The 60,948-nt window shown below is 46.2% G+C and overlaps 2 protein-coding genes and 1 long non-coding RNA gene across 3 annotated transcripts; all 3 read right to left on the bottom strand.

Annotated features, from left to right (window-relative positions):
• Positions 1 to 23,487: 23,487 nt before the first annotated feature.
• LOC125643856 (mesothelin) lies at positions 23,488 to 25,639 on the bottom strand. Its single transcript, XM_048867079.2, has 3 exons — positions 25,551 to 25,639; positions 24,819 to 25,005; positions 23,488 to 24,096 (listed from the first exon to the last, which is right to left on the bottom strand). Exons 1-3 carry the CDS (start codon positions 25,593 to 25,595, stop codon positions 24,002 to 24,004), a joined length of 327 nt encoding a protein of 108 aa, XP_048723036.1. The 5' UTR covers positions 25,596 to 25,639; the 3' UTR covers positions 23,488 to 24,001.
• A 521-nt stretch (positions 25,640 to 26,160) lies between these two features.
• Positions 26,161 to 29,472, bottom strand: MSLN (mesothelin). The gene is made up of 6 exons (XM_048865694.2): positions 29,389 to 29,472; positions 28,604 to 28,715; positions 27,722 to 27,906; positions 27,213 to 27,359; positions 26,836 to 26,969; positions 26,161 to 26,485 (listed from the first exon to the last, which is right to left on the bottom strand). The coding sequence occupies exons 2-6, from the start codon at positions 28,683 to 28,685 to the stop codon at positions 26,311 to 26,313; spliced, it is 723 nt and encodes a 240-aa protein (XP_048721651.2). The 5' UTR covers positions 28,686 to 28,715; positions 29,389 to 29,472; the 3' UTR covers positions 26,161 to 26,310.
• Positions 29,473 to 34,240: 4,768 nt separating this feature from the next.
• On the bottom strand, positions 34,241 to 35,972 carry LOC142073444 (uncharacterized). The gene is made up of 3 exons (XR_012670350.1): positions 35,861 to 35,972; positions 35,579 to 35,749; positions 34,241 to 34,382 (listed from the first exon to the last, which is right to left on the bottom strand). It is a non-coding gene; the product is annotated as an uncharacterized LOC142073444 (long non-coding RNA).
• Positions 35,973 to 60,948: the final 24,976 nt, after the last annotated feature.

Here is a 60,948-nt window from a genome sequence, read left to right as displayed (position 1 = left end):
CAGAGGGCCATCCCATCAGAGTGTAACTCTAGAGGGAGGTCAGGTGCTGGGCTCTGGGGAAGTGTTGAATTGGAGTTTGCAGCTCAAACCTCTCTCTGTAAAGGCCGAATCCCAACACTCTAAAATTTCAGGAAAGTTTGGCTTCTGAACCAGTCATCTGTGTGGTTTGGTTTGACCCTTAATTTAGATATAAAGTTTAGATCCAGATCCAGAGTCTGAATGTAGGCGGATGATCTGGAGATTGGCTTCTAGGCCATAGTAATAAAAAACCCAACATTCCTGAGCAGAATTTTGTCTCAGTTGAATGTTCCGCAGAATTTTCTAGGTGGACTTAGTTATTAGCAATTTGTCTATTATTATTTACAATTTTCATCTCCCTTTTCTTCCAGCTTGCAACTATGCTCGTTGCACAGATCACTCCTTTTGATGCAAGGACCCTGGCTGCTTTGGGGCAGCAAGCCGTGGGGCTGACCTCTGGGCAGATCTTAGAACTGAGGGCACAGGATATAGCAGATCCACTGGCCTTGCAGTCGCTTGGACAAGTCAACGGCTGGGATAGGGGACAATCTCAAGGGCTGATGAATAAATTAATCAGCAGTAATTTCACGGTAGGAATTTGTCTTCTTGCTAAGCGGGTCTGAACAGAGCATCTGGTGGTGATGTTGTTTTGCCCATCTTGTATCTCGTGCAGATATATTTTGATGGCACATTCATCATTAGTGGAGCTGGCGTACTCCCCGTTGACTTGGCTTTTAGCTGAAAAGTCAATTTCTAGGGGGTTGAGCAGAGGGTTTGGGATGGGGAAGTCTCCACTAAACGCTGCACCTTAGAGTTCTAATCAGATCTGCTCTGTGTTTTCTTCTCATCGCAGTTTGATACGGCAGAGGCATTTCGGAGACTCGGAACATTGGTGCCAGGCCTCCCCAGTCACATCTTCGGTAACATCACAGCAGACACTGCGATGAAGATGGCTAAGAATGCCAATTTCCATAGAGCCATCAAGAAGGCTCCTAGCTATTTAAAGAGAGCTTTTGTGGACAAGGTAAGCAAAATTGCTAGGTGAGAACCTGCCTTTTTTTTTTATTATTACTGACTACCTGGTCCCTCTGACAGTTGGAGATGGATTAAACCGTCTCCATGACATTCTTATAAGAGAAACATGGTCTAGATGAAATTACTATAAGATGGGTGTACAACTGTACTCAAAGAGTAGTTATCAATGATTCACTGTCAAACAGGGAGGACGTATCTAGAGGTGTCTTAAAGGGTTCCGTCCTGGGTCTGGTACTATTCAATATTTTCATTAATGACTTGAATAATGGAATGAAGTATATGCGGAGTGGAGAGTAGGCTTATAACATTTGTGGATGACACCAAGCTGGGAGGGGTTGCAAGCACTGTGGCTGACAGGATTAGAATTAAAAATGACCTTGACAAATTGGAGAATTGGTTGAAATTCAACAAGTTGAACTGTGAAAAAGTCAAGTGCAAAGGAGCATGCTTAGGAAGGAAAAATCGAAAGCAAGGCTACAAAATGGGGACTAACTGGCTAGATGGCAGAGCTGCTGAAAAGGTTCTGGGGGTTATACTGTAGTACAAATTGAATATGAGTCAACATTTTGATGCAGTTGTGAGAAAGACTAATATCATTCTGGGGTGTATTAACAGGAGGAAATTTCCCACTCTACTCAGTGCTAGTGAAGCCTGAGCTGGAGTACTGTGTCCAGTTCTGGGGGCCACACTTTAGGAAAGATGTGGACAAATTGGAGAGAGTCCAGAGGAGAGTGACAAAAAGGATAAAAGGTTTAGAAAACCCGACCTGTGAGGAAAGATTTAAAAAACTGGGCATGTTTAATCCTGAGAGAAGACGACTGAGGGGGAACCTGATAACAGTCTTCAACTGTGTTAAGGGCTATGATCAATTGTTCTCCATGTCCATTGGAGGTAGGACCAGAAGGAATAGGCTTAATTTGTATGAAGGGTGATTTAGGTTAGAGCTTAGGAAAAACTTTCTAAGTATAAGAGTAGCTAAACTCTGGAATAGGCTTCCAAGAGACATTGTGGAATCCCCATCACTGGAGGTTTTTAAGAAAAGGTTAGACAAACACCTGTCGGGTATGGTGGAGGGATTTACTTGGTCATGCCTCAGTGCAAGGGTCTGGACTAGATGACTTCTCATGGTCCCTTTGAGTCCTACATTTCTGTGGAAAGCAAAATGTAGTCTAGATTAGCCAGAAACCCAGATCTGCAAATCAAGCCATTGAATTTTCTGGGGATGGAGTTGCAAAATGTGGAGATCCCATCAGAAAATTTGGGCATATGGTTATTATTGACCTGATTCTTTCATCCCAATGCATTAAAAGCATTTATGGGGCAAGTCACGCGGGAAGTCAAAGCCATGTATTTTGATAAGTTGATGGTATCCCTTGCAGATCATCTCCAATTCCTCATCGCTGAATGACATTTTAAATAACGTGCCAGATGATTTAGTGGACCAGGTTCCAGTCCCATTGCTGGTGCTTCGAGACGAGCTCCTAGATCTTCGCAAAATCAATGAGAAACAATGGTCACCAGAGCAGGTGACGTTAAGGGCTTGTCTCATTCTCTTCATTTCCAGAAGGGTGTTTAAGGTCATAATGGCTGATGCTGGAGTTGGTTATATGTTAAATCAATGGAGGGTTGACCTGAGTGGGGGCTGGGCTCTGCATTCAGAAAGGAGTCTATTAGGTTTAAGGCTGCATTTAGCTACATGTGGGAGGTGAAGGCCCCAGTGACATTTTGAGAGAGGTGCTGTGTAAACATGTATTATTATTTTATCTACATGCTCCGCTTTTAACTACCCACGGTTTCTCAGACATAGAATCATAGAATACCAGGGTTGGAAGGGACCTCAGAAGGTCATCTAGTCCAACCGCCTTCTCAAAGCAGGACCAGTCCCCAATTTTTGCCCCAGATCCCTAAGTGGCCCCCTCAAGGATTGAACTCACAACCCTGGGTTTAACAGGCCAATGCTCAAACAATATTACAGAGAGGACTCCTGAGCTATCCCTCCCCTTCCATCTCTGTGACCTGCACAAATCTGAGTGGTGTGAACATTAAGGGAGTTGTTTGCCACTTATAAAAAGGATTATGGAGGGGTCAAAGCCCTCAACAAGACATCTAATCACACAGTAATGTTAGCTTTCTTCTTCTCTCTGTGGGACTGGTTGCGCATGGCTCTTGGCTTGTGTCCTCCATCCGTATCTGAATGTGTATTGCTCTCCCTCACAGGCAGCTGTGTTTCTTGTGGATGTATTGAATGCTACCGATAATTACGCTGAGTGAGTACTATGTTTTCAGAACTTCAAGCTTTGTGGGTAGGTAAAATAATCTCAGTAGATGGCTTATATGGAGCTGTATTGTGTGTGCTTCTGATGCTGCTAAGGATCAGCGTGACAGGCTGCTTGGATGTGGGCCAGATTTCAAAGGTACGTACGCACCTAAATGCCTTTGGTCCTGGATGCCTAGATGGAGTTTAAATACCTCTGTGTAGTGTTTTATTGTAGAACAAAAACAGAAGTGTAAAGAATGCCCTACCCCTTTAAATCCAAACAGAAATACAAGGGCTTCCCTTAGCCAAAATCCAGGTATAGGCTCAGTTTGCCTCACCCAAGGTTAAAGGAAAGGTCTAAAGGATGGCTTTTTTCAGCACCAAAGGCAGCGCTCAGCCTAGGATACGTTTTGTATAATTCCCCTCCAATCGTGACAGCTTCTGGTCACTGACTCTTGCATATAGACAAACCCACAGTCATTGATCATAGAGGCTGCCTAGAATTTCCACTGGCTTGTGATCAGGCTTCCTCTTTGAGTAAAATCTCATTTCAAATGTCCTGTGCCCATGAAGAACTCACCCTGCCCTGAATTTAGCCTTTCAGCAGCCGTGCTGCGAGGTTTCCAGTGTGGCCCAGCCAGCAGACTGTCGCCTGACAAGATCTCGTCACTGGTGGAACAAGTGAGAAACAAAAATGCTGCACTGAGCGCTCACCAGGTAGGAGGTGCCTCGTCATCGCGCTGGCTGGGGGAAAGCCCGGAGAGCGTGTTAGTAACATGTGTGTAACATGTTGCTGTCTGTTAGATCCGCAGCACATTCCAGGGAATCACTACACAGAAAATTACAGGGTATATTTTTTAGTGCGGGTAGAAATGCACAAAGCCCCCACCCTACACCGCATTGTCCTGCAATGGGGGTGCGCCAGGTGGTGGTCCTGGATTTCAACCTGACTCTGGTTGAAATGAATCCTGTCACAGGGTTTTCCCAAGCCCAGCATCCAGAACCTTCCTCTGCCTCAGTTTCCCTACTCTCATGTTAGCCAGCAGGCCAGTGCATCAGCGAAGCTCCCAGCAGTGTCACTGTTTCGTTCTCTTTTCTGAGGGTCGCATTTATTGTTCAAACACAGCTCACCATCAGTCAGGACAGGTCAGCCAGGTCCTGCCACTTCTGAACTCCCACTACTGCTCCCGACACAGCACCTATCCCCAGCCAGGATCCATCTAACTGGTATGATAAGCCCCTTTCCAGCCCCGTCCCTGGTCCAGAGTCTCCTGTGGAAACCTCCCTGTGCTCTGCACCTCACTCTCCCTTAAGTGAGCTTCCCCTTGGCCTTTTATCTCAGCAGCTGGGAGGCAACTGATCAGTCACAAGTGGGGGCTAAGCCCAGTTCCCTTAAAGAGACATCCCACCCTAAGACAGACCATGTAGGAGTTCAGCCATAAAAGGGTGTCTTGTGCTCACATGCTCCTTTTACTTGCCTGCCAAGCTTCATCGGCACTGCAAAAATACAGAATGATTCCTAAGCTTACGGTCATAGATTTGCTAGGGGTCTGTTTCCTAACAAATCCCCCTCGGGCATGTTTCTGTGGAATGAGTAGCAATGCAGATGGGTTACCCCGGAAAGCACAGTGGCCCTGACCCGGAGGGGTACTGCACACCTCACAAAGGCAGCTGGCTGAAATGGGACTTATCTCGCACCTCCCACCATCAGAGATTTAAAAAATAATCTTCCTGATTCTCCCATGCCCTGCCCCCAGGCGAAGTCATTTACACCAGTTCCAAGTGGGCATTACCAGAATGGTAGCATTGTACGCCCAGCTGCACCGGCGGAAATCAGGATCAGCTGATAGCTTCAGTGTGATTCCCTTCACTCCAGGCCGAGTTCAGCTGGGTTTGACCCACAGACACAGAGGACCAAAACAATGTGGGGAAGAAAAGCAATGGCGAAAGCCAAACCGGACTGATGAATGTGTGTCTGTGGAGCAGCAGGAGGGATGAATCCTTTCACTTAAAAACAAGAACTCCCCAGTATTCCCACTTGAGTAAACAGAGTTATTTTTCATTTTTCTCTGACTCTATGGCACAAGATAAGTTCTAGTTAATGTAGTGAAATGTTTTATGAGAAGCAGGTAATATTGACAGTAGTCTGCCTGTTTCTTTCCATCAGTTATCCTGCATGGCCAAAATACTAGCTGCAAAGAACCTGACAGCAAACTTCACCAGCTACCCACCAGATGTGCTACTCTTCTTTGAGTGAGTATCTCAGAGTGGCGTAAGGGCTCGTTTCTCATGTGGGAAAACAACGTTAGTCCTGAGTCAGTAGCATTCGGTCATGAGAGTAGCCCTGATCCAAGTCCAATTATGTCCTTGGGTGTCTACGGATTACTCATGTGAGGGAAGGTTTGCAGAATTGGACCCTCAGATCCAATCCTGTAGCCCTTACTCATTAAAAATCCCCATTAGTGGGGCTTGAATTCAGCTGGAGCCATCTGGAGCAGAGCTCTAGTAAATATTTTTAAAGCTGCGGGAGCCCCGGCACGTCCCGTGAGGCTGAAGCCCCAAGCCCCAGGAAATACTTGGTGAGAATTTAAGCCCTGCCCATTGGTTTCAGTGGGAGCTTTTTCTGAATAAAGATGGTGCAAGATGGAGAACTTCCGACCCAAGTCAGCAAAGTATTTAAGCACGTGCTTAACTTTAAGCACAATGTCCCATTGAAGTCACTAGAAGTACTCCCATGCTTAAAGTTAAGCACATGCTTAAATGCTTTCGTGAACTGAGGCCTTAATCCTCAAAGTCCAGGAGTAATGTCGGGTCTCTGTTTTAATGTAGAGCTTTGAGGGTCGCTGACCACAAGTGGCAGGTAACAAATGCTAGTTCTGGCTATCTGTTAGAAAGCCAAGTGGGCATTTGGCACTGCCTCTGTGGCAACGTGGGGCCATTGGCAATGAGAGCATGTCTAGCAGCTGTGAGAGCATAGGATGTGGGGACATGACCCCTGGATGCACTACATACCCTCTCCATGGGGAGAGCAGAGCATGGAGCAGAAGCTGATGGGCCCGATTCCTCTCTAAGTCACACCAGAGGATCCCCAGGGTTTAGGTCCTGGCCCATCCCGCTCAGAGCAGCATTAGCTCATTTCTCAGGAAAGCCAATGGTGTTACTGTCCCGACGTGCCAGGGACCTCCTTGGGGACAAGTCGCTGAAGAAGGCACACATGCTGCAAACCACATTTGTCATTTCTGAGGTCTGTTCCCCCTCACCCAGTTTTGGCAATTTCCTTTCCTTACAGTTTCACCCAAGTGCAGAATCACACCTGCAAAGAGTTTTACAGTCTGGCTTCCCAAGGGAATCCAAACCTGCTGCCAAATGGATCGGCCCAAAGGACACAACTCCTGAATAATGCATTGGTGTGCCTAGTAAGTTACAATCTACCTTTCAAGTGCACCTTCTCGGTGCACTAATGATCAGTTCAGTGCTTTAGCGGAAGTATCTACACGCACGGCATCAGAGTAAATTACGTCCTGTTAGTTTCCTGGCCTTGCAAATATTAGTTGCAAATATTTGGGGCCAGATCCTGCCACTTTAATGTTGAGTTATAACTTACTCACCGAGTAATTGAGTACGTTACTATCTGTTGTAAGATAGAGTGGTCAGATGCGACCTTTTGCTTGTAATCCAGGTGAATACTGAAGGAAAACAAGTTTGAATAGTTCACTCAGAAATACTGCAAAATGTATTGATCTCACTCCCCCGGCTCTGGGGAGTTGCCTGGTTTATAAGAGAATTCTGACACCGGCTGTGTTGCCCTTTCCCCCAGGGCGGGGTGAGTAACACTCTCAGCAAGGAGCAGCTTAGCAGCCTCGGTGCATTGGTGTGTGACATGGATCCAGCAGCCATCACAGACTCCGACCCTCAGATCCTGGAAAATCTGAAGCTCTGTCCAGATCTAGCAGGGCCCCAGAAAGCTGCTCTCAACACTCTCCTCAGCCGTGGGGAAAGCCAGGATGGGTAGGCGCTTTCCCTTGGGCTGTTCTGGAAAGAACGAGTTCATCCCTGAAATGGAGGGTTATTTGTGTATGGGTTTGACTATTTGTGACTTATCTCAACTCTGCCTTTTCCTGTGTGGTGCAGGGCTCCTTTATCATGGGATTTAGGGAGTTTGCAGAGTCTTGGATCGCTCACTTTGTATCTGAACCGGACAATTTGGAGGTCAGTCAAGGAGGTAGGTTACCCACCTATGCAGCTTATTAGGGAGATAGATGTGCTGAGTTCACCCTTTGGGAAGCAGGGGATTGCTTCTGAGATGCACTGGGTTGCATGAGAATGTATATTTTTGTATATTATAGCTGTGAACTGTGTTCCACACTGTGAAATCCTTTTGTGAGCAGCAGATGCTCATGCACTTGGTCTTTCTCTCTTCCTCTTCCTGCTTGCTCCATTCCTCTCTCATCAGCCTCTTCTCTCCCTTCACAGATCTTACAATTGGTCTGTCAACTAAGCTTTCTCCTCTACCAGTCTTGCCACCTGCGACTCCATCTTTTCCTTTTTGCCAAACCCTGATCTTTTTTAATTCCTCTCTGCGTGGGTCTGATCCATAGAAGTCAATGGATAGACTCCCATTGACTTCAGTGGGCAACTGATTATGCTTCTTGTGACCTAACGCCAGCATACCTCTGGGCTTTTGCCTGTTTTGTCCTCAGTTTCATCAGTGACTTAGGGACTCTTTCTCCTCCTTTTCCCCAGGATGTGAGGAAGGCCTTCTTCAGAAGTGTTGTAGCTGGGTACCAAACCCAAAGTGCATCTCAGAAGGAGAAAACCATGCTCCTCTTAAAATCCATTGGATCCGCATCACCTTCATCTCCCAGATCTAAGCGTGCCACAGAACGTAAGTGGAGGAGCATTAAAATTAGCAATGGGCCAATTGCGGGTTTGGATCAGTTCGGATAATCACTCAGTGGTCTGGGGGTAGCATTTTCAAAAGCTTCTACATGACCTAGGAGTCCAAGTCCCATTCTCTCTATTCCCGTAGGGCTAGCAAAACTGGGCTGGAAGTATTGAGGGAAAGCGAAACCAGGATTCCCTCACAAAATTTCCAGGACTTCCTGTATTCAGCAGGGCCAGAAATATCATTAAGAGTAGGTTTGAGAGTAACAGCCGTGTTAGTCTGTATTCGCAAAAAGAAAAGGAGTACTTGTGGCACCTTAGAGACTAACCAATTTATTTGAGCATGAGCTTTCGTGAGCTACAGCTCACTTCATCAGATGCACGCATCCGATGAAGTGAGCTGTAGCTCACGAAAGCTCATGTTCAAATAAATTAGTTAGTCTCTAAGGTGCCACAAGTACTCCTTTTCTTTTTATCATTAAGAGTAGAATTTTTTATCGCGTTTAGGCAGCTCTGATTCCATCTAGAACCAGGAAGTGCAGCAACAGCAGGAAAACGGCAAGAAAAAGTAAATACTCCCCCGCCCCCTTCACTGAACAAAACAATGGAGGTGAGCCGTCTGGGCTGAAATCTCTCGTAGATCTAGTAGGGCTGTGAAAGAACTTGCGCACCACTGGAGTGTCTCCTTGTAGCCAGACACGGCACAGAGGCTCTCTCCCAGCCTGGTGCTCCCGACCGATGATTGCTCCGGTGCTGGGGTGGTCTTTTGTCTCCTAACTCAGCCCTCTGGCCAGGTCACAATTTAGTCCACCCTCTCTTGGCTAGTTGGGTCCAACAAATACACAATCCAAACGTCCTCACCAAAAGATCTTCAGCCCCAGATGATTATTTAGTCTGGGATTAGTGGGATTGTTTAGTCTGCAGAAGAGAAGAATGAGGGGGGATTTGATAGCGGCTTTCAACTACCCAAAAGGGGGTTCCAAAGAGGATGGATCTCTACTGTTCTCAGTGGTAGCAGATGACAGAACGAGGAGCAAAGGTCTCAAATTGCAGTGGGGGAGGTTTAGGTTGGATATTAGGAAAAACTATTTCACTTGGAGGGTGGTAATGGGTTACCTAGGGAGGTGGTGGAATCTCCTTCCTTTGAAGTTTTTAAGGTCAGGCTTGACAAAGCCCTGGCTGGGATGATTTAGCTGGGGATTGGTCCTGCTCTGAGCAGGGGGCTGGACTAGATGACCTCCGAGGTCCCTTCCAACCCTGATCTTCTATGATTCTATCTATGCAGTCCTCACAGCCTTCTCTCAGGGCTCCCTGCTGGGCTGCCCACCACCTTTTCCCGTGGCTGGTTCTTCCGCTCCTTCCCGCTACACCAGGTTCCAGCCCCAGGGACCCTATATCTAGCAACCAAGGTCTGCTCAGGCCCTGTCCCTTGCTGCTGTTTCCCTGAGCTTCTTCCTACACAGCCTTTTTCAGGCCTTCTCCCCCCTGCAACCTGTTTAGATTCACCCTCATTTCAGAGTTGGGACTCTCAGGACCTGTCCCCTAAGAAAATCCCAACACAAAAAAGCCTGAACAAAACCCAATTCCTATTTCTTTGGGGCTCAATCTGACATTTCTCTCAACCAAATGCCCCTCAGGGCTCCCTTTCTGAAGATCCAGTTCCTCACCTCCTCCACTCTGGTGGCTGTTGGATGTCATTCCTGGCCGCTGGCAGCCTCCCCTATTCAGGTGAGGGTACCAGGCCTTTCCCACCTGGGTTCTGTCTCGCTCATCCCAGAGAGGGATTGTAGATTCTCTTCCTGCAGCACCCTTCTGCTCTAAACTTCCTGCCTTTATAACCACAACCCAGCCCCGCCCTCCCTGGGCTTCATCTCATCTCCCCACCCCCAGGTGACACTAAGGAGCGCAATTGGCCTCTCAGGCCTGCATTAACTCCTTCAGACCTTGCCTGGGGGGCATACTACACCCCAAGGTCATTTGCAGGCGTAGGGTGGGGGAAAATCTCTCCCTTTTGGGAAAAATCTTATTGAATTCAACAGAGAAAACCATCAGGGTTCTGTAGAAATGTAGTAGGGGGCTATAGAAATAATGACAAAAGCTACAGAATGAAACTGCATGAACCATTTTTATGAACTAGGATTCCCATATGATTTCTGCAGCAGGGAGATAATTCTCTCCCCACTTCTGTAGGATGGTTCAAAACCCCACATAGAACTGTTATCATTCCCTGTTAAATTCTGTAAGACTTTTCTACAAGGGCTATGAGATATCCTAATAGGACTTGTGGGGAGTGGAGGAAGGGAAACTGCAGTGTTCCGTAACAGGAACTATTGTGATCCTGGGATGCATAAACAGGGGAATCTCAAGCAGGCATGAAGAGGTTATCTTACCCCTCATTTGGCACTGGAGTGACCACTGCTAGAACACTGAGTCCAGTTCTGGTGCCCATAGTTCAAGAAGGATGAAGGGTGATAAGTTGGAGAGCGTTCAGAGACGAGTCACGAGAATGATTAAAGGATTAGAAAACCTGCCTGATAGTGACAGACTCAAAGAGCTCAAACTATTTAACTTAACAAAAGAGGAGGTTAAGCGGTGAATTGATCACAGCCTGTAAGTACCTACATGGGGAACAAATATCTAATACTGGGCTCTTCAGTCTAGCAGAGAAAGGTCTAATCCTGGGGTCGGCAACCTTTCAGAAGTGGTGTGCCGAGTCTTCATTTATTCACTCTAATTTAAGGTTTCGTGTGCCAGTAATACATTTTAACGTTTTTAGAAGGTCTCTTTCTTGAAGTCTATAATATATAACTAAACTATTGTTATATGTAAAGTAAATAAGGTTTTTAAAATATTTAAGAAACTTCATTTAAAATTAAATTAAAATGCAGAGCCCACCGGACCGGTGGCCAAGACCCAGGCAGTGTGAGTTCCATAGGTTGCCTACCCCTGGTCTAATACGATCCAATTGTTGGAAGTTGAAACTAGAGAAATTCAGACCGGAAATAAGGCATAAAGTTTTGACAGTGATGGTAATTAATGATTGGAACAATTTACCACATGTCAAGGTGGATTCTCAGTCACTGGCAATTTTTCAATCAAGAGTGGATGTTTTTCTAACAGATCTGCTCTCGGGATTATTTGAGAGAAATTCTCTGGCCTGGGTTATCCAGGAGGTCAGACTAGATGATCCCAGTGTTCCCTTCTTCTGGCTTTAGAGAATCTATTAATCTGAAATCTTTCCCTGTCTGCTAATTCTATCAACAGAATGCAAATCTGAACCTATCACCGCCAGCACCATCCAAGACCCCCTCTTCATTGTGTACTATGACATGAAGGGGCAGTTTGATGCATGCTTGAGTAACGAGGTTTTGAAAGCCAACCTGGTTCCATTGCTGGAGCACCCTCTCACAGAGGAGTACCTTGATGTCATGAAAAGCAAACTCAGTGAGGTAACAAAGAATATCACAAAATAAGACAACAATAGGCAGCTGAGCTCCACCTTAATACACGGCTTTTCCAGGCAGGGAGAGCTCTGTTTGTAGGTGATTTTCATCCTTGGGAATAAGCATTGTGGGGAAAGATTTCTGACCAGAGCAGAGTACGTGCATGTTGAGCGGGTGGTGTTGGGATGCTCATTTCTACATCCCGAAGGGCTATAACAGAGTCAATGTGCTGGCTGGGGGAGCAGGTGTTTCTTAGCTTATCCATACCCAGCCCTTATAGGATGTTGCTCTCCCAGATGGGGAGGACCACTGCCTGAGGAAGTAACTCTGGGAGTAGGTTCAGGGCTCTTTCTGTGCTTCCTGCCTCTGGGAGAAAGAAAATAGCAACACCAGAAGCATAAGGGGAGCTGCTTCTGTACCCTCTTCCACTAATACATAGACCTGGTTTTGTTGTTTACTGAATTCAGGCCTGTGTCATTATTCCAGGGACTCTGCCCGTCTGTGCTAACCCCTACTAAACCATATCACGAGGCCCCATAACCAGAGTGCATCTTCTGTGTCACTGTCTCTTCTGCGGCCCCTGGAGACCTGGTGCTGCAGGAGAAGCAGTTTCCGAAAGCTACTCCAATCACCTTGTCTGGAGGCACAATTTTTTGACGTGCTCCCTCAGGGCTGAGTTCACTCCTCACTGCAAGGAACACGAAGAGAGTCTGGTTCGGGCCAAGTTCTCCTGCCCCCTCAGTGCTATGGCACAATTTGAGCGATGATGAAAAATGCCAGGGAGATGATGCAGAAATCATTCAAAAGCAGCGAGTCTGAGCTCAAAGAGGAATCCAGGGCTGAACTTTGCAGCTCTGGTCCATCCCTTGTTAAAACAATAATGTGGTCTACATTTATCATCTGTAGTGCTGTGGGTATCATTTGCTGTAGGGGGGTGGGGTTAGGACGGGGACAGAGGTGTGGGGGAGAGTTCAGGAAAGAAGTAAGGAGCACTGTGAAGATCAGTGGGAGAATGAGGGGAAGGAAGAGGGAATGGTGATTAGCACTGGAGGAGGAAGGAGGAAGAGGGTATCATGGAGAGGAAGTCGAATGGTTGCGAGGTGAAGCGAGGAGCTGAATCAAGGGAAGTAAGAGTCAAATGCAAAATCAGAGCTGCAGAATCGGCAAGGATGAGAGGAGAATGGCCCAGAGGAACCTGCATTGGGTGTCTAACTGGGTAGATGTTGGTAGTCTGTAATGTTACTCACATGCCTGGTTTCGGGACGTTGGCTGCCCATATGACTAGAGCATCTCAGCTCAACACCCACAGGGATTCGCCATCAGAAATCAAGCCAAAGCTATCACAAAGAGACAGAGACCCAGGGGAAGCAGGAGGGCAGTGGTAAAAGTAAGGAGGGGACAGAAGCCAAGAGGATGTTGTGTCCGGTGGTGAGCGAGAGGTAGAAACAGGATTTCCTGTTACACTTTAACCCAGTTGGAATTAGCCTCCTGCTCTTGATATCCATGTTTCACGTACATCTAGCAGTTCAGCACGTTCAGTGATATTCCTTTTGCTAACGAGTCACCCTGGACCTTCCAGATTTTCCCTGCTGGGATCCCAGAGGACCAGTTAAAGCTGTTTGGCCAGTTATCACGCCGCTACGAAGGGAATGAGATCAGCACTTGGCGAGTGACTTCCGGTGACACGCTATCAGCCTTACTGGATCCGTCTGGCGGAAGCTGGAAGGCATCTGGGGTAAAAATGCCAGCAGCTGTTAACATAGCTATTGATGCGATAGAGCAAGAGACCAGGCTGCAGAGGGGCAATGGAAGTAGGAGCCAGATGTGCTGGTTTCCTTTACACAAGGAGAATTCTCAACTGCCCGGTTAGGGCCAGATTCTACCATCTTGTGCTGACGCAGCAGAGCAAAGTAACCAGAACAGGAGTAGAGAATCTGAGCCAATATTTAGAAAGATGGGTACAACACAGGATTCAATTTAACAAGCCTGCTGCGAGAAGTGAGTTTTGGGAGAGGTATTTGATGGAGGGGATGCAGCTATAACACGTACAGGGCCAAGGAGACTCTCCCAGGGGCATTGGCCAGCAGGCATAGATGAGCAAAGATCTGGATTTACATTCTTCCTCTTTTCATCTTGGCTGCGTGGGCTAGAATGAGTCAGTTTCTCTGTTCCTGACAGTCATAGCTTTGATCGCTGTAAGAATACAGTGTTTGTAGCAGTTACTATAGTACTCTTGTGTGTTTTTATAGGGAGGGTTTGTATTCCCTAAATAAATTCACCTTCTTTCATTCTGTTTTCCAGGCCAAACAACTGATCACTAGATACACGGACCTGGGGGGCACCTTAACTGGACCCTTACTTCAGAAAATTGGTGGTAGAGATCTGTGTGGTCTGGACGATGATCAGATTAATAAAATAAGCTCAGAAGCAATTGGGTAAATCATCTTTAGAAACGGAAGGGGCACTTTAATTTCATGAGTGAATCTTTAGACTCACGTTAGTGCTGAGCAGTGTTGGACACAACTCTGCTATTTCAGAGTGTGTTGTAACAAGCGCTCCTGAAAACCCTCCAGATTCCGGACACCTCTTGGGTCTGCAAAGCCGAGCTGGAGAGTTTGGGAGCGCAGGCTTGCAGCTGGGCACTAGCGGACCAAACATAGCACTGAGAGTCAGGAGGCCTGGGTTCTTGGTCTGATTCTTCCGCTGACTCGCTGTGTGACCATCGGCAAGTCACTTAACCTCTCTGTGCCTTCACACAAGTAACCCTTGCAAAGGAACTGATAGCTTGGAGTAAGGAATACTTGTGCTCGTAAGAGTTGCAAGATTTGTCTGCTATGGAGCAGGGCTGGTTGTAGGATCCCATTATGTGTGTGGGGGGGAGGCATGTGGGTACTTTGGGGCCTGGGTGTCGCTGTTTAAAAAACAAACAACATTCCGAGTCAAGAGGCTAGTTGGATCACTACAAAATCTTGGATTTTAAGGGCTTTAAAAAGTAAAATTCGGATACTGCGTTGGTATTTGCAATGATTTATAATTTCTATAACAGACGAGAACGCTCCAATCTGCTGCTGTTCCACTGCTTATCACTGGATAATTTTGTACATATTTTTGACTTTCTGACAATTTGGGGCCCCTTGAAGATTTTTTTGGGGGGGAGGGAGGTGCAAATGTCCCCTTTGACCCACCCCCTCCTCCGGTAGTGACAGCTCTGCTCAGAGGTTAGAACTATGGGTAGGAATGAAAAATTGCAATAAACCTGGGAAGAAACCTTGGAGAGAAAATGCCAAAAAATAACAGGAGTGAGCTAATTGGAAAACAGTCATTCTCAGGGAGCCTTGGGGTGATGCCGGAAAATAAATGATATACATGGTTGCACTCTGAGATGGTAGCAAAAAAAGCCATGCAATTTTGGGCTGTTCCTGCAGAAATGTCATAGGCCAGATTCTTTGCTGTGCTGAGTTCATACTCAGCAGAGTGGCCAACAGGAGCTGCTGGCCCTGCCACCATTCTCAGTTTATTAGCCCTTATTCACAGGGTCAGATGGCTTGCCATATTTAGGATTAAGGAGTAAATCATCCGTCCAATTAGCTATGGATCTTGGGAGGGTTCATCTGTTCACAGGATTGGGCCTTTGTTTGCTCTCATTCTGGGTAAGAGCCACAGATTGTAACGTGCGACTTTCCCTTCACCTAGGACTGCTGGGAAATTAGACATTTCTTCTTGTTCACAAAGCAAGAAAGACCGGCTGTATGCAAAAGCCCGTGATGCATTTGCTAGCCAGACTGGAACCAGTGCTTACTACCCTTTAATTCAGCCATATTTAGGTAGGTATTTAAACTTTTCCCTTCTCTTATTCCAGTGCAGTTGATACAGGACTGTTCCTCCCCACCGCCCTCCATCAATTGCCATAACTAGCAGAGATAGGGGGAGCTTTTTAGACACACTATTGATGTTTATAAAAGACATGCAGTAACCACCCTGCTCCCTGCTTGGAAAATGCTACCGCATCTGGAAGTTTATTAAAAACCCTACCTATTTTTATTAAGGTGGAGCTCCCGTAAAGGACCTGGAACACTTAGCAGGATCTAATATTGCCATGGATATTGACACATTTACTTCCTTAAAACCCAACGAACTGCAGGTATGTTACATGCATTCCTTGCATGCTCCTTAAACTGCTGGCTGATGCCTAGTAGAAGACCCCAATTCCATTGCTCGAGACTCTACCAGCTGTCTTGGTACGGTCAGGCTCTCTAGTGGAATGTCCATCAATGCAATGCTGCAGAAGAGCCGGTGGAGAGAGGGATCCACGGGAAAGGGGGTTTATATTATTTATTATGCCGGTAGCACCGCTGACATGTGAGTAATGCTTTACACATTCACCGTCCTGAGGAGCTGACGGTCTCAGTAGACAGGGAATGTAACTTAACAGGAGAGAGGCTGCGGAATTATGTTTAGCAAGTGTTAGCGTCAAGGCTATTGTCCAATCAGAACTGTATGGGAGGGATTTGGGATTCTCTGTCTTTAATACATATTTTTTAAAACGTTATTATTTCGTCAGTAATCGTATTAGAAAAAGTAGCCTCTGGTGACACGGCCTGTTTGTGAAGTTGAACTGGTTTCACAAATGCATTGCAGAACCTCAGTGTCCAGAATGTGAAAAATTTGCTTGGCGTAAACCTCCCTGATCTAAACCGAGCTGAAAATCATCCCTCCGTGACCAGCTGGATCCAGAGGCACTATCAGACGGAACTGGACAGCATCCTGGGCATTGGTCTGCACGGAGGAATGTCAGAGCCAGTCTCAATGGCAACAACTAACAGTGGGACTTCCGCTACCCCTGATACCAGCACCACCCCACCTGCCACCACCTACAATGTCACCACCCCCCACAACACCACCTCCCTACCTGCCACCACCTACAATGTCACCACCCCCCACAACACCACCTCCCTACCTGCCACCACCTACAATGTCACCATCCCCCACGACACCACCTCCCTACCTGCCACCACCTACAATGTCACCACCCCCCACGACACCACCTCCCTACCTGCCACCACCTACAATGTCACCATCCCCCACGACACCACCTCCCTACCTGCCACCACCTACAATGTCACCATCCCCCACGACACCACCTCCCTACCTGCCACCACCTACAATGTCACCACCCCCCACGACACCACCACCCCACCTGCCACCACCTACAATGTCACCACCCCCCACGACACCACCACCCCACCTGCCACCACCTACAATGTCACCACCCCCCACAACACCACCTCCCTACCTGCCACCACCTACAATGTCACCATCCCCCACGACACCACCTCCCTACCTGCCACCACCTACAATGTCACCACCCCCCACGACACCACCACCCCACCTGCCACCACCTACAATGTCACCACCCCCCACGACACCACCACCCCACCTGCCACCACCTACAATGTCACCACCCCCCACAACACCACCTCCCTACCTGCCACCACCTACAATGTCACCATCCCCCACGACACCACCTCCCCACCTGCCACCACCTACAATGTCACCATCCCCCACGACACCACCTCCCCACCTGTCACCACCTACAATGTCACCACCCCCCACGACACCACCACCCCACCTGTCACCACCTACAATGTCACCACCCCCCACGACACCATCTCCCCACCTGCCACCACCTACAATGTCACCACCCCCCATGACACCACCTCCCCACCTGCTATCATCACCCCACTTGCTACCATCCACAATACCACCACCCCCCACAACACCACCTCCCTACCTGCCACCACCTACAATGTCACCACCCCCCACAACACCACCTCCCTACCTGCCACCACCTACAATGTCACCACCCCCCACAACACCACCTCCCTACCTGCTACCACCTACAATGTCACCATCCCCCACAACACCACCTCCCTACCTGCCACCACCTACAATGTCACCATCCCCCACAACACCACTTCCCCACCTGCCACCACCTACAATGTCACCACCCCCCATGACACCGCCTTCCCACCTGCTATCATCACCCCACTTGCTACCATCCACAATACCACCACCCCCCACAACACCACCTCCCTACCTGCCACCACCTACAATGTCACCATCCCCCACAACACCACCTCCCTACCTGCCACCACCTACAATGTCACCACCCCCCATGACACCACCTCCCTACCTGCTCTCGTCACCCCACTTGCTACCATCCACAATACCACTACTAGCCACTTCCCCACTTCCCCGCCTGCCACCACCCACAATATCACCATCCTACCTGCTACTATCCACACTATCATCTCCCCAACTGCTATTATCACCCCAACTAGCATCACCCACAATACCACCTCCCTACCTGCTACCTCCCCACCTAGTCCCACCCACAACACCACCTTCATCACCTCCCCCAAGAAGCCTGTCACTCCCCCCCAGCCCACCCCAAACTCCACCTCCCCATCTCCCACAAGCCCTGGCAAGACTGCTGTTCCCCCTGCACCGGCCACCACCATGTCTTCCACAACCATGATCACCCCCAAGACAGCCACTAAAAAACCAGCTACCAACACGACATGGCCACCAAAGCCACTACCACCAGGATACATCATTCTTGAACCGGTCACCGGTATGTATCCGTAAAATCATGAAAGTTAGGAAGAAGGAAAGTCTCAGGAAACAATCCCAGTGGAAAAATACCCCTTGACTAACACAGTCATTTGAGTCTCTTAATGACCAGCACCAGAATATGCGTTCTGTTATTAATAAGGGCACCCGTTACAGCTATTAGCAAATGAAGCAATGACACCCCACCGGGGAGTGCTATAATTTCACAGTATGAAACGTGCCCCCCCTCTCCCCCCAGATACTGCGTGCATTGCAGTCCTGTCAGGCACATCTTAGCACACATTTACACACACTCCGGGTATGTCTTCACTGCACAGTTCACATGGGCTCTTAGCAAGTGCAAACTCCCCTGCCATCCACACTGAAAAACCTCACACCAGGGTTTGGAGGTGCTTTGAGCTTAGGATTTGAGCCGAGGCTGCCAGTTCACATGGGCTGGAATCCACCCACTTCGCAGCGAGACTCCAGAATAATTATTTGAATTTTGGTAGTCCCCCAGTGCGGTCCCACAATCCCCCTGCAAGGACAGACAAAGCCTTCTGCAATTGACTGGGAAAGAATCCTAGAGCATCTCAGCGCCATGCCTCCAGACCCACCAGGGCATGTGAGGAAGTAGTAATGCGCGTAGGGCTTTGCAGTGCTCCTGAAGAGAGATTTTAGCAGCCCTTATACATGCCAATTATAACAAAGACTGAAGCTTCTGTAGGGCAGCATCCTCATACTGACCCAGCCAAGGTCCCATCCCTGAGCTGAAGAAACTCTCTCTCTGAGACAGAGGAGAGGTCAATGTCCACAGACCGTCAGCCCTTGGCCTTTTTGCTGCCTACAATGAGTGACATATTATAATATTGTTTGCTCAAATATACCCGCATGGCTGATACGCCAAACTCATTGCACATAGGCCCACTGAACCAGACGGTATTGTTCCTCAGTCTGTAGCGGGTATACAATATACGGGGTTGGGAAATGAAGCCAGGGGAGCTGAACTGGAGACAGCCTCATCAGGCCTGGGCTGGAGGGCATGCAGGGGGTTACAGAGACAAATTCTTAAATGGCTTTTGTTCGAAAATGCTCGACTGTCATATAGTACAAAGTGCCGGCTACTCTCATCAGTACAGACTGGTGTGGCTCCACTTAGTTCAGGGGTTTACTCCTGCTATACATCGGCAATGCCATCACCTCCACCAATACCACTGGCCCAGCTGCCCTGCCCTAGTGCGAGAGGAAAGTCGGTCCTTTCATGTATAGTAAGTTCTATTCTACCACGCTCCCCACCTGTAACTAGCTGTGGGGCGCTGTGGCACAGCTGTGTGACCTTAGGGGTCCTCTAGGGGTAACAGGTGATGTAGGCCAAAAGGCAACACCTCTCTGTATACATACAATCCCGCCAGGAGTGCCTGAATGCAAACACGATATGCCGTCACCCCTTTGGGTGTTCGGGTCTGACCATGCTGATCACATGGACAAGCCAAGTAATTCTGATTTTTATTCTTTCCATCATCCAGCATCAGCATCCAAACCAGCTTTCCGTTTGCTGGATGCCTTGTCCGCTACCATTGGAATCTCCGTGTTGAGCAGGTTTCTCTAACACCACCGACACAGGCTCTGCCTTCACCGTGTTCCTCCTTCCTTTAATCCTCCCCTGACCCAAACTAGCTGAGCTGGCAGCTGCAGACGTTTCATATCCCCCCAAGGGAAGCCGTGACGCCATGAAAAGCAAACACGCACAGTACATCACTCTATTTCCCTGGGGCAATGCAATCATCCCTGAGAAAAGGGAAAGCACATTAGCACTATGCCAAACAGCACATTGTGGGTGTTGTCGCTCAGCCGTTTGGAGAGAAGAGCAGTACAAGAGCCTCACACCAGGACCCGGAGCAGCAGCAGAAAATCCCCAAAGGACCCTTCAGATCTGCTCACTTTGCCCCATCCATGGGTATGCAAAGTCTTCTCCAGCTGAACTCCCAAGGCCAAGCCCTCCTCAGGAGCAGCACCCAATGCCTACTCTGCATCTCCTTGGTCAGCAAAGGTGAAGCCAGCCCATAGGGTTACCTGGAGGAAAGTCCAGTTGTGGGGAAGGTTGCAGGGGTAAAGGACACAGACTGAAATACTGATTCAACAGGGGGCTGTGGTAGGGCAGATGCATTGCTGTTGTAACTCCACTGGTATCAACAGAGTGAAGCTCGCGATGAATTTGACCCACTTTTCTGTGCACGACACATTTACTACACCTGGTTACAAATAAAACTGATAGGGCCAAGTCCCTGGCTGGTGTAAATTGCCACAGTGCCATTGAAGTCAAGGGAGCTGCAGCAATTTACACCAGCAGTGTTATTTGGGGGGGGGGCGGCAGGGAATCACCATTTTTCCTGCCAAAAAATACAAATCAAAATAAAGTGAGATGACTGTGAGTTCTCGTCTCCCAATACAACAACCTGGACCTCTCCACCATGCTGCGGTCTTTTCTCTGCTGGGGACCAGTGTCACCATATGGCTAATAGGAACCTATCCAGGGGCCGGCTTCCGTTCCAAAATCTTTAGGGTTTCAGGCTGCGAGGCAGGCATGAGGCTGGAAGAAACACATGTCTACTAGATAAATACTAGTCATAATACGATGATCAATTGTATTGTGGTTGGGTTGGGCTGCATATTGCTCTGACAAGGGGCTCCATTCTGCCACCCTTACTTATATGGCGTAGTACCTGAGCCCATAAGTAGTCCCATTGGAATCACAAATGAAACTCATGGAGTAAGTCACTGCCCACTGTAAGAGGAGCAGAATTGGGTCTATTATTCTTGCGCTATAAACACAACAATGTCATGTATTCATCTGACGGCTCTGCCAGAAATCCCATAGGTGTATTTAATTTGCGTTATTTTGGACTTATGAGAGATCTTTGATCAGGATTTGTTCAAGCCATGCCACAGCCACTTGGGTGGGAACATTTATTAAAAAGAGTGTGTATGGATTACCATTTTACTGCTGTATAGGCAACATCAGGCAAACTATTTTACTTTTTCCTAACCATAGATGTCCCTTAATGTGTACAATGCTTTCAGTTTAAGCTGTCTTTCCGCTTAGTTTTAATAAAATATACCAGTTCCTTTCATATATTGTTTTGAGTTCCTCCAGCTGTTTAGAACTGCAATCGCTATTTCTATCTATCTCCTCCAACCAGGCTTGAATTCTCAGTTTTATATTCCAATAACTCTCCTATAAATTCTCCCCAATGAAGTGAACAGAGGGAAAAAACGGGGAAGGGAACCTCAGAGTTTGTCTCTGCCCCTCCAGGTCCTCTACCTTCATGGCTCCTTACCTCATGGATTGAAGAGATTCTTATACATCTTCTTGCTGAGGGCAAGTCAATGGGGCGAGTAGACTGAGTGAGTGCTCATCCATGTGAGGAAAGGTTGCACAGTCTAGCCGGAAGTGAGCAGTGACTTGTAGGGCTTTCATTAAATGTGCACGTGACGTGGTCACAAGCAAAACACGTGGGTGTTAGTGTGATAGCTGTCTAACCCCACCACTCCATTCCAGGTTTTGCACAACGTCCAGTTCACACTGGAACAAGCCATTTTACCATTTTACCATTTTACCTAGGGAGGTGGTAGAATCTCCTTCCTTAGAGGTTTTTAAGGTCAGGCTTGACAAAGCCCTGGCTGGGATGATTTAACTGGGAATTGGTCCTGCTTCGAGCAGGGGGTTGGACTAGATGACCTTCTGGGGTCCCTTCCAACCCTGATATTCTATGATTCTATGATTTTGGAGCGGTTAGTCAGTTCTATAGAGATCTCCAGCTAGGATTGACACTGTCAATAAAGCTGCAAAATTATTTACCTTACTGCTGAGATCCCGTGTATTCAAAGTTGCGGTGACCTGTGGCACAGCTCTGTGTCGCTCATACTCACCTAAACTCTGCAAATGTGTCAACTGTGACACTTCCAAGCTGGAAATCCTCGTTGATCCATGAGCATTTGCTCCTATGTTATCAGAAAAACGAGGCATCTAAACAAAATTAACGGGGCGCAAAAGGTCTAGACTGCATAGCTATCTGCTTGGATGAAAGATATTGATATATTCCTCTGGAATGCCTTTACTTTCTTCTCCCTCTCTCTGGTTTTAACCAAAAATTCCATCTTGAACCTGAGAAACCTTCCCACTGAAAGTTTTGTTGAACCTGGTACATGCCATGAAGTTTCGGTTTCGACAAAAATCAATGTCTTCTGATGAAAAACAGATGCCCTGAAAATTTCCCAGCCAGCTCTGCTTTTAACCCTGCAGCCCAGTGCCAGAGGCTGCCCCTGGTGAGGAAGATTCTTTATTGCTTCCTGAACATCTGGACTGTCCTCAGCTCCCCTGCAAGTGACATCAGCCACAGGAGAAGTAAGGGCAACTGAGCTTCTGTCCACTCTACCACTACTCCTCTCCACTAGGGCAAGGGGACCCTGGCTGGGGGCACAGGAAGTGAGTGGCACCCTCTTGACAGCACCCTGGCTGGCCACAGACAACCCATCCTGGCCCTCTGAGAGCATCAGCAGCAGAGTAGGAGGCAAGGGGCTGTCTGACTTTCTTGCCATCTCTGTGCCCCCAACCAAGTCAAGGGAAACGAGTAAGTGACACCAGATCTCAATGTCTCCCAGGCACTCTATTCCACACCTGCTGCCCATAAAGAAGAGGAAAACATGGCTAATGTCTGTCACGTCTCTCTCTGGTTATAGAACATGCAGCGTGCAGTGGGGCCTGGTTATAGCCACAGTCTATATTTACAAAGACCATCAGGGTGTGCACACAACAACCTGATCTTATTTTTGCCCTCTCCTCCTATTCCAGCCCCAGGGTTTGTCGCAATCACTCATTGAGCCAATCAATGCAATGCAAGTCTCAGGCTGGTGTCCAGCAGAGATTCCTGACTGCATTCTTCCCCTCATGGGAAAGCTGGCCCAACACGCTTAGGTGACTCATTGAGGCCGGCAGGGACAGTACCACCTTTTCAGTGCTCACTGAGGTGCAAAATAGCTGAGTGTTAAGAAGAGGATTAAACTTTCCCCAGCCAGAAGGGACCAGGGCTGAAAAACTTCAGCTTTTGCCAGCAAGGCAAGGGAAGAGTAACAGACATGTTCGGGATTCCTGAATGTTTATTTTGGCCAATACTCACAAAACAATTAAACCCTGTTCTGTGCATCGCAAAACGGAGCATGGCGCTATTAATCCTGCCGTCTCGCTTCTGCAATTTTCAGCCCAGTTTGTTTATTTATTTTTTTAAAAACCACCCAGCGACTTCCATGCCCAGTCCACAGATCCTTGCAGTGGACAAACAGCAAGCTTTTGATAAGTTATTGAGCATGCCCGATATCCCGATACCAGCTCATCTTCTAACCCCTTTGCCTACTGGGCTAATACCATACAGGTTATGTGGTAAGATTAGGATTATTTATTATTTGCATTGTGTGGTAGGGCCTATGAGCCCCAGTCATGGGCTAGAATCCCGTGGCACTAGGTGCTGTACAAATGCAGAACAAGCAGAGGGTCCCTGCCTGGAAGAGCTCACAATCTTGTTTTTGAACTGAATGAATAAAAAAAGGAAAGCAGCTAAGATGGCTACTGCTCCCGCACATGCTGCCTGCTGATATAGGGTTTTCCCCTCAGTTGTATATTTCTGTGTCTTCCTGTGACACGACGTAGAGAAATCAAGATTTAGTTCCACCTTCCTGTTTCCTGGGGTGAAGATCTTCATGACAGGAATGAAGTCAGAAGAAAACTTAGGAGCAACGCAGGCAGGAGGTGGAAAGTGCTGACATTGGTCCTCAGAGAGGCTGATGTTGGCTCTAGAAAAAGGAGAAGAGTTACATTATAGAGAATATATTATATATATTCTACAGAAGAAATATAACTGCTGAGGAACTGAAAGCTCAGCAGCCATCATTTCCTGTCCTCTCTAGTAACATCCACGGAAGATCTGCAACCCCCTGACTAGGACTTTGGAACAACTGAAATATCCCTCCCAAATTATCCATCCCAGGTTTCATCGAACATCCAACACATGCTGGAATGGGACATGTTTGAAGTGTCTAGTTGGTTCTATTGAGTTCTCCAGACAGAATGGATGTTTTCAATAAAGCTGTTGGATTATTTATCTTAATACTGGGCTTTACTGCTTAGATTCAAAATCCTGGTAAATTATGGCACAGAACGCTTTACTGACATGCACTTACAGAACGCTTTACTGACATGCATCTGTAACCCCCACACCTCCTGGGCTGTGGTGCTCTGTCCCTTCTGCTGGCACCGAGACCACTTAGAGAGAGACGAATGCATCTACTCTACAGCCTTAGCTAAGGGCCATATGGCTTTTAGCTCATGCAGCAGAGGGTCATGCATTTAGCTCCAGAGATCCCAGGTTTGATCCTGCCTGCCAACGACTGTGGTCTGTTGGTGTCACACAACTGTGAAACTTCTTGACCAGAAATTGTCACGACTTTCCCTGCTTTATCAGAAAAAGAGGCGTCTAAGCACAGTTAACGGAACCCAAAAGCCGTGTATTTCATACTTTCAAACTTGGGTGGAATACTGATATATCCATCTGGTATTCCCCCAGTGAGCCCAATGCCCAGTTTATCCAGCTCGGACTGTCTCTGCAGTCGGATCCAGTCCTTTGAAGGTGAATTGTATTGTTCTTTTTTCAGATCTTCAAGATTTAGTCCCAGCAAGCCCTTGATATCGTCAGCTGTTAGATTCTAGAGGAAAAGCAAAATAGAACAGTTGAGGGCAAGATTTTCAAAAGGGGCTTCTGTATTGTAAATAAAATGTAATATTACCAATAATATTTCTGGCCCAGACCAAAGCTAGGAGGCTCGGAAGTAAGCTTTGGGGGGCAGGCATTCTCTTCTAAATAAGTGTTTGTAGAGTGCTGAGCACAATGGGGCCCTGGTCTCGACCGCTGCTGCTATTCCTAGAGAGTCTGATCTTGGGAGAGTCCCGAAATCTGGATAAACATCCAAAATGAAGCTCCAAACCAAATCTGCCTTCCTTTGGAGGCAGCATCCCCCGGGCTCAACTCAGATCTCACTTCCACTGGTGTCACTCCACTGATGGAGTGACTCACCCAGGCCCGACTCCAATCTCACAATGGTTTTACACTGGTGTCACTCCACTGAGTGTCACTCCACTCCACTCCACTCCACTTCTGACTGACACCAGTGTAAGTGGGATCAGAATCAGCCAGCCAGTGCCTCGCAGACATGAGTCAGGGAGCAACTTTTCACCGTACGGTCAGACTCACCAGCACAGAGTCTTTTTTCAAGCTCATGAAGGTTCTGATATCCATGTTCACGTTCTCTTTGCTGAGAGCTCTTAGGTCCTCTCCAGGAGCACCGGCTGGTGTGGGAAAGAAACAAAATAAAGCAAACCCAGAAAGCATGGCTAATGTTCTGAGACAAACCCACAGGGATCCCCTGTCAATCCCTTGGAAATCAATGGAGTCATTCCAGGGATGACTTTCGCCCCAGATGTTCAGTGATTGTGAAGTGTGCAAATAACTGTGAGGCCATAAAGGGCAGACTGTTGCTAGTCTGCATAGACCTTATTTGCCAGGTTGTGCTGATTATGTGGCCAAGACTTGTTATTTACACCTTCATGGTGTATGCAGCCTCCATGAGCCTGGGGCCCCCGGCAGAACTCTCCCATAGAGACGGAGACTAACTCCTTGAATTCTAGTCCTGCTTCAGGTTGTCCCATCAGACTGAATACAGTCGCATCAGTCTCTATAGTGAGTCTCTCCCATCCATGTGGAGCCCAGCAGAGGTGTCTGTTTGGGTCCATCAGTGTTTGATGTACAAATTTGGGGGGGATTTCACATCAGGCAGGTTTGCACCCCCTCAATCTCTTGTGAAAGTTTTGCACAGCTGTAAAATATAAAAGGGCCTGAAACCAACACCTCCGATCCAGCCCTCCCGAACCTTCACGTCCCAGATCCAAACACTCTCAAACTCTGCGGAAGTTCTGATCTGGACTCAACCGGAAGGCTCAGCCCATCTTGACTGTCAGGACTGCTTTATGTTGATCAGGGAGTCCTTCTGCGTACTTAGATATGGCTTGATGAGGTTGTAATAAGCCGGGAACTGGTTGCGTTGGTCGGAGAAAGCTTGTTTAGCTTTGGGGTACAGGATGTCTTTTGTAGACTGAGGGCAGGCGGAAGGGTCCAGTGACTTGGCCATTCTGAGGAAAGGGAAGATTTGGGCAGATAAAAGCTTGCATCACTTCTCCCTTTGGAAATCTTGCACCATCATGGACAATTATTAGAGTTTCTTTTTGCTATACATGAGAACCCTATGCCCCAGTACCCACTGAGAAAAGTCAAGGGTTGTAAAGAAGAAAATAAGCCAATAGTCAGAGAGAAGTTAAGTCAAGTGACATGCCCAAGGGTCATACATCTCCCAAGTGGCAGAGTTGGGAGTACAGTTCCTGACATCTAGGTACTAACCACCATTGTAGTTCACGCTGCTTCCTGGATTAGTTTGTGTTTGATGAAGAGAAAAGAAACAAAGAAGGTCGGATCCTTCACTCACTTGAGGTTGCTGGGCTCTATCATTTTCAACTGGGGCTCTGACAGAAGGCATATATATCTTGTACCAATTGCATTCAGAGCAGTGACGTTCAGTGGGTTTCCCAAGTCAGTGTATTTTGTGATAATTACAGCAGCCTACAAATGTTTTTAAAAAGAAGTTGAATCACCTGGAAGTATTCCTCCCTCCCCTGCCCCCCAGAGCGAAGCAAATGTCCACTACGCACAAAACCGAAAATAAAATACAAAAGGTTGGTCCAGTGATCCAGGATGGGCCACCCAACTTTGAATAAAATAAGCAGCTCCCACAAAAATAAGGCTCTCCCAAACCATGGAGCAAACCCAAACAAACAAGTAAACGTTGAGCTGGTAGCTTATTACCTGCTCATCAGGAGGCTCATTGCTTAGCAGGAAGGCAAGCGTATTTGCTGAGGTTATATTCCATTTTTTAATGTCGTCGATGGTGACAAAGGAAGAGATGGCCCCTAGGTTGGGAATTATCTTCTCAGGGTATCCGTTGAGATACATCTGTGGACAAACGGATATTATAATCATGGTAACTCACTATATTTTTCTGATGGTGTCAGAAGGCTGTAGGGCAATGGAGAAGCAGGACTACCAGGTACACAAATGAATAGATCTGTTCTCTTTCCCTGCACATGCTCCAGTTCCTTTCCCCAGTACCCCACCCACGCACACACCCGCTCTCTGCATCACTCTTTCACCCACACTCGCAGTCTGGTCATGCTCAGACACAAGCTCACTCCGTCTCCTCCAGCCGTCTTGGGAAGGAGAGAGCTGGACACGCTCTCTGGATCTCTTTCCTGACAGCTAGAGCTTGTAAACAGATGCACAAGTAGATGCTTTGATGTTCTTCCACTGTGCATTACCTCATCCAGCTTCTTCTTCAGCACAGCCATTTGCTGATCAGTGAAGGGGTACTGCGCCATTTGGGCCAGATGCGCCACCAGGGTGACACCCTGCAAACAGGCCTGTAATTCCTCAGGGGTATAGTAAATAGGCATGAGCTCATCCATTACCACCTCCTCTGTTATCGTCTTATCCGCCGGGCACTCTGTGGAAGCAAGTATCAGACATCTCCAGCGCGACAGGGCTTTTGTTTTAAGCATTGAATAATTACAGCCTCATAATCCTGCATTATCAGTTACCCGAAAACCCAAGACGGGAGAAGACAATTAGAGCTAAATGGTGCCTTTAGGGGGCGCTGCAGCAGTTGCACAAACCCTCCAGAAATGTAGACGGAGACTGCCCTTTAATAGAGTGAAGGGAGGGGATGGATGAAGGCTCTTCCCCTCTCTGTTCCTTCTGAGGAGTCTAGCATCAGCCATCGCACCTGACACACATAGCCCCTCCAAGTGGTGGGCATATGCCCAGCTCTGCCATGGGGTACAAACACTGTGGGTGAGAAGGCCTCCTTGGGCCCCCTCAATCTCCTGGTTCACCTACCCGAAGCCAGGCACAACTGAGTGAGCCCTTTGCCTTCCTCAGTTTCCACATGCCAAGATCTAACTCAGGATATTATTAATAGCCAGGAGACCCCCCCCCAGCCACCTAGGCCCTTCCATGGAACTGGGTCATCAGGTGGGTTTGGGGTTTCCCAGGGTTGTGGCAGATGCAAGGCGGAGCTCTGGTTAGATGTTCACGGGAGGCCCCACAAGAACCAGCCTGAGTCCTGTCACTAGGGCCAAGGATAACTAAAAACAGAGGAGCGTCAGACTGAAATCGATGTGCCGAGGTAGCATCCCACGTACCAGCAGCGCGTTTCCACCTGGAAGGCAGGAGGTTTTTAACAATGGAGGCCAGCTGCTCCCTCGGCAAAGGTGAATCATGCATAAAACTTTTCAGCCAAGGGGTTAAAACGTTCTGCAAAGAAAATAAATCAGCAGGGGTATGAGGTTTGCAGCTCCTGTGTGTTTCTCTGTGACCACTTACATAGCCAGGAACCTTGTCACTCAGCTGAATGTTTACAAGAACTATGGAGACTTGAACTCACCACCACCTGCTCCAGGTGTTAGTGACCATTCCTTGGCGAGCCAAAGAAATCGCTTCACTGATGCAGGCATGAAGGGGTGGGAGACTTTCAAAGGCTCAAGCAGGTCTGGTGTTGTTCTGTCCACTAGAGGGCAGTGGTGCGCACACACACACCCCCACACCAAAGTGTAGCTACCCCCTGTACTCCCTGTTCTATTTAAATAACGTTGCATAAACTTTCCCAATCACCACCTACAGCATTACTTTAGCGTGTTCAATCTACAGTGTGATAATCATCTAGATCTCTATTCCTGCCAGTTTCACTGGAAAGCTGGTACCCGTTGCCACAATAACATCACTCGCGACATACACAAACTGGTGCTATAAAGCCAAGCCTGGCCAGTAATTTAGCCACACTAAATAAAGCTGTTTGCAACGGGGGCTTGGTTTTGCACTGGTAACAGCAATGGGAGTTTTGCTATCCATTTCACTGGAAGCAAAGTCAGGCTTTGCACACACACCTTGGACACTTCAGGAAGCAGGCAGATGCCTGTTGGTAACATACCTGAGGAATCTTTTGCAAGATATTACGATCAAATAGATGGAACAGTCCACTGAGCTCATTCAGGATGGAAGCTGACCAGTTTGAAGGGGGCCTGAAAACAAAAAATCGTGCTTGATCAGCTTCCAGAAGAGGGAGAGCTACTTTGGGATCCTTTTCGTACTAGGAGCTGCAGGTCTTATGGCCTTGTAACATTTTGATTGAAAAAAAAATATGGAAATGTTTGCATCATATAATCCTCTCACCACTTTTCTCCAACAGGGCATGGCTAATCGTCATCACTGGGGATATGAACTCTGGGATCGGTGAGCCAGTTTTAATAATTAAATTAATACAAAGAATGAATAGCAAAGAACTCTGAATTTTTATAGTTGCTCATTTCATGCAAGGATCACAAAGCACTTTCTGCAGGCAGAGAAATTACTGATACCTTCACATTAGATGGGGGAAGGCACAGAGAGATTCAATGACTTCCCATTCAGCAGTCCGTGTCACAGCCAGGACTAGAACTGCAGGTCTCCATAGCTCACAGGCTAATAATGCTTAACTATTAGACCATCCAGCCTAGATCTATACTGCCACCTGAATCTGAGTCAAAACCTCTGAGGTTCAGAAAAGTTTGGTTAACTTATTTCTCTCCACCCCAAGTTTGTCTTGCATCTGCCTTTCCAGGTGTTGGGCAGGTTCAGAAGGACTGAGACTGTTAAGAGAAATGGCTGTTCTAACTATATTTCTGATCCAACTAGAAACAGGTGGGAAAGCTTGTTCCCAGAAGCTTCATCTGAACTGATCGGCTCTGTAAACCCCAAAGGAAGCAAATCCAATGGCAATCCTACCCGAACTGAGTGCTTCCGCTGCTGAGGACATTTCTAATAGCCTCTTCTTGACTGGGCACGAAGGATTCACATTGATTTAACTGTGGCAGCAAACTCCCATTGGAACTTCTGATGTATTCTTCACCAAGGTCACAAACCAAGTGGCCCAGAATCTCTGCGTTTTCTTCGCTCACCAGGGTGCCAGGAATTTTCTAGGTTCATAAAATAGATGTGATCAGTAAAAAGGGAAGAATACTAGCTCTGGAGAATTCACAGTGCTCCTGACCATTCGTATTCCCTAGCGGGGAGTCCTAGACACAGAGTTTGGGTCTGGATTGTGGCTTGAATTTCATCCACAGGCCTTTGATAGAGGCCAGGCTTGTGATGTGTGTATTTGGGTCTGTGCTTCCCCAGAGTTCATGGATAGATGTGGCTTGGGCCTCTCTATCCTTTCTGCAGAGGTTCTTGCTGTGCAGGCTAAGGATCTAATATGGGAAATCAACCCTCATGCCTCCAGGCACAGACTCAGTTCTGCAGAGGTCAGAAAGGAATTTCGCCTCCCCTGTTCAGCACTGCACACTGGGCTAGGTGCATCTGGGGGTGGGGCAGTTTTGTTGGTGTAACAAGTCTGCCTTCTCGTGGAAGCACCTTTCCTGATACTTTCCTTGTTCTCCTGTCCTGCCGGTGACCTAATCCCTCACCCCTTCCTCTGGTACTGGACTACCAGGACCAATGGCAGGATAGGATACTGGACTAGATGGACAAATGGGCTGATCCAGAATGGTTCCTACAGCTCTTTTTTTTCAGGTGACACTTGTTTCTCCATTCTCAAAGCATCTGAGATTCATATGTTAAAAGACATGGGCCAGAGCACTTCCTTTCCGTAGCATTATCCCAAATTCATGGCCACTTACAGAAGAATTCCACAGGTGTCTCTTTACTACAGTCTGTGACCACTCAGAACCTCATCCCTCATGGGTATAGAGTTCAGATCCCTCTGCTCCAAAACCACAGAGCTAAAGGACACTGTCTGTTAGCTCTGAGCCGTATAGGGCTTATGCCACACAGGTGAACAGTTCTGAGTCCGTCCCACCCAGGTCAGTGGTGACACTTTCACACTAGTCTCATTGCAGTTATATTCTGAATCCCATACGGCTTTGGGTTCCATACAGGAGAAATGTATATTGTCCTCTGCGGCCACACAACCCTGGCGGCTGGAGAAATTTGTGTGAGCTGACAGCCTTGGAGACTATGATCTGGGGAAAAGGCCACGCAGCCTACAATATAGCGTTCGGGTTTTGTTGATTTGCAACATTCATTCCGTCAAATGTTAAGAATTAAAACTCAGCCCCTTTTCCTGTTTGCAGATACACAATCATTGATCTCAGCCCAGCATTCAGTTCCGGGGACCCTGGATTGTTCATCCATGTTACTGAATGCATACCAAACAAGCTAAAGCTTCCAATAGCAGCTGTTTCCGCTGTGGGGAATCTCTCTGCAGCAGGTCAATGTTTGATTCCCCAATGTTACTGAAGTACTGTTGACAGCTTCCTGTCCCTGCACAATCTGAAGGGCTGGAAAGGCAAACACTCCATGAGCACCTTATTAAACAATACATTTGTTAAGTTCAAATCCACGTAAGCTGAAACACACCCCCTGTCCCATCATCCATATTCTACAGTTTATTTCACATCCCAAACATTTGCAATTGTTCTTCCCAGAGACCCGAATGTGTCTCTCTTTTCAATTACTTTTCTCCCTGGGAAATCTGCTTTGAAACCCAAGCTAGCGCTGTTCACGTCTGATGCTCTGGATACAGAAGCCCAGCAGGATATCGGCAGCGTAGAGAAATTCGGCCGTACAGTCTGGCTTTTCTGGTTCACTAGATGTTGCAAGGGAAAATATTCACAAAGCCAGGAAGGAATAAAAATCCATTGTGTTCTAAAAGGGAGACTATCAAGACAAAAATACATTTTGCTAAGCAATCTGTACCTTTATTATTAACACCCCCTAGATTATTACCACTAAAAGAAGTTAAAAATCTAATTCAGTTTTCATCTTTTCTGCAGTTTGTTTTCTTATTGCATTTCATTCTACTTGACTGATGCTGCCCAGATATGATGGGGATGTGTGCATAGACTGATGCATCGCTATTTATTTTATGGTATTCAGTGACTCTGTTCCTTCTTTACCCAGCTGGAATAAGGCAGCAAGATGAAAGCCTTTGTGAACTTACCTTAAAAACAGCAGCATGTCTTTCGGATAGTTGTCTAAATCCTTGGGAATGCCGTTGAGCATCACCCTCTTAGCCAAACAACTCAGCTGAAAATAAACCAGAGTTCAGATGAAAGAAGAGAAAACAACAAATATCTCTTCTGGGGGGAAAAAACAGAGAGAGTGGTGCTAAGTCTGAAGAGGTTTAGGTTCTTGCAAAACCTTGTTAGCCAGGTTTTGACCTTGCCAAAGTAATGGCTGCGATTCAGAGTCACATGTGGTTCAGAGCTAGGACACATCCTCCCTAAAGCGTGAGGGTTCTTGGTAAATGGGCTCAGCCTTGGAACATCTTCATGACAACAGCAACGTGGCACTCTGTGTACGTGGGGACTGACCTGGTCTTCTCCTAGCTTGACATTCTTCTGCTTCATGGCTTTGGCAAGCTGCTGAAATCTCTCTGTTTCCATCTCATTGGCTGCCGCACAGATGAAGCCTTGGAGGACAGAAGGGGAAAGTCTGAAAATCCAAAGGAAGCAAGTTAGGTGCAGTGAGGGAGTCCTTCAGAAAAGAAGAGAGTTGGTACTGATCTTCTAGAATTAACATGCACACAGTAGCATACATGGGGTGCGGGTAGGCATACCAGCCAGGAGGCTGTACATCCTCAAGGATCCTTCTTAGACTGGTTTAACCTGTTCCTCCCGACTGTTCAAAGACTAGAGCGAAATAAGGTTTATTAGGAGCGCCTCCTTGTGGTTTGGGGAGAGGGGTAGCTCAGTGGTTTGAGCATTGGCCTGCTAAATCCAGGGTTGTGAGTTCAATCCTTGAGGGGACCATTTAGGGATCTGGGGCAAAAATTGGGCATTTGGTCCTGCTTTGAGCAGCGGGTTGGACTAGATGACCTCCTGAGATCCCTTCCAACCCTGATATTCTACGATGTCCCTCCCAGCTCTTCTTCAAGCCCTAAAATTCCCCATACTTGGGGTCATCAAGAATAAGTTCAGGGTGGGAGAACAGTTCTAGCCAAAGGCTCCATGCTGCCCTTTATCTATTACAGTCAAGGAGGCCATCCTCAGCCAGATAAACATGGTCAAGGGACTCAAAGAGGCAGTCAAAGAGCAGTAGCATTTGTCCCAACAGAAGCTGCCCAAGTTGGAGGAATTTTTTCATTATTTCTCCCAGGGTCCATAGAGCCGGAGCCCTTAAAAAGTGAATTGCTTTCCCTATAAAAAAGCATATATTGTAAAATCAGCATGACCTTGATTCTGATTCTATGTTTGCTCCAGACACACAGTAGCTGGAGAGAGAGACAGGCCCCATAACATTTTAGTCATTGAAATAAAACTGCAATAGAGTTTCTCAATTAGGACTGTTTTCTAGAGACAAGCAAAGTACGCTAAGGCCTTCGAGAGGCAGTGGGCCTGGGCCAGGAACTTCATTTTAGGAAACATGTCTAGTTATGGACAAATGTTGCAAACCACCTGTAAGCATAACCCATTCTGTTGGGTTTTCCGGGCCTGTCCTTTCTCTTACAATGGCTGAATTTGAGGAGCACCTGCAAATCAGGACAATGGCTCGGCACACATGGAAAAGCAGAGAGAGGAAAAAGAAATGTTACCTGCTGAAGTTGGACTCTGTCTTTATTACAGCATCGAAAAACATGGCGGCCTGCAGAACCAAGCCAAAGAGAATGTTAGAGGGTCACTCAACACGTTCCGACCCTCTCGGTACATTCAGCTTTGTTCTTAGACAGCTCATGGGGGCAGAGCTGAACTACTGCACATGCCCCCAGCTGCAACTGACGGCAGTGACGAGATGGCTTACTTGTTCCCGGCTCCACAGTTTCTGGTTGAGCTCTTGAACGCTGGGCTTTTTGTTACCAAAAGCCAGCAGTGATTTGGGGATGTAGCTCGCCAGACTGTTTGGGACATATTTAACCAGGTTGATGGGGCTCCCTGCAGCTGAAGCAATCTGAAAAATATAACAACCCCCACGCGGAGGTTAAAAACAGCAATCATCGGGAAGGGAATTACGGGTTGAAGATGAGCCAGGCAGTTTTCCCTCTGATCTTCTGGGTATTCGCCAGAGAATTAATGCCAAGGAATGTTTTCTGCTTGGCATATCTATCTGACTGTGAGAGCTGCTATGAGTCAATGCAGTGGCGCAGGTGAATCTGAAAGGTCTGCCAGAGAACAGTGGCCCAGGGCGATGTGTATCTATCTGTGAGGCCCAGGCAGACAGAGCAAAGAAGAGTTCCTTGCAATGCCTGCCTTTATGCCTTAACATTGTTCAGCAGGCTAGAAATTGGAGTCAACATAGATAATATCTCAGCCTGCCAAACGGCACAGTTCATGGGCAATATTGTGACCAAAGACATGTCAATTTCCTAACTCTTCACACAGAGCTTTGGCAAGTTAGAATAGCACAAACTAGAATGTTGCTATGAGCCAGTCCTTTGGAAGTCTGACAGCTGGCTTTGAATGCCAGTCGGAAGTCATAGGCTCTCCTGCCGGCCCGTGACCCTGAAGAGGGATGGGGAATTAGCCGTGGTCTCTTTCCGCTTTGTCTGGAACAATTCTCACGTGAACCTGAGGTGTAAAATCATGGTCAGCAGAAAGGGTCAGCAGACAGGCTGATTCCCTGCAATTGCAGCAAGAGTGGCATGTATACCTATCTCCATTAATCAGCATATAGAGAAGGAGCTCAGCAAACCGGAATATCACTCTGCCCAGGGGAGGGTCTCTGAATGGCCCTCACAGCTGTTCACATGCTAGAAGCCCTAAACCTTCCATCCATCTCAGGCTCTTTCCCTGGGAGTGGAATTCTCCATGAACCAGGTTAGTTCCGTTTTTACTCCCTTCTGACAGAGCTGTGGCCTGTGCCTAAAATGAGACCCGTCCAAGAGCGATATCAGGCTTTATTATGAGTTATCATGGCAGGAAGCCAGGACCATCCCACCCACACACATTGCAATGCCACGCCCCTGCTGTACAGCCCTGTTAGTAAGTGCATAAATAAGCCAGGCAGAAAATTGCCTCTGCAGGTATGCATGTTGGGTCACACCTATGTGTAGTCACAACACAGGGTGTTCTCAACCAGGAAAAGTCACGATCCTCCTCAGGCTCTTCCTACAAGTGACACCACCTTAAAAGGAAAAGTGACCTCACCTTTTCCACAAGTGCCACTTTCAGAGCAGAGGGCATGGTCACTATCTGCTTCGCAAACCCAGGGATCTTAACAGCTTCCAAGATCACTTTTGGAGGCAGACTTTGAAGTCTGCTGCTGCTTCAGCCGGCCACCAAACTCCCTAGTGCTGCCAGGTTTTGTGCATCCAAGATCTGCAGCATAATCATAAAGACGGGCAAATGATTGGCCATACATCAACGGATTAGATCTATAAGACAGATAGACCAGATGCAATATACACACATGGCTTGTGCTCTTTGTACCTGATAACCAGAGTTGAATAATTTGTTAACGATAGCACTGGACTGTTCAGCATTCCAGCCATAAACTTCACTCAGGGAAGGAAGAGACGCTTTGAGGTCTCTGTTGCTGGTGCCATTCTCAATCTGCGACATGGAGAGCCCGACTGCAGCCTGACCCAAGGCATTCAGGGTTTCGGGAGGGAATCGTTCAAATTTGTTCACCAACAAGGTTGCAACCTGCAAAGAGCCCACAGTGACAGAGGAGCAATTCAGAATATCCGAGATGGTGAACCAGCTCCCGGAGGAGGGTCATTTCAGGTTCCTTGTCTTTGGAAGTCCTAATCACTGGAATTTTACAGAGAAGACCTCAGTGATGGTGCCAGTAACATGTCCACGTTAAGGAGGCAGTGTATTCTAAAGCAGGTGTTCTCAACCAGGGGTATGCATACCCCTGGGCTACACAGAGGCCTTCCAGGGGGGACATCAACTCCTCTAGATATTGGCCCAGTTTACAACAGGCTACGTAAAAAGCACTAGTGAAGTCAGTACAAACTAAAATTTCACACAAGGACTTGTTTATACGGCTCTATAGACAGTGCACCAAAATGTAAGGACAATATTTATTTTCCAATTGATTTATTTTATAATTATATGGTAAAAAGGAGAAAGTCAGCAATTGTTCAGTGATAGTGGGCTGTGACATTTCTGTATATTTATGTCTGATTTTGGAAGCAAGTAATTTTTAAGTGAGGTGAAACTTGGGGTACGCAGGACAAATCAGACTCCTGAAAGGGGTGCAGTAGTCGGGAACGGTTGAGAGCTGCTGGTTTAAAGGAATGAAAATGGGACTAAGCAGAAAGGTCTAATCCAGGGGTCGGCAACCTTTCAGAAGTGGTGTGCCGAGTCTTCCTATATTCACTCTCATTTAAGGTTTCGCGTGCCAGTAATACATTTGAACGTTTTTAGAAGGTCTCTTTCTATAAGTCTATAATATATAACTAAACTATGGTTGTGTGTAAAGTAAATAAGATTTTTAAAATGTTCAAGAAGCTTCATTTACAATTAAATGGAAATGCAGAGCCCCCCCCGGACCGGTGGCCAGGATCCGGGCACTGTGAGTGCCATGGAAAATCAGCTCGCATGCCGCCTTTGGCACACGTGCCGTAGGTTGCCTACCCCGGTCTAATCCCTGCTCTCTGTCTGTCTGTCTAGGTCCCCATTCTGTGGGCAACGCTGCAGGATCTGAGCAGCGTTCAGACATTTCACTCAGTCACTGATTGGACAAATCATTTCATGTGTCTGTGCCGCCATTTCTTCACCGGTAGAATGGGGATAATAGGACTTCCCCGTCTCGGGGGGGGTGGAATGTTTGCAAAACGTTACTGGGGTGCTAAGTATTATTAACATGGTGCAGGGTTGAGCTCTCCCTTACAAAGCGCAAAGCAGGGGCATGGAAATGTGTTTGTATCCACTGGGAGCATTGTTCTTTCACAAGCTCTGGAGAAGGGCTCGCACCTCAGCAGGGCTGTGAGCGCCAGGGCACCAGCCAAGGGCTTTACCTGCCGCTCCTCGGTTGTCAGAGAAGGTGCAGGCCTCTCCTCGCTGCTGCCTCTGTGCATCGGACTTGGGACACAGTTTTTAGTGATCCTCCGAGCCAGACTTAAAGCATCCTTTCTGACAAGGCCGCTCACTGCAGAGGGGCTGAGGTAGCAAACCAATCTGTCTGGGAGGCTGGAAGTGGGCAAAAGTTACAAGTGTTAACGGAGGGTCTGTTCCATCCACCAATGAAAGGCAAATGTGTATCTTGTGAGATTCTGCAGGGGGTTCTACATGCCATTGCAGATTTCCCACAATCCCCCTTGGCTTTTATGCTCTTCCAATCTCTGCAGAGTGCTGTGGCATAACGCGGATTTCCCAGAATAACCCTGTGTGCTACTGGTTTTCAGTCGGCAGAGGGCACGATAAAGCAGATTTCTCCTGATTCGCTGAGGGCTCTGTTCGGCCCCAAAAGAGGTCAATTTTACAGTGTTCTTCTGAGGATCAGAATTACGCTTTAAATATCATTTAGAAGTAGCCACTTGAAATCAGCAGACAGCAAAGATATAGCTATATCAAGGCACCAAGGTACGCCACAAGTGAGCTGCAGAAGCAAGTGGTGGTATTTTACCTTGCTAGTTGGAAGCCAGGTGCAGAGGTAAGTAATGAGGTGTAATACACAGCCGTCTCCCTGGGTAAACTGAGGTTACTGATCAGTTGTAAGTTGACTGGATCTCGGGCAAATTTCTGAAGCTGAGAGGGTTGACATGCAAAAGCAGAAACAGTTTGAATGGGCATTTTAATCATATTCCCCATGACCCTATGTGGTAGTCAGACAAGATCAGAAAAGAATCTGTATGAGGAGATTCCAACAGGTCACTAGTCGGAGTTAAACTAAGAGAAGAAACGATTTGGTGTGAAAAATTGTAATCGGAAAATCTGAGCATGCACTTGACATGACCGTCATCAGCTGTAAACATGTGACCCTGCAATATCTTGGCTTCTGGATATGATGAGTTGTGCATAAATAGTGGTAATGGAGGGAAGGATACAAATATTGGGCTCTGCTTTTGTATGGCCTACACCTCAAGTGTTAAAAATTCATGAGTCAGGTCTCAAAAATCAGTAGAGTGGCTTAAAAATGGTGATATTTAAAATCAATAAATAAATGTGGGGTTTGTTTAAATTAGCCACTGTTTTCTGAGCCCCTGAGGTACAGTTTGGTCTCATTTTAAAGCTCATTTAGTAAACCATGAGGTCTAAACACATACTTTAAGCAAAAGCTGAGTTTCTCATGTAATAACATGATTCCAGGAGCTGAGACTTCAAGAAAAACACCAAATATCATGCAACTGGTGCTGACAGTTAGCCACACTGTGCTTGTCAAGGAGCTGACCTCACGGGAGCAGTGAATGCTCAGCACCTTTGAAAACCAGGCCCTTAATTTTTTGTAATCTGTTTTGCTTTTCTCATGATCAGAGTGTGATGTGATGAGCGCCAGTTTCTCTGCAGGTGATAATGTTCATGGAATCACAGCTTTGAATGCCAGAAGGGACAGTTACAATCATCTGATCCAATCACCTGCATAACACATGCCAGAGAACCTCCCCGAATAATGTCTGCATCAAGCCTTTGTCTGAGTCATAACATCTCTTTTAGAAAGCCGTCCGGCCTTGGAGTAAAGCCTGTTGTCGCTGCTGACTCCAATCTGGCTTCTAGGAATTACCATCTGGGAAGCCAATTTCAATGCAAGTACAGAAACTTGCCTCTGTTATAATGAGGGATGAGCAAAATAACTTGGATGTAAAAAAAGACCCAAATTGACCCTTTACTGTAAATAGCAAAAGTAGTAAAACCTTTTAGAGGTTCCAATAAAAAGAAGTTTAAAATGTTCTCCTCTTCCTGGCTTTGGGCAGGAGAGGAAGAGGAATGAGCAGGTTACCCTGAGGCTGGCTGCTCTCATCTCACCTCGGACTTGTTTTCACTGCTAATATTTTGCACATTGCATATTCTCCTCCACCCGTCTGAGCATGTACTTACAGTTGGCTCATCAGCAAAGAGCTGTAGGTCTCCCACTAGGGCATGCTCCATAAAGGAACCCAAATAATTAGCAAACCAAGCCGTGGAACTCAGGCTTGGAAGAGCTGCATTGTAGCAGTTCTGTTCTGATCCTGCAAAACATGGATAACCCCCTCGTAACTAAGGCTCCAAACTGCAATCTGAAATCAGCTGAGACGACTAGCCTCTGAATGCAGAGCAGAGATAAACAGAAAATTTCCCCAAGTGTTTGTGCACATAAATAATCTATAGTTCTTTACATGTAGCATCGTTAATTTGTGCTGGTTTTGTACAGCCCTGAGTAAAACTGCACATGATCTGCTGTTTCACATAAATAATTAAATGTGCACCAGATACTTCAGCTCCTCATTCTCCCCCATCCCCGCTTTCTTAAAATTGCAAAAGAGAAAAGTTTGGTTTGCCTCAAATAATGTTCATCATGGTATCTGTATTCCTCATACGCCAAAGTGACAGCTCACCACCATAGGTTTTCCCCACTCAAACTCTAAGGTACGTGCAAAAAACCCTGCATTTGTGCATTCAGGAAGTAACTGCACATGGAGGTTGTGTGTGCATATCCAGCTGCCTCTTTAAGGGCCTTTGGAACGTTTGACCACAGCTATTTCATTGCCATCTTCGAATTCACCACAGGGTCTTTGCATGCAGGTTAAAGTTTGTGTACACGCTACGGCCTTCTGCTAGATGAAATATGCAACACAAGTAGACATTTTAGTTGGTTCCCTTCTCCTCGCTGAGTTAGCAGAACTGTTTTTTTCAAACGCCCTGGGCCAAATTCGGTACTGACTTTGTCACGAAAGGCTGTGAGTTTGGCTGGCCAGAATGTAAACCATTGTGTACATTGTATTTGAAAGCCTTGTGTTATGAAACCCTATAGGCAAGGAATCTGAATCTGATCAATTACTAGGTTACACATCCCACATCCATTAAAGAGAATATTCATGCACTGTAAAACTGTGAAGCCCCAGCCACCAGAAAGATTGTGTCTAATCTCGTTATATCCGTTAGGGTTTTAAAGTCCAATCTTCTTTCTGCTGTAGAGATAAGTCACTTACCGCCCCCTGTGAGATAATATTTAAGCCCTTTGTAAATATTCCTCTGGTCTTCCACTTTGAGGGTAGAATAGATGCCATCCAGGGCAGCAACTCTAGAGGCAAAAGCAGACGTTTCAAACTCAGCCAAATCCAGAAGGGCTAGATTCTTCTCAGAAGCAGGTTACCGGCAGGCTATACTTGGAGTCATGCTACTCATCACCCACTGAGTATGCTCTATGCAAGGTTGTGAACTAAAGCCTAATGGTCCAGTTTCAAAGTCATATGCAGGGACTGGCTTGCACGACAACATCTATGGAGATCATATTGCTAACTCCACTGGCACCCTTTTGAAAAGGTACCGGTGACGGCTGCAGGACACATGCACTGAGTGTGCGTCTATAAAATCACCTGATTTGTCGATTTCATTGCACGGAGGAGCTTCATTTATAAGTACAAATAGGCTCGTGTGTGTATCTAGAAGGCCACATCTCAGTACAGTAAAGTATCTCCCCCCAAAATAATGATAGCACGTTGCCAACATGGCTATGTAATAACCGTGTGAGTTGAGACCGATTGAAAAATCTTAATTTACTGTGGCTCTTAACAGAGTCCTGTATTTCAGATATGACTCAATCCTAATCCAAGCAGCTACCTGATCACCCCGTCTCTGTCTCACACCAAATAAAAATCTGACAAGTAAATAATATTCTTTCCCTATAAGAATTACTTTCTTTCTCAAGTCTTCTAAATCAATGACACCTCCCAGTCTTAACCCCTTTTGGCCTTAATGGAGAGAGAACTGGGTACATTGAAGTTTGTGTGCCATTACGTAAAGGGAGAGACTTCTGACTATTTCAGGGTATTGGTCATTTTGGGATGTGCTTAGGATAAAGGCAGCTATGTCTTTGACCTATCGCTTCAGCTGCAAACTTCAGTGGAACTAGTCTAATCCTTGAATGAAACTTCAACTTCACACCAGCTGAGGATCTGGCTATTATTGTGCATGATGGAGGGAGGGCAGGCTGCCCATTCCAGCAATATTACAGCATCTCAAGGTCTGCGCTAAGCACTCACATCTTGTGAAGTCTTTCACATGATGTATTTTTCTCATGAAGACAAGTGAAGACCTTTGGGTTGACCACAAATGGCTGAAGTCTCTCAAGCCATTGGGACAAAATAGGGGGGCTAGTTGCATCAGGCATTTGCAGCATTCTCTCCCAGATGCCGTTGAAGAAAATCACGTTCCACTCCTGCGAAAGAGGCACATGAGAGACCTGAAGGGAAGGAACATGGAGAAAATGCACAGAGTCACATGGATGTTGACTTCCAAACACACAAAAATGTAAATCCACACAAAGTGTTCTACACTAATGAATAGAATCAATCCTAACACTTCAGGACAGGGATCATGTGTTCCTATGTGTTTGGACAGCTCCTACTACAGTGGGGCCCTGATCCTGACTGGGACTGCTGGGCATTACTGCAAACAACAACAACATCTAGTGCAACATTTTATTTCTTCTAGTAATTTTGGTTATTTAGCTTAGAACTATTTCTCCCACAATTTTTTTTTTTTTTTTTGGTGGTAAGAACCTCTCACATATTCTGGAGGCCAGGTTGATTGAGATGCGCCATTCTTTAGATTTAACTCCAAGTGAGAATACAATGACCTAAATAAAGTAGCTGAACTGCCATATTAACTGTGAAATCCCATTGGTGTCTGATTTCCCTCCCTTCCACGGGAGTTAACATTTCAGAGGAATTAGCTATCAGATATATGGGCACCTACCCGGTTATTGAACTTCTCCAAGGCAGCTTCAAGTACATTGGGGTGCAACTTGGAAAAGAACAAAATGGAATACATGGAATCCATAACACTGATGGGTTTGGAGCTGAGGCAAGGATATAAGGAGTTGAGGAAATCATCCTTGAAAACCTGGAGCCAAGTGCTCTGGAAAAGAAAAGGGAATTATACATAGTGTAAAGATTGAAAACAATGTTCAGAGATTATTTGGTGCATAGACTCCCGTATAGGATCTCAGATTCTCTAAGACCCATTTATACTTGCCTACCAATGAGCGAGCATAAGGGAGTGTGAAGTGGTGTAGCTCTTATGGTGAGAGCAGGGCCGGATTTCCAATTAGGAAGAGTAGGCACGTGCCTAGGGGCGCCGAAAAGTTAAAAGTGGGTTAAACTCTTCATTTTTTATGAAAAACACAAAGGTCAGCTGTAGACAGGGTGGGCTGAAGATGCTGTGCCTAGGGCCGTGTCAGGTGTAAATCCGGCCCTGGGTGAGGGGTCAAAAGAAGGTTTCAAGTTATACCAGCTTAGATTCCTTCTAGACTTAGCCACATCTCTGAATTTGATCCTATGTCCTAGCCCACATAGCTCAACCTACACATCCCTCAAAATCAGGGTAGAGCTTAGACAGGGTCAAGAATTTTACTTCAAAACGTTTTTTCAACAAAAAACATTCTTTATTGTCAAAATGCACATTTCCAGGGGAAATAGCCCCATTCCAATGAAATTGTTCAAGTTTTAATCAAAAAACCAAAACGCCAAAAACCTTTGAAGAAAAATTTCGACAAAAATGTGTTTGTTAACATTTTCCATATAAACAAAAAACTGCACTAGATCTGGTTGGGTAAAGTTGCTAGTGAGATGGCAACCTTGCCAAGAACCATGAATGAATACAGACGTGAGCTACGTTACATAAGTTTTCCAGGCTCTCAACTCTCTTTTTCCTCTGCTCAAAGGCTATCCTGTCCCGGTGGGCGAGAGTTGCCATCTCTGGTGATTTGGCAGATGGTACAAACACATTTGTTCCCGCACTGTGATGACATTTCTTGGGCTCCGATTAATTGTCTGAAACCTTCACTGCCCCACCTTCCTATAAATTGGGATTAAAAAGATGGTATCGCCTCATCCAGGAGGAGGGAGAAAAATTGTTCTTAACCTCTGAGGCTCGGACAAGAAGCAATGGGCTTAAATTGCAGCAAGGGCAGTTCAGGTTAGACATTAGGAAAAACTTCCCAGCTGTCAGGGTGGTTAAGCCCTGGAATATATTGCCCAGCGAGGTTGTGGAAACTCCATCATTGGAGATTTTTAAGAGCAGGTTGGACAAACAGCTGTCAGGGATGGTCTAGATAATACTTAGTCCTGCCATGAGTGCAGGGGCTGGACTAGATGACCTCTCAAGGTACCTTCCAGTCCTGTGAGTCTATGAAAATCAGGATGATCCCAAAGGAATTGGTCTGGAAGATAATGCAATGGTAGAGTCCACTAATTCCCTTCAAACACAGACTCGAAATGCCAGCTGGGATCTAGCTAATTTAAGGAGGGCTGCCTCTGGAACAACCTTCGCATTCCAGACCAAGACTTTGGAAGTAGACAGAGTCTCAGACTCCACCCTAAGTTTTACACAAGATCAACTGACAATGGGGTAGGGCATTTGGGGATTGTTAATCAGTTCTTTGCAGCCCTTCACCAGAGCTGGGTACATTTGATAAAGCTGCTGGCTATTAACTTTAGCACAGAGCTTTAGTCATTAGTTTATTGTTTAAGGCACTCCTGGGAAACAGAAGCTCCCACATGAAAGGAATGTTTGACCGTATTTCATGTCTCAGAATCTTGTGGGCCCGGTATTGGGAATCTGAACACGCACCACGCGTTGGCCACACCAGATGTAACCAGTTGTGCTGAGAGAGGTGATGGGATTTCTTTGATGTTAACTGGCTTTATTACTTTCAAATAAAAATATGCACTTGTCCGTGGAAAGAAAAGCAGCAGCTTTACCTGCGCACATGCATAGTGGCCAAAAGTGATACTGCAGGGGGAGTTTTCACCACTGGCTATTATCAGGAGTGTCTCATTGCTGACACTGTAGGGAAAAAGCAATTATCTCAATTTTCGTGTTAACCTCACCCGGCAAAGCGACAATTCTGAGTGGCAGAACTGGAGGAACCGTAACATATATCACACACAGGTCCAGAAATATCTTTGCAAATAAAAGCTCGGCTCCCCATGATCCATGGGGTCGCATTATTCAGGAGTAGTTGGATGGGCACTGGATATTAGGGAAAAATGTTTGCAAATTCCAATTCTGAGCATGAAATTTCATTCATCCAGGTATTCACGACTGAAGTTAGCAATATGTCACTCTTCTCTTTAAAAAGTTTCAGTCGGCCAATCAGGGAGCAGAAACAACACAGTGTGACCTTGGTGACCAATCACACGACACAAATAACAAATACTGGATACCAAATGGTGAAAGCGAATGACCTATTGCCCAAAAATTATTTGCCACCGCTGCTCAGTGGATATTTGCAAATAATGGCAACATTTGCAGAAACCAAATTAAATCCAGGCTAAGGTCTGTCCTATTCAAGTCTTGGGCACAGTTTCTAATAACTATTTACACTGGGCCAAGTTGAGATCTCCACAAGGTCTGAATGCAGTGAGTGTTTTCAGCAGTCGCTATTCCACTGCAGAGCATGCCTTACCCTGGCACTCCGAGGAGACATTCTGCCCCGGCTAGTTCTGAATATGCATAATCCCTCAAACTACTTCCAGTTGGCTGTTCTGTAAACCTCCCCTCTCTTTCCCTCATGCCACTGCCACCCAAATATTTACTCATTGGGAAATGCTCTATGTAGTACCATGCTCTGGGAGTCTCCAGGAACAAAGGTGCTGCTTACGTGTGGTTATTATCATTATCCTTCCATCCCCAGCAACGTCCCTTGGCAAACGTGCATCCTCCCAAATGAACCCTATGGTTGGGATTATTTTCTGATGGCTCGCTTACCTTTTCACTGGGGCACATACGGCAGCTTCTGCTCAAGAAAGAAAGACACACAGCTAGAGATAATGGAGCAAAGGTATAAAAAGGACTTATCTGAAATATTTGTAATGGGCAATTATTTGGTGAGAAACTTACCATTGATGGGGCTGCTGGTGCACTGAGCAGAAAGAAAGAGAGAGGGAGAATGTGAGCTCAGGGACTGGTTACAATAACATCAAGACACTTAATACAGCCATAGAAGCAAGCCACAAAACAATTGGATTTGGATCCCGTATTCAAACACACTTAAGAGTCCAGATCCAGGTTTTCATTGGACCCATTCTAACTAGGGAACCATTGGCAACATTCAGATTAATATTGGGTTCAGGAAGCAAATACCCCAAAGTTTAGGGGTTCCAACCCATCTCTCATTTAATTCTTTGTTCTATTCTAAACAGGATGGACTGTTTCCAATGGAGCAGCAGCATCTGGTAAAGGGAGGAAGTGGCGCTATTGGATGCTCATGAGCAAAAGGTTAATCCTAGCTTAGCTACCATCTCACCTTGCACAGGTGCTCAAGGGGAGGGCAATCCACTGGCTGCTTAGGATACAGGGAGGAGAGGGAAGATTGGGCTCCACACTCACAGGACAGAATTTGGCCCTGGTTTTCTAACTCCCATTAATCTATTGGTATTAGGATTGGAAGCATGCTGGACTCCAGTTCACACACGCTTTGCAAGTGAAAAAAGGGGCAATTTTGATATGATATGTAAAGTTCTGCTTACTGGATACATCGCAACAGAACCCATGGCTGCTACCATCCAACCTGAAAGACAATAAGCCATGATTTCATTTAAGAATCCAGGTCAGAGACCTTCACAACAAGACATGCAGCTTACCCCCCTACTCCCTGCAAATATGGGTCAACAGACCAGTTCAGAACATCAGTCTTGCCTCACTACCTTCTTCCTTCCGTTTCCTTATTCTCCTTCTTAATATAATATTTTATAGAATCATTTCTACCTTTGCAGCCCTTTTCCTTGTATCCGTTTTGACCATGTGTGTGTCTACATGTTTGGGGGGAGGGATAGCTCAGTGGTTTGAGCATTGGCCTGCTAATCCGTGAGTTCAATCCTTGAGGGGGCCATTTAGGGATCTGGGGCAAAAATTGGGGATTGGTCCTGCTTTGAGCAGGGGTTTAGACTACATGACCTCCTGAGGTCCCTTCCAACCCTGATATTCTATGATTCTATTCTATGTGCCATGTGCATGCATGTAGTATTCCTCTATCTGCTGACAAAAGCCGGTATGGATTTAGGGGTGGGAGAAAGGCAGCAGATTGGTGGTGATGGAAACTGATGTCCCTCCATCCACTCACTAGGCAAAGCATAGAGCCCAGCAGGGGAAATTTCCCCACACGGCTTCCTGCCAATAAACCTCAGCTTGAACTTGGAGGAAATCCTCCATCAAGGGTGAGAGAAGAGTTCAGTCTCTGTGCGCCATCCAGTCCTGGGCCTCTGCCAGCAAAGATGCCAATTAGTTCCAGGAGCAGTGATGGCTTGAAAGATGTAGTGAGCGGGCAGCTGTGTGTTGTCTGCCCAACAAGGGATAACCTTGCAAGCATCAGTAACAGAGCCTCATAAAGAGATGGGGAGGCAGCTGAGAGCAGGGCAAGGAGTTCTCAGAGCGGAGACCTTGACAAATACCAGCAGCCAAAGGGTCAGACTTTATAGAAAGTTCCAGCGTAATCCCCAGGATAGACATTGCTACAGATTTACAGACAGCTTCCTGGGGATTTGTTTTAAAGCAAACAACCTGGCAAGGCTGGCACATGGCACACGTTGGGTCTGAGTAAGCTCACGCTAGTTTGCTCCTTGTTGCCAGACCTACTCATTACACTCTGATGGCATCTGCATTTCCCATGACCTGGCTCTATAATATTCGTGCTTAGGACACCACAGCATTCTCTCTGTTCGCCTGCTGAGGGCATCTAGGTCCTTTTAACGTCTGACCGCCCACTCCCTCATTTCTGCAGCCTGGCTCCTCAGATCCCCAATCTTCTTGAATAGCCCAACAGTGTCCCACAACCCCCTTGCCAGACTGCACAGATGTGGGAGCCCAAATGAGGGCCCAGGAGGCCAATAATAACCCAGGGAGCCTTAAAGTTCCTACTATAATTATTACCTACATTGCGGTGTTTGTAGTTCAGCCCTGTTAGGGTCAGGGACAGTTCACATATAAATGCGGAGGAGAAGGCATAACCCTCCCTGAAGGGCTTCAACTCTGATGTCAGGCAAGTTGGAGCTGGTGAATGTAATGAACAATACAAAGGAGGGGAGGAGGACGGGCTGGTGATGGTTAGAAACTCATGCAGTTACATGGCTGGGTATATGCACAAACTCAATGGGGCTGAATCATTTCAAAGAGGTGTCTTTGTGGGTTTGTTTTTCTAACCTGACCATTGATACGCGGCAGGTGCTTAGCGTCCTGGGATTCATTCCACCAGGACTGTTATCCGTTGCCTCGATTTCCTGATTCAGCCTTCCTGACCTCAGTAGCAGAGTGAGGAGAGGAAAACGGGGCTTGCTTGGGGTGCGAAGGCATTGAATGTACAATATGGGGTATCTCAGGAAAGGGCCAGGAAACAGGCCTTCCCATTGCAATCCACTGGAAAGGATAGGGTGGATGCGAACACTGGGTAGTCCCTCCCTGCAGTCCGCCAGCCAGCCAAAGAGAAGGTTTCTGCAGAGGGCTTGAACTGTTTGATCATCCAGGATGGTTCACAGGGAGGAGTGCTAATCAGCCTCCTGCATTTTTGGCAACTATCTGTTAACCTGTTGTCATTTTCTGTAGCTAGCTATTCAAAGGAACTCTGCAGTTCTCCACTCCCTGGAGCACTCTATTATGAAACCTTAACCTAGGTCAGATGAGTTTATTCAGCCGAGGCAGAAGCCAGTGCTGAGAGGCTGCCAAGACACTAGGCAGGAAGATCCATTTTAACATTCTTCCAGCAGCCAGATAGAATCAGATCTATGGGCCTGAGCCAAAGCCCACTGAAGTCAGCAGGAGTCTTGTCAGTGAATTCAAGGGGTGTTGGACCAAACCCTATAGGAACTGTCATCCTAGAGAAGATGCATGTTCTATTCAGTCCTGCATTCTGCCTCCTGCTATACAAGAGCAGATTAATAGACCAGCTAGTCTAGTATCTGTCTCCTGCCATGCCTGAACTGACAAATGTGCCATCTAGTCCATTATCTTGTCTCCAGTGCGGAATTATATTTTTCTCTACACAGCCCAGCTACGGCATAATTTGAAAGCACTGATGAATGAAGCCCCACAACACCCCTTTGGGGGAACTGTGGTCAAATAAGGTTAAGTGGCTTGCCCAAAGCCACATGGGAAAACTGGGGAAGAATTGGGACTTGAACCCCAGATCTCCTATGCTTAAACCACAAGGCCATCTTCCTCTCTTTGAGGAAGGCCAGTAAAAATCATCTAATGCACCTGCTTATCACACAGTACCTATGTCTTGGGAAATAACTTGTTCACCATCCAAGGTGGTGATCTACCTTCTTACACCCTGCAGCATGAAGGAGAGGAATTGTCCAGGATGGCCAAATGGGATAAATCTAGAGGTGAAAAGATGAAACCAAGCAAAGGGAAATTTAAGCTAATGGGTGAGAAACAATTTCCTGTTGATGGTTCCCTGTTTGCCTCTTGCTTGAGGCTTTAAAACTAGACTTGGGCGGGCCTTCGAGATTGTTCCCCAGGTACAATCTTCACTGGACAAAGTAAAATGGGATGGACAGGGTGACATGGAGAGGTGGTACTAGATAACTAAGTCTGTTTTTCCTCTGTGACCTGGTCCAGTGCTCACTGAAGTTAATGAGGAGAGTCCCTAATTTCTGTGATGGCCCCAGTGATGACTACCCTGGCTTACAGATGCTCTTCGCATTCATTTCATTGACTGCCACACCCTTTTGATGATTAAACGAACGGAAGGTTTTGCAGGTTGGGAAGGGCTATCATTGCTGTATCCTGTCCCAGAGCCAAAGGGGGGAACTTTCCGCGAGCTATTAATTTCCTAAGTCACAGTAGGTTTGCTACTAGAGAAAGTCCTGAAAGATTTTTTTTAAAAAATAATAAGCAAGCACCTCATGGCCTCAATAGGTCTTGAAGTCCTATTGCTGCTCATAAGCAGTTGGAAATAGAGATGGAGCTGAGCACTCTGGCCCCGATCTAGGAAACTTCTTAAGCACTTGAGCAGTCTCATTGATGTCAATGGGTGGTGTTACTCCATTACATTGTCCTGCTCTTCTAGGTCGATGCTTTTATTCATCATGGACTGTGAGTACAAAAGTGTCCCAGTCTGTATTGAACACCTCAGCTTCCCAAGAAATCCAAATATAGGAAATAATGGATTTGCCTCCCACAGAAGGGCTGGTACACAGAATTCAGTTGCTCTCTGTGGCCACCTCATTGTTTACATCTCTCTAGTACTAAGGTACCCAAGGACTGTAGGAAAATTCTTATACCTGTTGCCTCTGCAATGCTTTATCATTCTTTGTAATATGAATCTTACTATTTTAGAAGTAGGCAGGAACATCACAGTCAAACCTCACCAAACTTTTAGGAAGTTTGAGTTCAAATCCAATTCCAGATCCAAATATTCCAATTGACACCATCTCTGGTGTTGATGAAATTATAGAAAAATGAAATCATAGAATCATAGAGGTGTAGGACTGGAGAGGATCTCAAGAAGTTATCAAGTCCAGCCCCCTGCACTGAGGCAAGACCAAGTAAACCAAGACCACCCTTGACAAGTGTTTATCCAACTAGTTCCTAAAGACCTCCATTTATGCTTCTGATTTCACAAATGTGACCATAACTTCAGGTGAAAAAATTAAGGAAAAGGTGCAGATAAATTTTTAAAGAAGCAAAGGGGGCAAATATCCTTTAGTAGCAAATAAATGAGAGCAGAGAAATAAAAAGAGTATCAGATTTTGGCAGAATCATTCCTGCAGTGAATGCTTTCCAGGAGGTTCCTCGCAACCGTAGTGAGTGCTGGAGACAGAGAGAGAGATTAGCTAGAAAGAGGCATATATCAGTGGCTCTTTAAAAATAAGATACACAAGAACTATGACCGTGTCCTTTCTATGTGTTCACTAAAGCACCTAACACAGTTTGGGTGGTTGTTACAATAAGAAATAACAGTAACTAAAGGCTGACAATTTAGGGGTTTATTATGGCAACAATCAACTTAATTTTCCAGTGATGTTTTATTATAGCATTTCCTCCCTGGAGAATTATTTCAGTAGCAATTTGCTTCAATAATAGCCACTTGGAAAAATAATATACGGGATGGCCTTGCACCCAAATAATAGTACTTACCAGTCAAAAGAAGCAAAGCCAGCCCTCTGCGTAAAGATGCCATAGCTGCGAAGGTTCCCTTAGAATCCATCTGCGCTGTCGGGTCTACGCACAACAGCAAAGAGAAACCAAATGTATTTGAGGGGAATCTGATTTAATTGCAATATCAAAATATGCCAAACTTATCCTCAGGAGACTAGGAAATAAACAAGACCCCCCCCCCCATTCAAATGATGTGCCTTTTAAAAGATCCTGACACCAGCTGACCCTCAGGAAACTGTGAAATTAACTATCAGAAACTGGCCTGAAATGCATCCAGGAATCCATTACCTGTTGTGTTTACCAGACAAAAGTGCCGTACTGCGTGCAGAGATCAGAGCATTAGCTGGACTGTGGCTGTCATGGATTTCCTACTGCAAACAGCCTCGCCCTCATTAAAGAAAATAACAGGTTCCATGGAGAACAAAAGGCAGCGTGTCCTACCCAATGCAGTACATACCTCTGAGTTCTCAACCAACTCTCCTCATTGTGAGTGTGGTTGGAAATGGCATGGTACAAGAGGGCTGCTTTTCACTGCATAAATCAGGGTGTGGATCTTAAAGTCTAAAAACGTCATTTGAAATTATAGGATGGATGATGAGTGTCTACCACACCTATAATCGCTGGGAATGTCAGGGAGCAAAAATATGTAGATTTGCTAATTGTTGCTGTCTCCCAGATACAGACAGGAGAGGCACTGAGTTCAAGTGGAGCGCTGTATGGAATGGGCAGGATTAAATCAAAGGAAGGGCATAATCTCTCTGTCCCATGCACAGATCTTCCAGTGGCATCCACTTAACATCCATGTGAAGAAGGGGAGAACAGAGCAGTGCCTTGCGGACAGCTTGTGCTATTTTCTAATGTAGGTATTTCTGACCTGGAGATTCTGCTCCCAGCTATGTTGAAGCCAATATATTGAAGCACGTAGCTTTGAAACCAATGTGGAGGCACCAGCTGAGATCAGAGTATAGCCCTACATTACCACTGGATCAGTCTTCCAGGCCATTCCTGGGAAATTCCAAAGAGTTATCCTGCTGCCTTATTCTCTTGCATGATCTCTGATGGAGGGAGATGCTCAGGATTCCCCTCTGCCCACAGAAGACAGACATGGCAGAATGGCACCTCATCACATAACGTATGGATTGCTGACAACCCCTAGCATGGTTTGAGGGGGTCAATCAAAATGTCAAAATCCCAACCAGCTCTCATTGCAAAGATTCCTTGAAGTGTACAAAACACATTGAAGACACCTCTGGAATCCCAGTCCACTGAGAAACCAGAGACTGATTCCTCCATGCTCCTGACCTTCTGCATAATAGAGCAGTCTTTTAACCCACAAATTTTCATTCATCTCCTCTATCTCGCTAAATTTCATATGATGTAACTTTACTGGCTTCCCAATCTGTTGTTCCAGGGCTAATTTCTGCAGGCCACTCTATTCCATAGTCTGACATTCCCAGTAAATTGTTCACCGCTGTTAATTAGGAGTCTTTGTGTATTCATTGCATGCTCTGGGTGGCTGAGGAAAGACTGCTGGTGTTGGATTTGCAAGGTCCTTGGCTGAAATGTATCCTGGTAACTTCCATCCACCTCCACAGGGATTTAGTACCAGTTATGGAATCTCATGACTTTGACAGAGATCTCTGGTCTTGTGTTGCCTCCAAGGTCAGGGTTTTCATTGTCACATTGCAGATGAGATATCTGGACAGTTGTAAGTTGTGATAATGAAAGCATTTGGTGAGAGATGGATGTCACCTTTTCTTTCTGCCCCTTTAAGATTTTTACATAATATCAATCACCATAGTACTCAGCAGCAAAGCAAAAAAAAGAGCATGAAAGCTCCTAAGCAAATGAGATTTACGTTCTCATTTCCCATGCAGAAGGGAGGGTGATTTTGCATGCCCAGGTTTGAGGGTCTTTTTTGTTTGATTTTTATACTATTGTTGTTTCTGGGGGGAAGTGCTATAGAAGAGGTAGGTTTTACACCTATGTCTGTCAAATTATATGCAATGTCTGTATAGGGAGGTGGAGCACGGGTGTGTGCGGACTTATTGTTCTACCATCCACCCAACCCCTACTTTCTCTGGATACCTGACATTCTCTAAGCATCACTTTACATGTGTAGCAGCTATTTCTGTACTCACGTGACATCACTTTAAGTCACACACGTATTTCTGTCTGACTCAGAACTGTGTGAGACTTTAATAATAAAAAGTGACTGGCAGCAACTCCCCTCCTAACACCACCCAAACGACAGAGACGTTATATTTGTAAATAGCAGAATTCTGTAGATTCCCTGGTCAAAGTAACACACCTAAAATCATACATACCATAATGGAGCTTTAAAATTGCATCTGTGCCACACAAAGAAAGTGTGTTTTTACAGGAACTCAGTGCTTTTCAATGGAAATCACCCAGTAGGACAAGAAAATCCAGGCAGCACTGGGCGCTGCCTGCAACAGCCCTGACAACTATTCCTCTTTTCAGAGCATGAGAAGCTGAAATACAAGAATCAGGAAAGAACCCACACCAGCAGAAAAATCAACACCGAACCTCCATCAAGGGCTAGCTAATCATCCCAGGGTATGGGACAGGAAGGAGTCAGAGCACCAGGATCAGCTGCTTGCGTCAGTCAGGAATGCACTCATCTCTAAATAGATACATAACAATCACCACTTCCTTACAGGAAAGAGAGAGCTCACACCAGCAGGGAAGGACTTTTATGTTCAATTCATGATCCCCCAAGTGCATTATTCCTGTTTATGTTCTTAAGTTGACTGATGGGTATTCTAGAATAAGTAGCACCCAACAGTGGTGTCTGACATATTGTATTTAGAGCCTGATCTGATGCTCATCTCATGGATGCCTTTCCTTTCAACTTCACCAGGTGTCAGCTCGGGCCCTTTTTTACCTATTTTAAGTACCCCAGCACTGACTCAAGTGTCATTGCATGGTACCTGTGGGTAAATGCGATCTAGATGTAGATATCACACACCAACGCCCAGGTAAGAGGGAATTCCAGGAGGCAGGGATGCTGTAGACGGTATGTACTTAGCTACCATTTTCACAGAAACCACAGATCCCTGTGTTGCAACATGGGATTTTAATCAATTGTGTGGTTCATTCCTAAGCTCTGCATGTCCTCTCCCTTTCCACTTTTCCTCTCCTCCCCTCAGCTAGCTGTTAAAGCATGTGAGCTTAGGGATGTGTGGACAAGTTGGCACATAAAGCAGCAGGAAGTATTGCTTTCAACTGAATGTAGGTGACAGCAGCCATGTTGGCCAACACATTGAACTGGAGACCTCCCGAGCTAAACGCATGAGTCTCTACACTTGAGCTAAAGAACTAGGCACAACTTCCCATGCCATATCCCCCCATCCAAAAGGAGAGGGCAGCAATGGGGACAGCACAAAGGCAAGGAAGAAAATAGGGAATTGTGAAGGTGGATTCAGTTGTGGAGCAAATAGGGTGATGGGGTAGACTAAGGATAGAGAGGGGATGGTCCAAACTACTGAAAGCAAAGACAAGAAGCTGGGGGGGGGAGGGGTGATTTTAGCCAAATTCCCATGGAATTCAATGGATCCAAGATTTTACCCCTAGACCTGATGTGGCAGGCAAAAGGCAACCAGTGGGCCAGTGGAGAGATTCATAGGGGGAATGGACATGGTCTGAGAGACAGATAATCATTGACATCATCTCTTGTATCTCCGAAAGAAAATAATTAAGTGTATTAAAGAAACCTTTTCTCCCTTATCTTAGCCGTGAATATCGCATCTACCTGTGGCTCACATTTTCCTTTGCTGGCATGATTTGCTGGCGTGTGCAGTATACCTGCTAGATATTTCTGGTCCAGTATGCAACGCCAGGCTAGGTGTGGTAAAGGGAAAACAACACAGGGTGTGGCAGAATGTCATCCCCATCATACACACCCTGCAGAAGCTAGCAGCTGTTAGAAAAGGCTTTGTTTATGTTACGAGTTAAAACCAATATTTGGTTTGGATTTATTATCATAAATCAGAGACCTCTTTGCTTTGGGAGGCCTGTGGGAAAGCAGGTGGACAACTCAGGCCATGGACAAGTGCCCATACAATATACCAAGAGGCCACTGGCAAATGTGTTTTTTGCTGGCAACCTGGGTTGGCAAATTCAGCAAAGACGTGACTAAGGAGCTCTTCCCCCCTCAGCCATAGATTTGGTCCTGCATGGACACGGTGGGATGGGAAACTTGCCCTGCCAATAACTGTTCTCTGCTTACTCTGTGGGATGAATAGTCAGGACCAAATCCTATTTAATTCCATGGGAGGCTCTCCCTAGACTATAATGGGATTTGGGTTGGGTCCAAAAAGAACTGCCAATTTAGCCCTTTTTGTAAACTCCAAATCTTTCTGGAAATGTCCATTTGACGTTCTGTTGTCCAAGTCATTGTAAAGAAGGAAAACAACATAGCCCAATGTCTTTTACAGTTCAGATTTGCTTTGTCAATGGCATTTTTTGAATCATCGGTGGTGAATCGGTGGCATCTTTTCTAAGTCTGCTTTGTAAGTCTGCACATTCCACCGGCTTTACCGTCTTTGCCAGCCAGAGCATCCCAATGCCAGAGGGCAAGGGGCTTATAGCCCCCAAATTTGACATTCCTGCACGTACCCCAGAATCTGACGCTACTGCCGTCAGCCATTTTGTATGTTCAGCCACTGCCAGCTGAAACCCAAACCTCACATAGCTAGAAATAGTTTTAGGGCCCAGAGAGGCAAGGCCCTGCAGATCAGAATGGGAGGCTGGGACAGGAAGTTAAGGTTCTATGAAAACAGAAGGTATGTTTGACAGGCGACCTTGGTTTTTAGGCACCTCTGACATGTACGTTTTCTTATTGTTATGATTAGAAATGCTTTGCTGCTAAGGTGAATAATGAATTGTTAATGGCTGTTGCTCGGGGGAATTGCTTAGCCTCTTGGGGGCTATTATGAGTTATGTGCTTTGTTCAGAGAAATTGCATACAAATTTTAGTCAGAAAGTGTGCTTTGGAGCAGTCCGAGGAAGCTTTTCTCTGGGTAAGGGTCTGACACCTAAGTTCTCCAGCAGCTAGATGGAAAGAGGGGCCCCCTGATGCCTGTCTGCTGAGTCCTCAAAACCATTGTGACACACTACCTCAAAATAGCACCCTGTAAACCCCATATTCATCCTTCATATATGGTTATGATATATATTTCATAAGTTTGCTGGTGACATACAAAGATGGCAAACCACTCCCAGGAGGGTGCTCAATAACCATTAATCTGCAGGGGAGTTGCAATCAATGGAATTACAATTCAATGAGGGCTGCCCAAGTACCACACAATGGGGATTGCTCAACCCTATGACTCAGCAAAGCCCACCAGGACACGTCTGGGCTAGTATTTTCCAGGCATATGGACTGAGGGTATAAAATAAGGGACAGTGGTATTATACCTTCGCCTTTCTCCTCCCACACCTATGCTCGAAGCAACAAGAATGCTGGAAAGACAGAAGACTTCAGCTGAGGAGACTGGTCCACATTTAAGGGAGAAACCTGTGTATTATGAACTTTAATATCCAGTGGGATGAGAAAATTGCTTGATCGAAATACTGCCTTGTGTAATAACGTTTAAGATTTAGATTGTGTGCGTATCTTTTATTTCCTTTGGTAATTATCTCTGACCTGTTATGCCTACCACTTATAGTAACTTAAAATCTATCCTTTATTCCTGACACTGCCTGGAGAGAAACAGTCAAGTTACCACTGCTTTGGGTTCTTAAAACGCTGGGTAACAAGCTCACTGGTATCAAGTAGCGAGTTTCAGCTGGTCTGACCAGGTCAGTGTACCCCAATTCACTTATGTCATAACCTGTAATAGGTGTCATGTAAGATACCACTGGAAAACCAATAAAACATTGATCATTACTACTCCTGCATGCTGTATGTGCAGTAAACACCCAACAGCCAGTACAAATGTGAAGGAAATAAGGAACTAAAATATGTTTGAACCAGACAAGTCTGGGGAGCCTTTAAAGTCTTTAAATCATGATTTGAGGATGTCAGTAACTCAGCCAGAGGTTAGGGGACTATTACAGGAGTGGGGTGGGTGAGGTTCTGTGGCCTACAAAGTGCAGGAGGACAGACTAGATGATCATGATAGTCCCCTTTGACCTTAAAGTCTAGGAGTCTATGAGTGGGTGAACAGGTTTCTCTCCCAGACAAAGGAAAGGCCAATGCCTCCACACAGGTGCAATCACAGACAACTGGCAAGCACAGGGGCAGATCAACTGGCATTGTAGAAAGCATCAGTGGGGAAGAACCCACCATGGAACCTTCCCCACCAGGAGTCTCAACAGTTAGGCCAAGGACGGAGTGAGCCATGGAGACTGAACATCTATAAAATAGGCCAGGTCCCCGCTAAGGCACAGTGATTTAGTGCAGTGTTAAAGCCAAAGACTGGAATCCAGAGACCTTGATTCTGTTCCCAGCTCTGTCACTGACTTGCTGTATGAAGTTAGCCAAATCACTTATCCTCTCTTTCCTCTTCCGCTCAATGAGGATAATGAAATTTATCCCACAGCATATTCAAAAGCCAAATACATTTGCACTGGTGAAGCACTTTGATGGAGAGTGCTATATATAGGTGCAAATTAATTTTAGATGTATTTATAATTATATATAGGTGCAAATAAATTTCCAGGGCTTAATTAAGTTTTTCTGGGGTCTAGTAAAATTCATTGCATCAGGAAAATGAAAATGCAGTTATTTCCTAAAGCCATTTTAGAAAATTGTTTATCAGCCACCAGTTCACAGGTAAATCAGCATCTGAACCCTATCAAACTAGAGGGAGTGAAATGAGAAATAGAAGTGATGAATATTTTGTGTGTCCTGCTAACCCCCACATCTGCGTAGCAGTGTGCAAAAGATGTATAAGCTATTTCCCTCCATCCAGGGAGAAGGGATATTTTGTGAAGGCATATACATTCCTCCGCTGAAATGCCTATGGAAAAGCTGATCACCAGTAAATGTGAAACCGGTGCCCCTGTGTATTCTTGGAAGGGACGTATTATGGATACAGTAACTCTCTCAAACCCTTTTTAATCTCTTCAGAATTGTACAGATCTAAAACTTGGTGGGGACTTGGTGAATGATGGGAGTCTCCCCAATTCATTCAAATATTGCTTTGCAAACCCTCTTCCCCTTGTGCACTGAAATACTCTTTGTCCCGTATATGCAAACAAAGAAACACACCTAAATAAACAAGCAGGCTTGTGAGTGTCTGAATTGAGAACCAGCATTTTTCCATGTATCCCATTTCATTCACCAGTGGATGAAACGAGCTCTTAAATCCTCGTGCTATCCCTGACAGAAAGAGCCATTGCAGACTTAGCCAAAGCTTTTCCGAGGCAAACTCCTTGGCTGCCTGAAAGAAGTTGGTGATCAAAGAGTTAATTCATTGGTTACTTTTTTTTTTTCTCATGCCCAATCTTAGTCCTATCCTCTGTGAAAGCTTTTCTCTTAAAATTTGCCACCTTGGCTAGCATTGGCACATGTCCACCCATGGTAGCAGTGGAGGGAGTTCCAGTGTAGATAAGGCACCAGGAGCCTCTGGCATTATAGTCCCTACATCACAGAGTATCTTAACGGCATATCTCATGTTAGTCTGTGAACAGCTGGCCTTTCCAATGTATTGTCTTGTTGTGGTGTTTTAAAATTAATTGCATGCATTATACATTAGTTCTTCTGTGTATAAATTCAGATCTGCAGGCCTGAGATTCTGATCTGATGGTATAAATCAGGGGTAACTTCATTGACTTCAATGGAGCTCACCAGTGAAAACAAGAGATCAGAATCAAGCCCAAAGCATGGTATGTGCAAGGCACACATCTGGCTATTATTTCACTGTCCTTGTGTGTTCCATGTGGATTTACTATGGACATCATATTAATACAAAGATTTCTGTTTTAGAACAGAATTCTAGTTGTTCAAACGAGCAGCTCTTCTTGTTTGCTTGGGTGTTTTTGGTTACAGTGAGGAGCACGTGGGAGGGGAAAGATTGTTGGAACATAGTCTCCAGTGCCTCGAACCACACCTAAAACTCACGCAGAGTAACTAACATGGGGTGTGGGCTATCTGCCTTTTATGGTTCAGAACTGCCTTTAAATGTAAAATCATCCAAGACTGTCAATCTTTGCCGCCAAGCAGTTTCCCATGGTAAAAGAAGTATTTCAGGGGTAAAGAAAGATTTGATTCCTCCTGAAAATCTGTGATAAGTCTGTCTCTTGTAAATGTCTCTCCCCACCACCTCTGTGTAAACAGGGTAATAATATTAATATTCCTTGGGTGCACAGTGTAAGCAAAAGCCCAAGATCTAAAGGTTTCAGAGTAGCAGCCGTGTTAGTCTGTATTCGCAAAAAGAAAAGGAGGACTTGTGGCACCTTAGAGACTAACCAATTTATTTGAGCATAAGCTTTGGTTAGTCTCTAAGGTGCCACAAGTACTCCTTTTCTTTTTTCAAGATCTAAAGATTATCCCCATTTTACAGATGAGAAAACCAAAGCACGGCAGGCTTAAGTGATTGTCCACGTTCATGCACCTAGCCCTCCTGATTCACAGTCCCCCTCGCTAACCTCTAGACCGCATTGCTTCTTTGTCTGTTTATTTCCCACCTGCCTCCATTATGTTTATCTCCCCTGGACTAGGTGCTGTGGGAATTATTCTGAAGTCATGGCCAAGATGATCAGGAGGAGAGCTGCAAGAACCAGTTTGGATCAAATACGTTCTGACCAGAAAAATTCATCCAAAAAGCAAACTGGACCCCTCCCTCGCTCAAGCCCGGCTGGTGGTTAAAGCAACCTATTTTGCTTGAAGGATTATACTCATGATGCAGTACAATGAGGTTAAAAACCATCTGCTTTTAATACTCAGACAGTCCTCCCCTCCCTGAATGATCAACAATGGCCAGGCTATTAAATGAGAAAAAACGTCACAGCGTCTCATTGAAATGTTAAGTAAACTTCTACCAGCAAGATTGCCCTATAGCGCTGGAAAGTCCCATAGAATAGCATGCTCTGACCTTTACCGCTCCTATGCCATGCATCAATGCAGGTGTGTCATACACACTTTCCTATCATTTCAATGGCCAGGCAGGCAAGGAGTATGTTCAGTTGTAAAGGTGACTGAGGGCCCAATCCAGCTTCCCTTGATACCAGTAAGAGATTGGCCTTCAGTGGGAGCAGGCCTTAGATGACACATTACCAAGTCTCCACCCCGCCCTGTGGAGCCCTGCTCACAGGTGAATGGCTGCCCCAGGATAACCACGTGGGTACACCACTGCCCACCTTTGGGGGTAGAGCCCCAGTGATGCAAGGCTGAGCACAGTGACTGCACAGTCACCCCGGGGCCTGGAAGGCATTAGCCACAAAGCGTTCTGACGGTGCCACTCCCCTGCCAGCTGCTCGGGCCCGGCTTCACAAAGGGCTGGGGCATTTTCGTTTCATTACAGACTGACTCCTCCTGAGGTGGTCTGCAGTGCAGCCCCTCCAGCCTACCCCGTGTAGGGAACCCCGCAGAGGTCCTGCCTTTTGGGACTTGGGCACAAGGGGCAGAAAGAACATTCCCCACTGTCTCTGATCCAACTCAATGTAGGGGAGAAGGGGAGGTGGTGACGGGTAGCTCTGCCCTGGAAGATAGCTACACCGCAAGTGCCATTATAAACTGGACACACAGGTCCCCCGCCCCAGGGCAAATTATCTGGGGCTGAGATGCTGTTACCTATTCTGAGCTACACGGAACACCAGTCTTGATCAGTCCAAAGGCTAAGGCCGTCCCTGCCTCTGAGTGTTCTAGTTTCAAGTCTCCTCTATGAGTCAGTTCTTTGCTATTAGCTAAAAGAAAAGGAGGACTTGTGGCACCTTAGAGACTAACCAATTTATTTGAGCATGAGCTTTCGTGAGCTACAGCTCACTTCATCGGATGCATACCGTGGAAACTGCAGCAGACTTTATATATACACAGAGACCATGAAACAATACCTCCTCCCACCCCACTCTCCTGCTGGTAATAGCTTATCTAAAGTGATCACTCTCCTTACAATGTGTATGATAATCAAGTTGGGCCATTTCCAGGTTTTCTCACCCTTTGCCCCCCCCCCCCCCCCACACACACACACAAACTCACTCTCCTGCTGGTAATAGCCCATCCAAAGTGACCACTCTCCCTACAATGTGCATGATAATCAAGGTGGGCCATTTCCAGCACAAATCCAGGTTTTCTCACCCCC

This window comes from Caretta caretta, chromosome 10 (assembly GCF_965140235.1).
Source record: "Caretta caretta isolate rCarCar2 chromosome 10, rCarCar1.hap1, whole genome shotgun sequence".
Classification (NCBI taxonomy): Eukaryota; Metazoa; Chordata; order Testudines; family Cheloniidae; genus Caretta; species Caretta caretta.
Note: the sequence above shows the minus strand (reverse complement) of the source record. Positions and strands in the feature narration are given on the sequence as shown.

Excerpts from the sequence above, each read along its gene's own strand:
- LOC125643856 (XM_048867079.2), bottom strand. The coding sequence starts at position 25,595 with ATGGATATCAGAACCTTCATGAGCTTGAAAAAAGACTCTGTGCTG. Across the intron at positions 25,006-25,550 it reads TGAAAAAAGACTCTGTGCTG|AATCTAACAGCTGACGATAT; the intron begins GTGAGTCTGACC and ends CTTTTCCTCTAG. Across the intron at positions 24,097-24,818 it reads TATTCCACCCAAGTTTGAAA|AGCCAACATCAGCCTCTCTG; the intron begins GTATGAAATACA and ends TCCTTTTTCTAG.
- MSLN (XM_048865694.2), bottom strand. The coding sequence starts at position 28,685 with ATGCATGATTCACCTTTGCCGAGGGAGCAGCTGGCCTCCATTGTTAAA. Across the intron at positions 27,360-27,721 it reads TGAAGAAGAAGCTGGATGAG|ATGTATCTCAACGGATACCC; the intron begins GTAATGCACAGT and ends GTTTGTCCACAG. Across the intron at positions 26,970-27,212 it reads ATGAGCCTCCTGATGAGCAG|GCTGCTGTAATTATCACAAA; the intron begins GTAATAAGCTAC and ends AAACATTTGTAG.